At 33.9% G+C, this 72,089-nt stretch overlaps 2 protein-coding genes across 3 annotated transcripts; one reads left to right on the top strand and one right to left on the bottom strand.

Moving 5' to 3' along the window:
- Positions 1–33,316: 33,316 nt before the first annotated feature.
- On the top strand, positions 33,317–43,567 carry LOC141678506 (glutathione reductase, cytosolic). 2 transcript variants are annotated; one of them, XM_074484850.1, is made up of 17 exons: positions 33,317–33,476; positions 34,028–34,172; positions 35,056–35,120; positions 35,571–35,640; positions 36,799–36,870; positions 37,736–37,939; positions 38,285–38,358; positions 38,454–38,537; positions 39,109–39,196; positions 39,522–39,603; positions 39,955–40,028; positions 41,010–41,117; positions 41,456–41,520; positions 42,200–42,313; positions 42,529–42,628; positions 42,816–42,869; positions 43,070–43,567. In XM_074484850.1, the coding sequence occupies exons 2-17, from the start codon at positions 34,032–34,034 to the stop codon at positions 43,160–43,162; spliced, it is 1,488 nt and encodes a 495-aa protein (XP_074340951.1). In that variant the 5' UTR covers positions 33,317–33,476; positions 34,028–34,031; the 3' UTR covers positions 43,163–43,567. The 2 variants fall into 2 exon arrangements, with proteins under 2 accessions (XP_074340951.1, XP_074340949.1); XM_074484848.1 differs by having other exon boundaries at positions 35,053–35,120.
- Positions 43,568–43,588: 21 nt separating this feature from the next.
- LOC141678507 (protein disulfide isomerase pTAC5, chloroplastic) lies at positions 43,589–47,832 on the bottom strand. Its single transcript, XM_074484851.1, has 6 exons — positions 47,074–47,832; positions 45,689–45,784; positions 45,437–45,574; positions 44,656–44,899; positions 44,069–44,106; positions 43,589–43,977 (listed from the first exon to the last, which is right to left on the bottom strand). Exons 1-6 carry the CDS (start codon positions 47,650–47,652, stop codon positions 43,882–43,884), a joined length of 1,191 nt encoding a protein of 396 aa, XP_074340952.1. The 5' UTR covers positions 47,653–47,832; the 3' UTR covers positions 43,589–43,881.
- Between the last annotated feature and the right edge of the window lie 24,257 nt (positions 47,833–72,089).

The raw sequence follows: 72,089 nt of genomic DNA, 5'->3' as shown, positions 1-72,089 counted from the left end.
TTGAGCCAATTCGTCAAATTCGTGGAACATCCCACGGAAAGCATCTCTGGTTAGGTTTCTTCATCTAGATCTTTGTCTCAGTCGATTTGTGAGTATTTGATTTTTGAGTTTTTAATTTTAGGGTTTTTATTTGGGCTTTTCTTAATTTTTTCGATTTCAATTTTAGGATGTTTGTTTGGGTTCTTCAGTCAAATTGGATTCTATTTAATTTCTAGTTGTGCTTATGTTGAGCAGTTCACAATAATTTCTTTTTTTTTCTCGAGGACTACTGGAATCAAGTAATTCTATGAATGAAATTGAAATATGCCGAAGTGTCGATACCTTCCGGAAATGATGTGAATTTCCTAATTAGCAGGGGTTTATGATGAGATTTTGTTTTGTAATATAAACTCACGTATTTTCTTTTCCAACTGTTATATACAACTTTTTATAATCATATTATTATGTCCCCCATGATTATAACCCCCGCCAAGACCATAGGTGTAGCAATGCAAATATGTTTCAATGTTTTTGTTTGCTCAATTTAGATTTTTCTTAATCCAACAACGGACATGTAATTTGTTCTATATCGTTACGGTTCTGTTCTACCTCCAGGCTCTCTTTATATAAGAAACAGTGCTCTGTGTCCTTTAATTTAAAATCTAATGTCCTGTTTTTTGTATGAGTGCGCTCACAATAATACAAGCATCTAGAGTCCTAACCATTTTGGGATACATGACCTAACGTATGACCATATAAGAAACCCTGATGCTAGGGCAAATGTAGGTCTAGACTGCATTGTTCAACAAAGGTTATTGTATTACTGATATTATCTTCTACAGGTTTTATGAAACTAGCCTGGTTTTTGCCAAAAGCATGGCCAACTAAAAGCTAAGGCGTAATGATTTTATAAAGAATTTTCTAGTAAAGGAACCTCGTGCACGACATACAGGCTCATGGGCTTTATGTAAGCTTCCGCTCATTTTTTGCTGCAATCTAAATTGGATATTTTTGGCAAAGATTATTTTTTGTTAAAATCTTTTTTAGAAACTTGAAATACTAGTAAAACTACTTTTGTTGTGCAAAAGCTAGTACAAATAGTATTTAATAATTAAGCAAATTTAGTACAAGTAATTACTTTACTTCTAGATAAGGGAAATATAGTACTAGTATGTATGAGTAGTAGATGAGTTATTAAAAAAAATTAAAGTGTGAGAACGATCAGCCTTAGTTTATCTCACATTGATGGTAATTGTACTAGGATTACTTGTGTTAGACTTTGGGTTAACATGTTCTCTCTAAAATGATATTTCTCCTAATTTATATATAAAAAAGGTCAAGAAGATTATCACAGATTTAGTCCTCTGAGCTATCATGAAGTAGATGTGTGTTTCTCTTTGTATTTTCTCTATTTAGAAATGCATGCTAGCTATGAAAATATTGCTGAAAAAGGTCAGAGACTATTTTCTTTAGTTCTCTCCTTAGCAGATTTTACAAGACCTGCATGATTTTAATAATTTTATATGAATTTGTTATGTAACTTACACAACTGAAAGATTTTATATGTATTCCATAATATCAGCCTCATTGCCGATATTATACCTCACCGTATCTGGAACCAAAGGGTCCTCACATTGCCGTTCTAGAAGGATATTTCAGCATCTCGCTGTTATCACTCTATCGGGTCCATGTGATGGATAGTTTATGTTGCATGCATGTTTATCTAGTAGTAGTTTGCCTGATAAATTCTTTCTTGACTGTAGGTTGTGGTTTGTCTCAAGTTGCAGAATACAATCCTGCTAATGGTTAGTATAATCTTTAGTTATATAATCAGAAGTTATAGTTTTATTCATTTCTTCTCTCTAGATCCGTTTGAAATCATACTCTTTATTTTGGAAGAGTGCTTCATGTGCTGATTTTACTCTGTAATTGAGCATGTTAAGTTTATATAATTTTTTGTTATTAATTGACTAGAATCCCTTGATATTCAATGTTCTTGTATTTGTGATCATTATTATGTCCTTACCATGGCCGATTTCAAGTTGCTGGTGGAGAGCAGATCGTGAAGGATCAACTGCAAAGTCCTTAGTAAAGAAGATAAATAAAAAGAAGTCTAATGAAGTGGATGAGGATTAAGTTGTCGAGGCAGTGAACAATCTGAGCTACTTAAAAAACAAGTAGGTTCCTTCATGAGTAATATTGGGCCAGTCGGTTCCTCAAGAATTTTATGATTTTTGATGCAGTAGTTTATATATAATTTGTAGTTGATATTTTGTAGAATTTTTATGTATTGTAAGAATTGATGATAAAGATTTCATTTGTAAGTCTTGCTATATAAGGTTCATGGAAGTAGTATATATTTTTACTTTATTTCATTAAATGGTAGTATTTGAAGTTGACATCTAGTTTCTATTGTTAATTTGAATTTTGGTATTTAAGAAAAATTACAGGTTACAAAATGGCAAAAAAAATAATTAAAATTATTTTTTTTTTGAAAAAATGGGAAGCTTGTATAGCATTTGTCTAAAAAAGTGTCAAATACTTGAATAGCGTTGGTGTAAGTGCTATCTAAGTAGCAAACATACTTGGACAACGTTTACTTATATAGCATTTCTAACAATGCTATATAAGTTATGTTCTTGGAGAGCGCTAAAAAAAGTGCTATGCAAGTGAAATATACTTGCATAGCACTGGCTTACATAGCGTTTAATAGTGCTATATAAGTTCAAAAACAAGCGCTATGCAAGTTAAAATCTGTAGTAGTGCATCTAATACATGTCTTGATGATGTATTGGTCCATTCTATAATAGAGATTAACGTGTTGCAGAAGTCGAGCCGTAATGTAGACTGCATTTGATCCCAGCGTAAATCTATGACCTATTATATATTTGGCAATATAAATGTCTTGATATTCATCTCTCTATTCTTATATGTGTATATGATTTGGATTTTTACATATATATAAAAAAACAAAATAATTGGAGTTGTTTTATATAAGTGCAAGGATTTGTGGTTGTGTTTTCACAATTTAGGTGTACATGATTAAGTTAAAAGTGTCGTCGGTCCCATTTTATATCTCTAATTTGCTCAAGTTGTGGTTATCAGTATAATCTAGGTATGTTTTTTACTAGAATTTATAGTTAAAGGTATTCTTTTTTTGTAGTGCCCGTTAACCAAGAAATTGAAATCCTGCATAATTTATTATTTCATATGTTGAACGAGGACTCGGTAGGGGGTTGTTTCTTTGCAAGACTGTTCTCATTAGGAATCGGCCACTCCCTTCAAACTTTTGGTTTTCTCTTTGTGCCAAATGAATTAGTGTGCAACATCTCCTCGCGAGCTCTACTGTTGCACATGACTTGATAAACCAATAAAAGTGAATCATGGTGAAGTACTAAAGCCTGTAATATATGTTGCTTTCAGCTCATCCAAGTTCCAATACCTAATTTGGATGATATATCTCATTTGTAAACAAGATTAAAGTTTAGAGACTAAACATCGTACATAACTCACCATGAATCGATCACATTCTTCATTGTATAAGTTCCTTTGTTTTAACCATATTGAATCTTTAGTTCCGGTCAAGGATTCTTTTAACATTACATTTTTTTCCAATTGCTTTCGTGATCTCATCCTCTTCCAATATATTTTATGATTCCCTTTGTATTCATAACATTGATAATAGAGTTCCAGACAACTTAACCATGATTTTTATATAAGTTATTTTAATATACCAAAGCACTTATAAAAAATGTTAGATATAATTATGTACCTCATACCTGTTCTTTCTCCATATCCAACCAGAATATTTGATTATTTTTCTGATCCGTGCTTCTAATTTTGTACTTAACTGTGATATTCATGTCAAGCTTACCAATGGGCCTGCTTGATGGCAACTATTTATACCTTACGACCTATAAATCCAAGAAGGATATGTTAGCCTCACAAAGAAGTGTTTTTTGGAATGAGCTTGAATTACTTATGAAAGGAGTGTATTGCCAGTGTGGAAGGAGCTCAGCCAAACATAGGTTAAGCCGTTAAGGATATGAAAATGAAAGGAAAAAAGAGAATAGATATAGTCAGGACAAAAGTAATCTTGCATAACAAAGTTTCAACCTCTGGGCACTAGGCACTGCAGTGCAGAACATGGAGAACAAAACTGGAACATGGTGGATTATTTTTTAGCTATGTTAGAAAAATTATTGTTGTATTTGTTATGTAATTTGTTGTTGTCCCTGTGCTTTTATCCATACATTTTTCTAAGTTTAGTTTTATTTTATCATTACAATAGTTTCAGGAATTTTTAATTTAATATTTGGGCTCCATTTTAAGTTTGAAAAATTACAAAATCTGTAATTTTATATATAGATTTGTTAAAGTTTCAATTAATACTAATGAAATTTTAAAGTAGTTTTGATGAAAAAATTTGAAAAGCACATGTATGTATTCAGTAAAATTAAAAATATAACATTGAACAAGAGAGATACATTTTCGGTTATTATAAAATGATTAAAGTATTAATTGTAATTACATATTTTTTTCAAAGTTTACATTTAAAATGAAATTTTTGACCACTTTCTGTAATTAATGTGTTATTAACAAAATAATCACAAACTACATCTTTTTTGAAATAAACCAAGTAATGAAATCTTTTAATCATTTTATTGAAGTATTTATCAGTATAAATATAGTATAAATATGAAGTGTTCACTGTGATTTTTTTTTAAAAATTCGTGCACAAAAATAAATTTAAATGGGAAATGTGACCGAGGCAGTGTGCACAATCTTGCAAGGGTGTCAGGAAGGCCTCATACATTCTATAGTCGTTGCGGGAGATGTTTTGTTCAACATGTAGGTTACTTTGAGAAATCGGGTTATCAGTTTTTGTCATATGCATCTTTAACTATTGAAAACCTTTACAAAGTAATTGTGCCACGAAGCTTTTCTATTGTTCCTCCTTGAGGGATAACAACCAGCAATATGTGGTAAACATAAGGTTGAAAGCCATTGTTATTGATCCCAGAATCTTAACTTTTTTTGTCCTAGGTGGGTCGAATACATATGACATCAGGAGCAGCCGGATGCATTCTGTAGATAGACCCTTTCATACATGTAGTCCCGGTCACATGATTAAAATTCATCATATTCACTTCACCGGATTGTTTTCCTTTAATATGATATTCATGTCAAGCTTATCAATGAGCTTAAATTATTTATGAAAGCGGTGCATTTCCGAGGTAAATATTCTTTCTGAAACAGAGACTGTTGTGCAGCGCAATGCAGAGGAGAACAAAGCTGGAACATTGTGATTTTTTAGCAATGTTAAAAAAATTATTGATGCAATAATAGCAAATGTTCTATTTTTTTGTCCTAATATTGTTTTTCACAAGTATTTTTTAGTTTAGTTAGTATTTTGGATGATTTAAAATTTGAACTGCCATGTAAACTTGAAAAAATAAATTTAGTTTATATGAATACTTTTTATATTGAAAAAATCAGATTAAATAGTATCATAGTATATATTAATAAATTTAGTTTATATGAATACTTTTTATTGTATTTAACTAATCAAATTATTAAGTTCATTCAAATTATGTATAAAACAATATTGGATAGATAAAAGTGCAATATTAAACTATGAAAAGTTTGGATAAATTATGTAACATTTTGTAATATTGATTTTGAGGTCAATTATCTTTTGATATTAAAATATCAAATATTTAGTGAATTAATGAAAATCTTCAAAAATTTAAAAAAGAGATAGTGTGATATTTATATGATATTTTTATGCATTTCAAAATATATGCATACACAGTTTATATTTTCGAAAAATTATATTTATCTGCATTTCAAAATCATTGTTATATATTATATAATTTTAAATTTTTTACAGCAAACTATGTCGAGAAAAAAAATATTTTAATTTTATAATATATTTTTCAATAATTAATTTTATAATGCTTAAAATAAGAGGTGTTAAGGTGGATATCAGTAATATTAAAATGAATTTTTTATAGAAAAACTCCGTTAGAAAATAATTTTAATGTACTAATGTTTGCTTTTGTAAATTATATACATCAAGTATAAGTTGTCAATTAACATATTTTAAAATAACTTATATAGAGTATTTATATTTTTTTCAAAGTTTAAAGTGTGAGGTGTCGCCTAACGTGATGGCGGGTAATATTGAACTAAATTTTATATCAAAATTTAGCTGTTATTTTGAATATTTTAATTTATTTTTTTTTTGAAGAATTCATTTTATAATGTTTAAAATTGGAAATTTCACTTTAAGGTGACTATCAGTAATATTAAAATATTGAAGAATCAAAATTTGTGTCGACGGGTATTTCAACCATCCTTATATTACTTCTATGTCATCTGTGTCGTTTTCAAACCTTATTAGCATTTGATAACGTCATATTTTTTGTTAGAGCTCTCATCTCCCTTTATAATCTAACTAAAGTAGGTTATAAGGTTAATATCTAAAACAAGTGCATTACTGAATTTGTTTATGTAGATATTTGATTATTGTTGCAATTTCGTCAATATTATTTTGTGTATGATGTTTCATGCACGGGTAATCTTAGATTTATGTGAAAAGTTTAAACATGATATCGGTTTTAAGCATGTTGAAAGGGATTTTGACTCACAACAAGAAAATGGTAATCAAAACAACTTGATAATCATCACACGCTGCTCAAACATAGGGGAGTAAAAAAATGTGGTATCACTGATACACATACTACATTATTTTTTTATTACTTATTCTTCTATTTCTTTTTTATTTTGACATTATTAGTGGCAAGTTTAAATACAACATATCTTATAAATATTCCAGAATTTAATTTTTTAAGGGGAACTAATGAATATGCTTTCTATCCGAGTGATTATGCTATCGATGTGCGCATTTTTATACCTATATCACTTTCATCACCCTCAAATGCAAGTTACGCGTGACCGGTTATATTGTTACATTTCTTACCGTGTTAGTCATAATATTCATGAAACAAGTTTTCTAAACTCTCAATCATATTCTTTGGATTACAATTGACAGAGAATATTATGGATACACAAACTCTCAGTCATTTAATCAATGAAAATAGTGCATATCTGTTTAAAAGTTGAAAATATTCTAGGAGAAGGTTGAAATTTTGTGTGAGGGTACAGAGGAAGTAAGGTCTAATAAAAGGAGAATACTGGTGTCTCAGTATGAGGGTTTCATGACAAAGCCTAAAGAAGGAATCACTGAAATTTTTGAAAGGTTTAACAAATTGATAAATGACTTGCAACTTCATGATAAATATTACGAAGCTGAGGAGGTTAACCTAAAATTCTTGCTAGCTCTTCCTGACCACCTTGAACAGAAAATATCAGCTATTAGAGAAGTAAGAGACTTGAGCAGAATGATATTGGAAGTGTTGTATGGGATCTTGAAAACTTATGAGCTTGAAATGTTACAAAGGAAGTCGTTAAAGGTAAACCAAGGACATGTGATTGATGGTTCTAGTGCCTTAGTTGTTAATGACAATGAAGCAAGTGAAGATGAACAAGATGCTCAAGCTCCAGTCATTTATGTTGTGGAGCAAAAGAACAACAAACCCCAGAAACAAGTTGTTTTGGAGCTAGAGGAAGATGAATTCTACACCCTTGATGAGCTAGATGAAATGGACCAATCCATGGCTTACTTGGCTAGAAAGTTTTCTAACATAAGGGTAAAAAATCAAAGGTTTTTCAAGAACAAGGGACAGACTTCCAACAGCAACAATTGGAAACCAAAAGTTCAGTATAACTCAGCTAGCAACGGTGGTTACAAAACTGGATCTGTTGACAAATCAGAGATAAGGTGCTTCAACTGTGATGTAGTTGTTGTGAAGAGAGACTCTTGGCACCATTAATAGCTCATTGAACTCCTTGTCTTGAGAGGGTCCTTCTGCAACTTTCTGGAGTCTGTCTTTTCCAACATCTTGAGAAAATTTTACTTGTGTAGAGCTTTAACCAGATTGGGATGTAGATTTTTCAGCTTCCTTTGATTGTAGACCAACTTCTTTGGATTGTTGAATTCTAGCTTCTATCTCCCCCCTTAGTCTTGGGAGCATACATGAGTAGCGGAGTTGGAATTTTTGGCCTAACAGCTTCAAGTAGGGCATGTAGTGGAACATTCAAGGCACCCATAATAGCTCCCAAAGAGATATAATTATGTATTTGGAGATGTATGTGGGAGTCTAATAGGGTCCTTATGTCATTTTGTTGACTTTGCACTAGAGTAGTGAGAGTTGTGACCTTAGCTGTGAGTGAGTCATTTGAGGCTTGAAGATTGGTGACCTGTTGTTGTAAAGATTGGATTTGGAGATTTGTTAATGTGGAGATTGTTGTTGTGAGCTTGAAGATTGGTATTTGATCCTCACCACTCTCATTGATAACATTCAAGGGTGCCTGCTTTCTATTCTTTTTACTCACCTCACCCTTTTGAGAGGATGAAGTGTTTGGTTTTCTAGCTTCTAATGGTAAAGAAAGAAGGGTCTCAGTTTGGGAAGACCCTTGTTGGTGTTCCTATGTTTGTTCTTCCATAAGCACATGAGCCATAAATGTACTAGATGTTACTGTAGACCTCATGTCAGGCATAGGATAAGGGTGAGTCCTAAATTTCTCCAACATAAATGGAGTGATGCTAAGACTTACAGGTACCTTATTCTTTGTAATAAGTGAGCCAAATAGTATTTTGGACACCTGTATACATTTGGCTATCTTTGTTCTATCTATACCATTAAGTAAATGAATGTCTTGAACTTTATGATTTAAAGTAGACAATATAAACCTAGGAAAGAAAATTTCCATACCTCTTGTGGCCAAAGGCATTGTGAGCCTTGTGCTGAGTTCCTCCATAATCAAGAGCCCCACATTAATGTGTTTGTTCAGAGCCATAGAGAACACCGGCTTCTGGTCCACACTTGAGATGTTGTCCTACCCTATCTTTCTGCAGGTGAAAGCCCTCAGAATTGAGTCAAACAGGAATGACCATTCCCTCCTCAGATGCTTCTTGTTCAAGCTAGCCAGGTTGATCTTCTCACTGTAGTTGATAAAGTCCATGAACTCAGCTAGCTCTTCTTGAGTTGGGACCTCCACCATGTTGTCAGTAGGAATGCCCAAAGCCAGGTTGACATCATTCTCAGTAAATTCCACATGCTGACCTTGGATTGAGCAGTTAACCATCATGGATACAACTTGGTTCTCATGTACAACTATCCTGATCACAGCCGAGTTCCAGAAATCATTGAGAACATCCATATATATAATTGGATTTGCAGTTAGAGCACCTTCAAAGTATGTCTCAGATAGAAACTTGACAAAGTTCTTGAAACTATCAGGAGCTTGGTTAGCATCTGTGAAAGCTAGGTAGTTGGTTCCATCCTTAGGGATAACAACTCAAACATTATTTGATGCCATTTGAAGTGTTTGAATATGAGTGGGTAAGATATCTGAGAGAGAAATAGTTTAAAATGAGAGAGAACGGTTAAGATTTGCAAAAGTTATGTCACTTGAGATCTCGAAAGTGTAAAGAGGGGTTATGTCGAGATGTCTGGGTATTTATAGAAAAAGGTAAGTGACTTGTCGAGAAGTAGAAATAAACGTTTGGGATTTGCTTATCGAGAAGTCATGTGTGAGAATAAATACATATCGATATGTCACTTTCCTGACTCTTATCGAAAACTAGATAATGACTTATCGAGATGTCAAATAAATACCCAGTTTGTCGTGAATGGATTGAATATTTCCAATTTTTATTTGAATAAATTAAAATAAAACTATAATGATTTTTATATCAAAAGTATTTTACTAAAATAATTTATTAAATTTAATTATTTCAGTTTTAAGATGTCGAGAAGTCTAAAATATATACTTGTGGAGAACTCTATGAATTAACATATATCGAGATCTCTACAATGACATATCGAGAAGTCATAATAAGGCTTGTCGAAAAGTTCTTAGAGAAGTCAGGAAAATGACTTATCGAGAACTCTATTGAGAAATCTTAAAATGACTTGTCGAGAAGTAAGTTAGACTTATCGAGAACTCAGTTCTCTATATACTTTTGCTCTTTTTGATTCTATCTTATGCTAATTTCACATATTGAGAATGTAAATTAACAGTTAGACAGTTTTCTTAGAATTTAAAAAATTCCAAGCTAAATTTTGAATTTTTGAAAAATAAATATACAAAGACATCTGAAATATTTATAACTCACATTTCAGTTAATTTCCAATTAAATCAAATTAATTTTGATTTACTGGGAACTAATCTGCTGCAACATATTAGTTGAGTTCTTGCCTTTAGGATGAAGAATTTAACATTCCAATTTCACCAACAAGTCTAGTGAAAGTTGCTTCATCAAAAGGTTTAGTGAAAATTTCAGCTAATTATTTTTCTAGTTGGTACAAAAATAAGCTCAATAGTACCATTTGCAGCAATTCCAACTCCTCTACTCCTTCCTGCTACCAAGACTAAGGGGGAGATAGAAGCTGTAATTCAACAATCCAAAGAAGCTAGTCTACAGTCAAAGGAAGCTGGAAAATCTATATCCCACTCTGATCAAAGCTCTACACAAGTAAAAATTTCTCAAGATGTTGGAAAAGATAGACTCCAGAAAGTTGCAGAAGGACGTTGTCAAGACAATAAGTTCAATGAGCTATTAATGGTGCTAAAAGTCTCTCTTCACAACAACTACATCACTTACAAGAGAGTTTTGGCCAACAACATCAATTTTCTAAGATTGGTGATAGTAAAGGTTGAAATTTTTTTGGAGAAAAGGATAATTTCAAATGTCAATGATTGTGGTTTGGACAGGTGTCTTCACGTGTCTCTCTCAAATCTTCAATTCATGAGAGCATCTGAGCTGTATGTGATAATTGATAGAGTTAATCCAGTCATTCCAGAGGACACCAAATTGCTTAATGAACTCAAGAAAGCTCAGATAGCTGATTTTCCTGAAGCTTATTCCCATCCAAGCAAAGAGGTGGCCTACATATGTCCACAAACCAAGAAGTGCAAATATTTCACAATCCCCGAGAATTGTGTTAGGGGTAATCTTAGGCTAATCATTTTTAGTGTGTGTGCCCTAGAGACAACACTATTATGTTTAAGTTATGAGACATTTGGATTATTAATTATGATTCTATGGATTATTCTTTAGTAATTTATTATATCTTTATTTTCTGCGATAAAATGTTAGATTAATAAATGTCCCCGGAATATGATATGTAAATCTATATCTCTAAGTACATGACTTAGAAATGAGATTATGAGAATGATATTGATATTCCTTAAGGTCCCTACTCAAGTATTATTGTTAAGGGACGATAATAAATACATTGAGACTAGTGTATTTGTTGACTGATGATCACATCTCATTGATCATAGGTATGGTGATACTAAAGTCAAAACACAGACACATGTATTAAATACATGGTGTTGGATTGACCCGTTGTGAGATACTATATGTTTATAGTGTCATAAGTTAATCTCACAGTGATAATGATGTATTGGTCCTTAGGTCTGAAGTCATTATATTTCTATACGAGAATTAATATACTTTGATACTATTGAAAGTTATCCTTGACCGGGAAATAATAAAAGTAGACATTGGATATATTATGAATCGTATGAGAAATATAAATGATCTAGATGGGTTTAGCCCTCCTATATTAAGGAGTGATATTAATGCCTCTTGATTGAGTAAGACTATAAAATGCATGGTCGTGCTCAAATACTGATTTGTTTAAATAGTTTACTCATTGATCAAAGAAACAAAAATTAAACGTTAACAGAGGATGACGCATGTGTAACAACCCACACTTCCGGACCATTAATTCTAAACCGAAACTAAAACAAAATACAATTACTAATCCAAAATTCTATTACAATGGTGACAATACGAACGCGCAACTAAAAGCGGAAGCCCAAAAATCAATCTACTCCGATGCTAAGTCCTCGAACTGCAATACCATCCAACTCGAACTCTTAGAAGAAATCTGAAATTGTAAGTAATAACTTACGAAGCCCAGCAAGAAACCGATCGATCCAACTAGTTGGGCCAAATAACATATACACATATAACAAAATACGATAATCTATATGATACGATATACGAAACAAACACTTTCGATACATATTCTTATTCTTATTCTTATTCGATACACATAATACACATACCACATAAAAGATAATAATTCATAACCCATAATCCATGCCACGACCACTACAACCCGGTGAAAACGGTCCTAAATTTTCAGAAAACTGTCACTACAATCCAGTGACTACGGTCTCAAGTTCTTATTCGATATTTTTCCAAACCATGACACAAATGAGATATTCAGAATTATCGTCTAAACTCCACAAAGATACAACAATATATATACTTGTAACACATAATACTTTCAAAAATATCATCACTTAGCCCATTTTTTAATAATCAAATATACACGTATCACACAATTTTGATAACACTAGCAAAATCGATCGAAATCTTACCTCAAAACCTGACCAGAACTGAACTTAGCCTTTTTGACCATCTAAACGGCGTTATCTTGAAAAATACGAAACACAAAAGTTTTAGAAAACGAAAAGAGATTTCCGAAAAGTCCAGGATCACTGAATTCCGACTTACGGTAAATTTTCTATGAATTTTACAAGATTGCTGATTTTTGGGTATGAAAGAGCCCTGCGATTTTTGATATAAAAAATGAGGAAAACGAATAAAGTGTATTTATAACGATACAAAACTCTATATCTTAACCAACAAGTTATCCATATTAGAATCTGATTCAAATTTTAGGCATATTATTCTAATTCAATTTTAAATCATAATCTTAATCGAATTTTAAATCCTTTTATTTTATTATTCTATTATTAATATAATTTTAAAAATCAGGGATATTACAACATGCCTCGAGTTTGATCTATAATATAAGGCTAAAGGGATTATATTATATTGTACATTATTCACGAAAGGTTTAATTGAATCACCAATTATTATTATTACTTGGGTAACTATGATGTATTACTAGATGTCACTCATTGTTTATAATTTTTTTATTAGAAAATAAAATTATTGTCAACGTAATAATAACCTAAAGGGTCACACATAAAGAACGTTTAAAACGGAGTGTTATTTAAATTATGAATTTAAATATTTTATTATTATTAATTCGAATTTAGGTATTAAATTAATTAAGTGAGACTTGATTAATTATATATATATTAGAATTCGAATTTAATAGTAATCTAAACCCGAAATCAGAATGTGTCATTTTTCAGAAGCCCATTAGGTTTAGGGTTAGGCCTTAATCTCTCTCCCCTATATATACATTAAGATATATATTTTTAGGGTTACTTGTCAAATTACGTTTTTGAGAAAAACCCTAGCAGCTTTACATTTTATAGAGGCTAGAGAGAGAGAGAGAGAGGAAGAGGCAACCAAATCGGCTAGTACCGTCTCCGGTGATCGTTGCACGATCGGACGTTCGTGTGGATACCTTGGAGAGCATATCTTCACAAGGAGGGCTGCTGTGATTCATCAAAATCGGAGATTCCATTAAAATCATACAAAAAGCTTTATCAAGGTACATGGTCCTATTCTCCATAATTATCCAGTCATTACACATAGATCATGTGGTAGGGATTCAAAATTTTTGTTTTTCGTTGCGTTTTGTGCCTTGAATCCCTAACAATCATGACATTGGAGACTGAGCTCAAGACAAAGAAGAACAAGACAGAAGAAGATGAGGAGATGATCCGGATGTTGGGGAGATATATCCAAAATGCTGAAACCATGTTGCCAACCACTCAATTCAACACAAAAGATGACAAGGATGGTGATGAGCTGAAGAATGATGAGCAAAAACCTCCTGGCTCAAATCCAAGTCAAACTTTTAAAGCAACCGACAGTAAGGTAGATGAGAAGAAGAAAGATGAAAGGAAGAGAGGAGATGCTAGCAGAAGGAGGAGAATGGGAGAAGAAGAAGGAACTAAAAAACATGTCCAACTAATCCAAATCTCACAAACTCAAACCACCAAGCTTAGCCAAACACTATCTCAACCAAACGTACCTCAAAATCCAAAATACCTGTACAAACAAACTGCAAACACCCTACTCAAAATACCAATCAGATTCAGTCATGTCATATTAAAGAAAATCATAAACCTACCTTCATTCAAGCCTCCAACAATAACTCACTTCAAGACTGTTGGAAGAAAACTAAGAAAATGCAAGCTGATGCTGGGGTTATCTGGAACTGTTTCAATCAAACTGACTTTCTGCCTCTAAATATGTGAATCACAGATGATGATTTTTTCCAACAACTATCTGAAGAAATTGTCAAAGTTTGTGTTGTATCTTTGGCAGAAGTCAGAATCTACTACATGGATGGATCCTTTATTTTGTTTAACAGGACAATAATGGAAACCTTTTCAACCACAAAATTGAAGAGAGTAATCAGTTTGATGAATGATAAGGACACAAGTACAAGAATGTGGAAGGCTGTGATGTCTGAAAGGTTGAGGGAAATAAATGAAAGACATGCAAAATTGAAGGCTGGGAAAGAGGAAAAGGGACAGAAAATATGCAAGGGAGATAGAAATGTATGAGCAACGATCAAATGAACTCAAGGCAAGAGGGTTTAGTATAATATCAAAATATGGACATTTTCTGAACATTCAAGCTGACAGATTCTCAAGATTCAGATTTGGTTACTTAAATGGTTACTCATTGGATGATTGGCTCGAGTTTGTAGAAGCTAGATGGACTGAAATAATAAAGGAACTCCAGGTGCTTGTATATCTAAAGGACCTCAATAAAAAACAACCAGGCTATGAGAAATTCATTTGATGGTTGTAACTATTGAATTTATGTAATCATCTAATGTATAAAAGTTGTATTTATCAATCTATCAGTTTTTATGTAATCATTTTTAACTTAGGGCTAGTCTTGTTATCAAGCATGAATTTGTGATAAGCAATTTTCTCACAAATTGGGGGAGATTGTTGTGCAAGACATGCCTGTATAAGAACAAGACTAAGTCACATTGACAACCCTAAGATTTAGTTGTACGATATTCTAAGTTAATATTATGTATTGTATTTCTTGAGTCTGTAAAAAGGTTAGAAGATTAGACCGGAGTATTTTTCTATAAACAGTTTCAAGCCTAAGAAATAAACTCTGGAAAAAGATCAAGTAAAGATCATGCCTTAGAGAAAAGATATAGAAACTTGGAGTTGAATAAATCTGTTTTATGAAAAATATTCTAAGTCAAGATATCGACAAGCCACAAATCAAGTTATATCGATAAGTCATTCGAGAACTCCAGAATGGCTTATCGAGAAGTCCAAAATGGCTTATAGAGAAGTCTCAGAGATATCGACAAGTCAAATGAAGATGTGAAGATTGGAGATATCGACAAGTCATTTCTGCATGTAGAGAACTCAGAGATATCGACAAGTCAAATGAAAATTTTAATATTGGAGATATCGACAAGTCAATTTCTCATTGGAGATCTCATCTACATGTAGAGATCTAGAGACCTCGACAAGTCAAGTACACTTATAGAGAACTCAGAGACCTCGACAAGTCAAATACACTTATAGAGAACTCAGAGATCTCGATAAGTCATTATACTTATCGAGATGTCACTTCTCTATAGAACAAACTGGAGATCTCAACATGAACCTCAAATACAGTAATACCGACAACTTGAAGATTCAAGATTATCAATTAACAAACGATCTATTCACTTAGATTGAGAAGTCTGCAAAAGCAGGTTGAAGAGTACAAGGTCAAGGGCCAAGATTAACTGACAAAGGGTGGTCACAGACCTACAAGATTTGCAAAGATTTACTAAGCCAAAAATAGAAAGAATCAGAGATAGCTTAGAAAAAGGTTTAGTACATCTTATTGAATGTTGTGTAAACCTGTGTTTACTAATCTATAAAGTAAACACCGGTCCTTTATTTTTAAGTAAAAACACAACAGATCTAAATTTTCTTGTACTCTCTCAAGAATGAAGCTGAGTTCTTATATTTTTTAAGAACACGGAATTTGTAGCAAGATAAACTTAATTAATACAAATTAAGTGAGTTTTGAAATATTATGCTTGTTGTTTTAATTATGCTAACACAATATCTCTGCAATTAAATCGCTTTATTCATACACCATATCCAAACTGTTTAAAAGACTAAAAATACAAAGAAACACATTCACCCCCCCTCTGTGTTGTACTCAATATCTAACAAATATATTGCCATATGTTTTTATATTTATCATATATAGAACGGGTTGTAACATGTATTGTAACTCTGGAGAACCTTTGAAATCCTTTGATGTTATAACCCCCACATCTTAAAGTGTAGTGGACCAGCTGTTGGCGTTGCACGAAGCAATATCTGGACTCGAAGTTTAAATTCAAGTTGGAAATATTTTTACGGATCAATGTATTGACAATTTGATTTTGATAGAAGAGGGACATGCAAGTTATATTGGTTTTTGTTATTCCTAATGAACTAACAATGAGATTTACAGAAGGGGGGTTGAATGTAAATCTCAAAACTTTTTCAAGTTTTGAGCATATTCAAAGGCTATGTGTTTAAGATAAACAAGTGTATGAATTGCTTTAAGCTAATACTGACAGATATATATTCAAACACTAATGTAAAGAACACAACATACCTTAAAAACTTTTCTGGTGGATTGTTGTTCCACCAGAGATGGTATTTCAGAAAATCTGTGATTCAAGAAGTTTATCACAGCTGCGTCCTAGTACAAACTAGATAATTTTTCTCTCAAGATTTTTCTAAACAGCTCTGGAAAAATTCCTTTCTAATTACTAGCTGCTACTTGGTTTATATAATACCAAGTGTACAAGTGAAGACAAAGATAAAAAGTACAATTATAAAATAAGTTCTCCACTTGTTTCTTCTCCATTTTACTCCAGTGCATTGTTGACTATTGCCTCTTTATACTAGAGTAGAACGGCTGCTTTTTCTGATGTTCCTGAAATAGGCTACCACATCTCAGTTGTCTCTGTCAACCCATGTGCCTCTGTTTGTAGGTACAACTACCACTTGTCAACTGCTATTTAACAGAACATCCGTTGAAGCCTTCATCCGTTGATGGCTTTATCCGTTGATGTGTTAGCAGTTGAAGCTCTATCCGTTGATGCACTCATCCGTTGAAGGATGTTATCCGTTGAAGCTTTAGATACATCCGTTGAAGCTTTGTTTCTCATCCGTTGAAGGTCTTTAAGTTATCCGTTGACACCATTTCATTTATACAAAATTACAAGGCATGAAATACTTACAATTGGCCTTCCTATCTGCATATCCTCTAGTAGTCAACATGACTTATAATTTCCCTCAACATTTAGGAATTTATATCTCAAATTCAGAGACTGAAATGTGCTACAACACTAGACTTATTTCTAAGTAAAGCTACACCATCAACGGATAGCCAAAATGGTCTTATCCGTTGAGGCTACAAACACTAGATTTCTACTTAAGTGTTTTGTTAAACATATCATCAAACTAATGCACATATATTCCTAAAAATCTCCCCCTATTTATGTCTATAAGAATTGTAGACATAAATTCAAGGTTAACTTGATGATAACAAAACACTTAACAAATATATGAACTGAAACTAAGTAGAAATTTAAAAGTGCTGCAAAAGTGTATGTACTAGAAGGTAATTGAAGATTTACAGTATTTCCAAGGATGCTCCTCTAGCCTGAGCAAATCATCTTTTTCTTCTTTGATCCCTGGTTTTCTTTCCTAGCCCTTTGTCATTTTCCTTAATTTGGAGTTGGAGTTGTCTGAAGAATTCAGCTTCATCTTCATCACTGATATCCAACTTAGATTGCATTTCTTTGAGAGTTTCATTGCTGGCAATCTTGAGTTGGTCTTCAAGTCTGAAAAATCTTCTGACTCCTTTATCATCTCTGAATTCCATCAACCAATGAGGTGATTTATGAATTGTAGTCCCCCTTTCTTGAATGAGTAAGGTTCTGGGCAAGGCATTGGGCTCCCTCCAAGTTTTCCTTATGTTGGCAATCTTGTTGAGAATTTCAGTCTTGGCAGTCCTGGTAAAGCCAGAATCCTTTTGTATGGCTGAAAAGACTCTGATCAAGGTAGAGTAGCCTTCATTCAGAATCCTGTAGAGAGGCCATGTTCTTTCCCCAGCTCCTTTGTATCTGAACACCAATCTCTCTGGTAGCTGTCTGTAAGCAGCAATTCCCCTTACATCCTCCAGCTCATCCAGATAGAGTTCAATATCTGAAATTTCTTTTATGTCACAGATGTGAACATAATCATCTTTAGAAATGGGTGGCTTAGGGTTAGGTTTATGTTTTTGACTGAATTTCTTAGAGTTTAGGGGAGGTGTAGATTTGGATTTTCTTTTCTGTTTCTTTGGTAGTGGAAGAGTGGTTAAAAAGGTAGGCAAATTGATGGTGTCCCAATCAATAGGTTCCTCTTTTGGGATGATTGGTTCACCATGGATGTTTATAGTGGGATCAGCAACAAAGGGTTCAGGTATGGAAGGTAGAGATTTAGTTTCTTCAGTGTTGCCTTCACTCCTTCTATGTGCCTTGGCCTTTCTTCTGTTTCCCTTCTGCCATTCCTCTTTTTCCTCCATACTTTCACCAAATATACTCCCAAAAACCTCATCTAAGTTTGCAATCTTGTCTTCACCCCTGACTTCAATTCCTTTCTCATTTTCAACTAGACTTGACTTTAGCTTTTGTTCAAGCTTTGCTTGTGCTCTTTTGTCAGCCTTGAGTTTTTCAGCTTCTTTCTTTAACCTTTTGGTTTCTTCCCTCTTGGCTATTGAGAATTTGGGATGTCCTTGCATCACACATATGCTCTTTCCCTCTCTAAAGATAATAGCCATGTTTCTCCTTACTGCCTCATCCATGGTCTCCTTGTGTTTTATGATGCTAGTACCCAAAACTTTGTCTTCATCAGGCTTTGGAAGAGGAAAGTCCACTTCTTTCATCTGAGCAAAGTCTAGAGGGTTCTTTGTGGAGTCCTTGCTGGATCTAGTGTTGGGCTTGAGAACCATAGGTTTTAGATTCTTGAAAGAAGTCTCTCCAACCTTATTTCTCCTTTCTGGCTTGTGCTCCATATTGATTGGTTCAACCTTTGTGCTATGTTTCACAGATATTGATTTATCTTGTGTAGAGCCAAACAGCTGTTGCATCCTTTCATCAATTCTCCTCCTTTGCTCTTCACTTGAATTTCAGCTGCTGCTAGCTGGATTAAATCAATTCCATCAGGCTTTCCTTTGATTTGAATGATTGGAGAAGTAGTGATGGCAGGAACTAGCACTTTAGATATTTGGATCTTTGTAGATGGCTCTCCTTCCCCTTCCCTTTTACTCTCCCCCTTTTTGTTATCATCAAGGAGAGGGGTCAAGCCCTGTGCTTTTGCCAGCTGCATAAGTAGATTTGTTTGAGATTGTTGGTTGTGAAGAATGGTGGCCACAGAATCTTCAATAACTTGAACTCTGTCTTCCAATTTGGCCAGCCTCTTTTCAGTATGTGATTCCTTTTTCAATCTCAACAAAATGTCCTGCATTGTACCATAGGGCATGACTGAATCCAATTTTTCAGAATTGTAGGATTTCAAGTCAGCAATATCCTTTCTGAGTTCATCCACACTCAGATTCTGTCTTACTTGCTGCAACTTCATGAGATGCAGTGAGTCCAAGTGAGCTGTAAGGATAGCCTTTGTACCAACATGAGAAGTTTTCTGAATGGCCTGTTTGATAGTACTGATTTGTTTGACTAAGGAGACATTGAATTGCCCTATTGTAGACTCCTTTGTGAAGGCCCATTCAGGTAGATTTGGAATAGAACTAGGGCCTTCATCTCCCCCTAAGTTCATGCTTCCATCAGAAGAAACAAAGTCATCATCCTCAGAATTTACTCCAAATTCTTCAAATGACTCACCAGCTGTTGAAGGCATCTTGTTAATAGCAGCTTTGTCCCTTTGAAGAGATGTTGTTGTATGTACTAGATGTAGTGTCTTTTCTGCCTCCACATTGCCCTGTGCAGCCAATAATTGATAGGCTGAAACAGGATGAGTAAAAGTGTCAGCATCCAAGGAAATGTTATCAATTACAGCTTTGTAATGTTGCTGAAATTGTCTTTCCTTTTCAGCATCATCCACAATCATTGACTCACTAGCAATGGCTGGATCCACCCTTATATCTGCTGTACCTGCCTTTCTCTCATTTTCTCTATATTCTTGCATCAGGGGCTCTCCCTGGCTCACACAACTCACTCCCTCACCTTCACCTACTAAGGTGGTACTCCTCTCACTTACTTTTGCCATGCTGGAAAAAATAGCATGCATGTTTGAGCTCTCAATCTCTCCTTTTGCCTGGGAGCAACCCAGCCTCTCACTCAAATTGTCACTCTCTTCCCTCAGTCCTAGAAGTGATTGTACAGTAATCAAGTCTTCTACACTTGGAATTGTTTCAGTTGTGTGTGTAGAGACTATCAACGGATGAGGAATAGCCGTTGAAGTTGAAACTGATGGTATCAACGGATAATTGCTGTTAAGCTTATCCGTTGAAGAACAACCACTTGTCAATGGATGAGTGATATCCGTTGAAGAAGGAAAAGAAGTAGAAATTGAAAGTGATATAACTGTTGAATCTGTGTAGATTGATATGAGTTTTGGTGACACAGATCCTTCAATTACATCTGAAAGAATTTGCGGGTGATCCAACAAATCATCTAAAAGATGATGATCACCTGTATTTGAGTGGGGCTCCTCCCTGAGTTGTAAAGAGGGAGAATCAGGAATTGATGGGAATAACATATCCACATCCAGAGATGGTGATGAAGTGTGTGGTGATTGATGTGTGTTAATTGTGAGAGAATGGGGCTGTGACTCCACATTTGTTGGAGCCACATCAAACTGAGTTTGAGAAGGCATAGATACAGATGGATGTATCTGTGCAGTGTGTGCACCCTGTGTAGAAGATTGGGTTCTTGCTCTCTTTCTTCTAATAAAGGCTTTTGTTGGTGAGTGTTTGGCTTTTGTGTCCCTCCCTCGTTTGTTCTGTGTTCCTGGTTGGGAACTATTTTCAATAGTTACATCCTTTTGGGAGGATGCAGCTAGGGATATGCTAGTAACCCTTTCAACCACCACAGCTTTTTGAGAAACTGTGGCTTGGCTAGCTTGGGAAGCACTTAACTCTCCTTCCTTATTCTGGGGGTTTCTTTGATGTTCACCCCTCCCCTCACCACTCACACCCTGTTCACTCCCTTCAAGGTTAATGGTAGATGTTACAACTGTTGTCTTTTGAGAAACAACAGAGGTAGTTTTCTTTGTCTTTGATTTTGAAAGTTTAGTTTTGGTGACCTTGGTAGGAATCTGTTGGGGCATTGTCACAGATTCCATGGCCACACTAGAAGATAAAGAAATAGAGGGGTTGGAAGAAGTAGGAGTTGTAGAAGCAATTACCTCACTTACCTGAGGTGCATTCATGATTGGTAAATATACCAATGGCACACTGCTGTTGAGATCCATTCTCAATAAATCTGCAAGAACTCTTTTCTCTTGTGCCCAGCACTTGAGTTTATTATTCTCATTGGTTATGACCAAACCTTCAGCAACATGGTTAGCCAATAACATAAAGAATCTAGCATAATAGATGTTATTAGATCTATTAGCTTTGTTACCTAATCTAGTACCCAATTCTAGCATAACATAGTTGCTAAAATTAAAATACCTATCAGAAACAAGCATATAGAGCATATTAACAAGAGATGAAGTTATGGCATCAAAATTGCTAATTTTCCCAGAGAAAACCTTGATAAAGGCATCCCCAAGAAAACTCCATTCTTTCCTAAGGCCTTTTCTTTTAATACTCCCTAAACTAGCAGAGTTAAGAGAATAACCTATGGAATCTAACATGCTGGATACATCATTATCAGTGTGTGGTGTCATGGCATTGTTCTCAGGTAATTTAAAACATGCTAGTAAATCATCACAGTTAACACAGTGATTTTTACCTTTGAGAGTGAAGAAGATAGTCATATCTATTGAGTTGAACTCAGCAGTTGTCCAAATCTCCTCAACTACTTCACAGTAAATCGTTGGGGCTTCCAGCATTGCATAGCTAAGTTTACAGTTTTTGATGAAGTCCATCATTTTGTGATAATCGGAGTGGGCTTCATTCTTTTCTACCAAAGCTATGAAATTATTCTTCTCATAGATGAATCCGGATTGAGACATAATCTTTACTACTGGTGCCATTGTTGTGAGTAGAATTTGCAGAGAATAACTTGAAGGTTTTGCAGAGAGAAAATGGTAAAAGCTTTGAAATTTCAAGAAAGCATAAAGTAAAAAATGAAAAATCAGAAGGGCTTATATACTTTCTCAAATTAAAAAGCATAAATAAGAGATTAAACAATAAATATATGTAAGTGAATTTCAGCCGTTTAAGAATAAACTGTAAGTATTCTAAAAACTACCTTTAAAACAAATACATACAGCTGTATGTATGAGTATCAATGGTTAAGACAATAGAATCAACGGCTGTGAAACACCTGAATCGACTGATGTGATATTTCAACGGATAAGGTAAACTGTCATCCGTTGAAGAGCACTTCAGTTTTATCCGTTGACGGATAAAAATTCCAGAAATGTATATGACTTTCAACGGATAATGAACATCCGTTGACAGAACAATTTTGACTTTCAACGGATAGGGAATATCCGTTGATGGAATAATTTGTGTTAAAAATCAAATTTGTTCTTGCAGCTAATACATTTCAGGCTTCAATTCAAATTGCAATAAGGACATGAATTTTAAGAGTAATTAAGCATACCTAGCCCACTTACCAATCTTGTGAATGTTGATTCATCAAGTGGCTTGGTAAATATGTCTGCAATTTGTTGTTCACTTGGAACAAAATGAAGTTCCACTGTACCTTTCATCACATGTTCCCTAATGAAGTGGTACTTGATATCAATGTGCTTGGTTCTTGAGTGCTGCACTGGATTTTCAGTAATGGCAATGGCACTTGTGTTGTCACAAAATATTGGAATTTTGTCAACAGTCATACCATAGTCAAATAACTGGTTCCTCATCCATAGTATTTGTGCACAGCAACTACCAGCTGCAATGTACTCAGCTTCAGCTGTTGATGTGGAAACAGAATTCTGCTTCTTGCTGAACCATGATACAAGCTTGTTCCCAAGAAATTGACAGGTGCCTGTTGTGCTTTTCCTGTCTATTTTGCAACCTGCATAATCTGCATCTGAGTAGCCAATTAGATCAAAACCAGACTCTCTAGGGTACCAAATTCCTAGATTTGGAGTCCCCTTGAGATATCTGAAAATTCTTTTAATGGCCACTAAGTGAGATTCTTTAGGGTCAGCTTGAAATCTAGCACAGAGACATGTAGAAAACATTATATCAGGTCTAATAGCAGTTAAATATAAAAGTGAGCCAACCATGCCTCTATAACTTGTAATATCCACAGACTTTTCAGCCTTGTTTAATTCAAGCTTAGTGGCAGTGGCCATGAGAGTTTTTGCAGGTGAACAATCCATTAAGTCAAACTTCTTTAAAAGATCATAAATATATTTAGTTTGACTAATGAAAATTCCACTACTAACTTGTTTTACTTGTAACCCAAGAAAGTAAGTTAGCTCTCCCATCATGCTCATTTCATATTTACTTTGCATTAATTTAGCAAACTTTTTACAAAGCTTATCATCTGTAGATCCAAATATAATATCATCTACATAAATTTGTACAAGTATTTTAGAGCCATTAACATTTCTAAAGAAGAGAGTTTTGTCAACAGTACCTCTTGTGAAATGATTATCTAGAAGGAACTTTGACAAAGTCTCATACCAGGCTCCAGGTGCTTGCTTTAGTCCATAGAGTGCTTTCAACAGATAATACACATGGTCTGGAAAATTTTGATCTTCAAAACCTGGAGGTTGGCTTACATAACCTTCTTTCTCCAATTCCCCATTTAGAAATGCACTCTTGACATCCATCTGATAGACTTTGAAATTGGCATTAGCTGCATAGGCTAGAAAGATTCTGATGGCTTCAAGTCTTGCAACTGGAGCAAATGTTTCATCAAAATCTATTCCCTCTTGTTGAGAATAGCCTTTAGCAACCAATCTGGCTTTATTCCTTATGACAATGCCATTTTCATCCATCTTGTTTCTGAATACCCATTTTGTGTCAATGGAACTCTTGTTCTTTGGCTTGGGTACCAGCTTCCAAAATTTGTTTCTCTCAAATTGGTTCAGCTCTTCCTGCATAGCTAATATCCAATCTGGATCCATTAAGGCTTCTTCCACTTTCTTAGGTTCCTCCTGAGATAGAAAACTACTATACAGACATTCATTTTGAGTAGCTTTTCTTGTTTGCACTTTAGATGATGCATCACCAATGATCAGTTCAGTTCAAAGGGATGATTCTTGGTCCATTTCCTTTGAGGTGGAAGATGTGCTCTAGATGAGGTGGCCTCAGTATTGTCGTGATGTGAGACAGAGTGTTGATCAGTTGAAACTCCCCCTGAGTTGTTGGTCCTTTGCAGGAAACTTGGAGTTCTATCAACTGATGATGTAAATCGATTATCTGTTGATGAACTATGATCAACGGATGCTTCATTATGTACTTCAACAGATGATGCACTATGTCTTTCAACGAATACTGCATTGCCTCTTTCAACGGATGCAGAATTCTGTGCATTATCCAAGGGCATATCTTGAATCCCTTTTGAAGTGTCATCTCCATCAATCTCCTCTTCACTATCATCACAATATATCTCAATGTTGTCAAATTTGAGTCTTTCATGGTGTCCCTCATCTGTTAGTCCATTAATCTTTTTATCATCAAACACAACATGCACAGATTTCATAACAATGTTGGTTCTTAGATTGTAGACCCTATAAGATTTTCCAACTGAGTAACCAACAAATATCCCTTCATCAGCCTTTGCATCAAACTTCCCTTTATGGTCAGATTGATTTCTCAGTATAAAGCATTTACATCCAAAGACATGAAGAAAGTTTAGAGTTGGTTTTCTTCTCTTGAACAACTGATAAGGAGTCATGCCTTTAGCTTGATTGATCAAAGAAATATTCTGAGTGTAGCAGGCACAATTAACAGCTTCAGCCCAGAAATATGTTGGTAACTTTGATTCTTCAAGCATTGTTCTAGCAGCCTCAATTAAAAATCTGTTCTTTCTTTCAACTACCCCATTTTGCTGAGGTGTTCTTGGAGCTGAGAACTCATGCATGATTCCATTTTCTTCACAGAACAGCCTCATTGTCAAATTCTTGAACTCAGTTCCATTGGCACTCCTGATATTCCTAACCTTCAAGTCAGGATGATTATTGACTTGCCTGATGTGATTGATAATGATTTCACTTGCTTCATCCTTTGATCCAAGAAAATAGACCCATGAAAACTTTGAGAAATCATCTACAATCACCAAGCAATATCTTTTTCTTGCAATTGACAATACATTGACTGGTCCAAACAAATCCATATGTAGCAGCTGTAATGGTTCATCAATTGTTGTTTCAAGCTTCTTTTTGAATGATGCTTTCCTTTGTTTGCCTTTCTGACAAGCATCACACAAACCATCCCTTGAGAATTCAACAAGAGGAATTCCTCTAACTAAGTCCTTTTTGACTAGATCATTCATTGTCTTGAAATTCAAATGGGATAGCTTCTTGTGCCATAGCCAACTTTCAGCTGAACTTGCTTTGCTGAAGAGACAAGTAATAGATTCTGCATCTGTAGAGTTGAAGTCAGCTAAGTACACATTTCATTTTCTAACTCCAGTTAGAACCACTTTGTTGTCTTTCTTATTGGTGACAACACAGGCTTCTGAATTGAAGGAAATTGTATTCCCTCTATCACATAGTTGACTGATGCTCAGTAAGTTGTGCTTGAGACCATCAACTAATGCAACTTCATCAATTATGACATTCCTTGTTGAAATCAAGCCATATCCCATAGTAAACCCTTTGCTGTCATCTCCAAAGGTTATGCTAGGGCCAGCTCTCTCCTTAAACTCTGTGAGCAGGGAGAAATCTCCTGTCATGTGTCTTGAACAGCCACTGTCCAAGTACCATAGATTTCTTCTTTTTCCCTGCACACCATAAAATCAATCAAGTTGATTTTGGTACCCAAGTTTCCTTGGGTCCATTCTTGTTAGCCTTTCTCCTAGACTTGATTCCTCCTGCATCTTTAGACTTAGGTAACTTTGAGTCAACCTTGATCTTAGATGTAGTTGGTTGAGGTGTAGGGTTAGTCACAGAATCATTTAGCACATTTGGAATTTGATAAGGCATGGATTGTGCAAGCATGTTATTCCATATTGGCATATTGTATGGCAATTGAGGCATACTAAATGCAGCAAGATAAGGATTGTTAAAATATGGCATGTTTGCAAAATGTGCATAAGGATTCTGTTGAGACATAACAGGCATAGCATGCAGAGGTGATGCAGACATATTAGGCATGGAAGAGGGCACAGGTATGGGAGTTTTCTTAATAGATTTGCAATTAGCAGATAGATGATTAACACTACTACAATGCACACAGCTTTTTCTAGGAGCATACTTATCAGGTGTGTAATTGTTATGTTTGTTAACCCCTACCTTCCCATTTCTATTAGATTTCCTTTTAGTTTCCTTTTTATTCTCAACCACTTTGAGCCTATTCTTTAACTGTTCTAAGGTCATGTGTCCTATATTCACCTTACTGAAATCTTTGGATGTGCTTGCTTCTTCTTTGACAAAGTTCTTGGAAGTTGAACCAAACTTTTTGTTGAGTTTCTTTAGATTTTCACTTTTAGAAACATCTGCCTGTTTTAATTGAGGAACCTTCAACGGATGCTCCTTTTCTTCCTTCAACGGATAATTTTCATCATCCGTTGATTCCACATCCGTTGACAGCCCATCAATTAATTCCATTTTCTTTTTGTTTTTATCCCAGGCAGTCTCACAAAATGATTCAATTCCTTGGACTTTGACAATTTGAGCACTAACATCCCTAGATGTCTTCCAGGCTTTAATCACCTCTTGCTCTCTCTCTAATTGATTAGAAAGTATTTCTACTTTCTTAACAGATTCAGCTAGTTCATTTTCAACAGATATACAATGTAGCTTAGTTTTCTCTAGGTCAATCAACTTATCTTCTAACACAGCATTTCTATTACTTAAAAACAAATTATTCTCTTTAATCCTACTATTTTCTTTAGCAAGAGATTTATGAGACACACGCAAATGATACAGTTCAGTAGACATGTCATTAAAAGCATCATTGCACTCTTCTTTAGTAAGCTGTGTTAAATCAGTAGTGATTACCTGGTTGCTTGATGAACTAACTTCATTTTCCTCAGAATCAGCCATGAGAGCCAAGTTGACATATTCCACATCTTCATCCTCTTCTTCTCCATCAGCTGCCCAGTCTTTTTCTTGAGTAATGAAAGCCCTCTCCTTTTGCTTGAGCAGATCAAAATATTTCTTTTTGTAATCTACTTGGTCAAATTTCTTCTTTTCAGAAGTTGGCTTTCTGCACTCACTTGCAAAGTGTCCACTTATACCACAATTGAAACACTTGAACTTAGATTTGTCCACCATGTTCTTATGAGGTTTAGTGGCTCTAGTGTTTTTCCTAAATTTCATCTTTGTAAATCTTCTGGACAGAAATGCAAGATGCTCATCAATACCATCAGAGTCATCTTGGCTGGAGTTGTCTTCATTCTCAGCAACTTGCTCCTTACCCTTGCTTGATTCTGATTTGCTTGTGCCATCTTTGGAGTTTAATGTTGATCTCACAGTTTCTTGTCTGCATTCTTTCTCATTTTCAGCTACCAAGGCAACTGAACCTCCTTTCTTTCTTCCCTTCTCCAATACCTCATCCTGTTCCAGCTCTAGTTCATAAGTCTTCAAGATTCCATATAATCTTTCAAGAGTGAAGTCCTTATAATCTTGAAAGTTTCTCAAGGAGACAGTCATGGGTTTCCATTCCTTTGGCAAGGATCTTAAAAATTTAAGATTTGAATCCTTCACCTGGTACACTCTACCATACAACTTCAGTCCATTCAACAGCTTTTGGAATCTATTGAATGGGTCATTTAAAGATTCATTTTCTTCAAAATGAAAATACTCATACTGTTGAATGAGAAGCTGCATTTTGTTTTCTTTTACTTGTTCTGTACCTTCACACAGTAGCTGAACTGTGTCCCAAACCTCTTTGGCAGTTGTGCAATTTATCACATTATCAAACATATCCTTGTCAAGACCATTAAACAAAATGTTCATAGCCTTCTTATCCTTGTGAACTTCTTCTGTGTCTTCCATTGTCCATTCTGCTCTAGGTTTTGGAATGGATCGACCAACAGCAATTGTGGCTGTAGCAACTGTGGCTACTTTGTGGGGAATGTGAGGACCATTCTCAATGCAGTTTACATAACCTTCATCTTGGGAGAGTAGATGAAGGTGCATTTTCACCTTCCAATGGTGATAACTGTCTTTGTCAAGAACTGGGATTTTTACTCCAATATCCTTCTTACTCATCTTTGTTAGTTTTCAAGATCTTTAAACTCTTTGTGTGTCAAGAGCCTACTCTGATACCAATTGTTATTCCTAATGAACTAACAATGAGATTTACAGAAGGGGGGTTGAATGTAAATCTCAAAACTTTTTCAAGTTTTGAGCAGTTTCAAAGGCTATGTGTTTAAGATAAACAAGTGTATGAATTGCTTTAAGCTAATACTGACAGATATATATTCAAACACTAATGTAAAAAACACAACATACCTTAAAAACTTTTCTGGTGGATTGTTATTCCACCAGAGATGGTATTTCAGAAAATCTGTGATTCAAGAAGTTTATCACAGCTGCGTCCTAGTACAAACTAGATAATTTTTCTCTCAAGATTTTTCTAAACAGCTCTGGAAAAATTCCTTTCTAATTACTAGCTGCTACTTGGTTTATATAACACCAAGTGTACAAGTGAAGACAAAGATAAAAAGTACAATTATAAAATAAGTTCTCCACTTGTTTCTTCTCCATTTTACTCCAGTACATTGTTGACTATTGCCTCTTTATACTAGAGTAGAACGACTGCTTTTTCTGATGTTCCTGAAATAGGCTACCACATCTCAGTTGTCTCTGTCAACCCATGTGCCTCTGTTTGTAGGTACAACTACCACTTGTCAACTGCTATTTAACAGAACATCCGTTGAAGCCTTCATCCGTTGATGGCTTTATCCGTTGATGTGTTAGCAGTTGAAGCTCTATCCGTTGATGCACTCATCCGTTGAAGGATGTTATCCGTTGAAGCTTTAGAGACATCCGTTGAAGCTTTGTTTCTCATCCGTTGAAGGTCTTTAAGTTATCCGTTGACACCATTTCATTTATACAAAATTACAAGGCATGAAATACTTACAATTGGCCTTCCTATCTGCATATCCTCTAGTAGTCAACATGACTTATAATTTCCCTCAACATTTAAGAATTTATATCTCAAATTCAGAGACTGAAATGTGCTATAACACTAGACTTATTTCTAAGTAAAGCTACACCATCAACGGATAGCCAAAATGGTCTTATCCGTTGAGGCTACAAACACTAGATTTCTACTTAAGTGTTTTGTTAAACATATCATCAAACTAATGCACATATATTCCTAACAGTTTTACTCACTAATGCGAGAATGAGAATTTTGGATTTTTTTTGTTAATACCAAATTCAGTTTTGGTTATTTTTTGCTGAAAAGTAATTTAGTTATTGTATTGTATAAGTAGTGTAACAACTAAATATATGACACTTTTATTCTATAAAAATTGATGTCTAGGAATAAAATAAAAAAAACAATTTTTTTAAAAGCAAACTGACGTGTACAACCTATATAGACATCATGCCAAAATGATGTCTAATGAACAAATAAATATCATTTTTTTTTGTAAAAACTGATGTGTGATTTGGTAAAGACATCAGTTTCTGGGCGATGGCTACAATTGACATCACCGACATCACCGACATCAATATCAGTCGAAGAAAATATAGACATTGCCAAAAATCGATATCTATTAGCTTTTTTTATCGTGGTTATACTTTTTTACCTTTAAAGTTGTTTTGGTTGATTATTGAGTGACATGCATGATTCTTTTTCTCTTACTGGTTGGATACCCTGTTTTACTGCATCTTTGCTTTTGTGCTCAACTTTGAATTTGCTCGGAAGTTTTTGGTTGTTTGGATTTGTGACTCTGGGAATTTATTTAGATGCTCTTGTTTCTAGTGTTGCAACCTTCGATTTGTTTGACCATGTGACTCCGTTTTTTATTTGCGGTAAACGCTCAATTTATAAGGGGATGTTAACATATATAATAATGTTATTATTAAATAATTTTATTAGTATAATAGTTTATTTGTTAGGATTTTTTTTATTACTGTTTGATTGTTGACTATATAAGATCATCTTTTATTGTAATCGTGAACAAATAATATTATAAAAAAATATATTTTTCTCTTTTTTTGTCGATACTTTATCACATGTAACTCAATCAACAAAAAATTAAATAAAATGAAAAGGGCTAATTTTCTTAAGAATCTCCTTCTATATATTAAAGGACAACCAAGGACAAATTGAGCCATTTTAAAGGCTGTAAAATTACGAGTTTACCATTTTATTTTCAAAAAGTACACAAATGACACTCTTATATAATTTAAGCTAAAATTAAGAAAACTTGCGTATACAAGAGATTTGACCCATAACCTTCTGTTGTCAAAGTGCATGTCAGTGCCATTAGTGCCATTATGCTGCATTGTCTCATCGAGTCCTTTTTAAAAATTTTATTAGATAAACCACATCATCTCTTTCAATAATAATCTTTTTTCATTATTTTAACTTTAGAGTAAATAAACTGTTACTTTATATTATATCTCTTTCTATATATTAAAAGAGGATTAGGGATAAATTGAGATATTTTAATGGCGGTAAAATTATAATTTTGCCCTCTTACGTTGGAAAATTATAAAAATGTCATTTCTCACACAATTTTTGTTAAAAATAGGTATATTGTTGTATCTACTAAACCCCAACCCTCCTACTCAAAAAATTCAAGTCACTACCATTGTGCTACATATTAGTTTATATTATTTACGTGTCTTTTTTTATTTAGTTTTTGTAGTTTTATTATAAAATTTTAAAAATGCCACCACCTCATATTTTTTTCACTAACTTCACATTTAAAAATTCTCTAAGTCAACCCCGATATTTTTTTTTATATTTTTATATATGTTTTATTAAATATTTTTTATAAAAACAGTATTTAAAAAATTATAATAATTTAAAAATAATCTATAATTTTATTGATCAACTTTTTTACATTATGATATAATATATATTTTAATTTGTCATTCATTTACATTACAAATAAATTTTAATATGATTTGATATTAAAAATATGAGATATAATCAATGTTTTTATATATAACGAATTAGTAGACTATTTTTTATTTAAAAAATATACTAAAATATAAAATTATTTTTTTAATTATTCTTTGCATCCTCTTCTTCCCCGCGAGAATCCCCGTTCCGGCGGGGATCCGTGATAAAAAAAGTTCCCATTTAGAATTCAAAGTGTGTTCGGGGGATCAGAGGAGGGGATAGTACTATCCTACTCTGAAGTGACCCGATGCGTATCCCTATAAACAAACTTTAAATAATTTTGTTACATGATATAGTTTTAATTTTTTAATTAATTAGGATCATGTCTATAAATAAACTTCAAATATTTTTGTTACATAATATAGTTTTAATTTTTTAATTAATTAGGATCATGTAGCTTATAATAAATATCTAATCTCAAAATTTTCGGGATAAGTTAAAATCGAACTTTATAATAAAAAATATACTCTAACCACTTAAGTTATCTAATACCGCTCTAATAGTATGTATGAAAAGAAAAGAAAGTAAGCCAATTCAATAAAAAGTTAAAATAATTATTTATTATATTCAAAAATTATTTTTATATAGATACAAATTCGTTCGGGATAATATTTCATGCCCGTGCCTCGCACTATTCTTATTTGTAAAAGAAAAATGGACGTAAGTGATGATGTTTACAAAAGTTTTGCCTCCATCTATATGGTTTTTGACTATTTTGTGATTGTATGATTTGCATCTTTTTATAGTATCCAACTTTGTTTTGACCACAATCTGATCCAGGCCCATTATGCCCTTGATGGGGCCCACTTCACCTGTATGCTTTAAGGAAAATGCCGTGTCATAGTAAAGCATGAAAGAAACATTTCCTAAATTTATTTTTGACTTTTAATTAATTATTACAAGTTACAAAATATTCCATAAAGAAAGATTCATATTATAATGACCGGTAATAATATAGGAATGAAACAATACTTTTTTTTTTTCAAATTCTTTCATATTGTATAAAATAATATAGTAATTTAGCTTTTATACAATTTAGCTAATAGCATAAGACTATAAGGTGAAAGTTTAACATTAATAATTCTTATTTCAAATTAATTCTACATATCAGTAAAAATTCTGCGTGAAAAATACGGGAAAGATTGTTAGTCTGATATAAATAAGTATAAAAAGATCAAAATTAACTAATTGTATTATTTCATCACAAAACATATCATAATATTCTAATAACTTGTAAAGTACTAGTAAAATTTTAATTCAAGAGGGATTATAATTTAACACTTTTGATATAAATTATTCCGAAATTAATACTTTGAAATTATCGGAATTATAAAATTTCAAACCGGGAAAAAAATGAATGGAATGAGATTAGAAACAATACGAGATTACGATGAATCAGATTAGAGGCGATCTTCGTTGGGAATTGCTGTTAAAAATTGTTGTCTTGTTAGAAAAAGTGCGGTTGAAAAAAGTGTTGTAAAAATCAGAGGACTGTTTGGTAATTTTTTTAATATGTATATATTTTGATGCAAAAATTTAAAAATAATAATAATTTTGGTAAGTTTTGATGGTGAAATCAACATTGGCTTCCTCAAAAGGTGAAAAACTATTTTTTCTAAAAACATTGGAGACTTACTTTCTCTAACAGCCGTTTTTAGGTAAAAACACTTTTCCGAAAAACAGTTTTTAAATTTTAATAACGCTTTTCAGCGAAAAGCTGCGATTTCTAAACGGTATTTTTAATTTTAAAATAATTATAATGATTTTTTTTTTCTAAATTAAATAACTAAGTTTGGTGTACTAATGAATCAATCTTTTTAAAATGCATTTAATTGCACAGAACTAAATATATAAATTTCAGTGTGTGCTGAACAAGACAAGCAACTAATCATTTCGTGGCTGCTCTCCTCACCCTAGGCGCGATTACTCTTACTTTTTAAAACCCTAGAAAACATATACATATATACATACACGGTGCTTGATCTAGCCTTGCTGTGTAAGTTATTTATCTTTTTGTGTTTGATTTTTAGATTCGTTTTGTTTACAATCAATCGACGTGTGTACTAGTTTTGGATTGTGTTTTTATGTGTGAATTGTATGGATTGTGTGTGTGTGAGAGAGAGAGATGAGAGTACTAAATTGATTTGTGTATGTGAAAGTGAATACGTGTGTGTAAGAGAGAGAGAGAGAGAGAGAGAGAGAGAGAGAGAGAGAGGAGTAGATGATGTAGAAGTGCGTGATTGTGATAGAGATAGATAGATAGATAGAGAGAGAGAGAGGAGAGAGTGGACTAAATTGATTTTTATGAGGAAGTGAATACGTGTGTGAGAGAGAGGGAGGGAGGGAGAGGACAGAGAGTATTAAATTGACGTAATAAATTACATGTTTATTGATTTACATGTGAAAGTGAATAAGTGTGTGTGAGGGAGAGAGAGGTTAAATCGATGTATTGTGAAATTGAATATGTGTGAGAGAGAGAAAATTAAATTGATTAGCAAAATTATTGGATATTCCTTGAAATTGATGTATACTTTGTGATTGCTGTAGAATAATGGCGAGGAAAATGTTGATTGATGGAGAGGTGGATAAAGTTAATGAAGATAACGAGCACTATGATTTCGATTTGTTTGTTATTGGTGCCGGAAGTGGAGGTGTCAGAGCTTCAAGGTTTTCTACTCAGTTTGGAGCTAAGGTAATCAATCGAAAAATCAATCATATTGTGTACAGTGTATTGGAATGTTACTTGTGTAATCTCTGTGATTGCGCGTGTTGTGAGAAGAGTATGCAAAATTAGATCGATTATGTAAGTAATTGCTATTGTTCTGTTATCGAAAATTATATCGAGACATGTATGTAATCATAGGATAATGTATAAGCAGATCATTCTTATAGAGCATCCTTTAATAGGACCACACCTAGGGGTCGCCAGTTCATTGTTAATGGGTCTCAATGGAATCAGGACTTCATTCTCAGGTGTAAGTGTTTGGATTAACAATCTTGTTGATTGGAGTGGGAACTTTATACACGACACACCCCTCAGGATTTAATATCATTCCTAATCCCCGTTTCCAATTACACCATTTCCGTACTCTTCATCTTGATTCCATCAACAATTCAAAAGACCCCTTAAATCGGCAATGAATAACGTATTGATTTACATTATTTAGTAACTTTCATCTGCTTGTATAGTTTAGTGAAGTATCTGGTTACAGATTGAACATTATTGAAGAGAAGATTATTGCTTTTATGCTGAAGCACTATTATCGAGAGAGAACTTATTAAAGCCATGAAGTCTGTGGATTAAGTTGCAATATTCTAAAACACTATAAAATGGATTATCATTTCCAAGATGTAACGATAGTGGTTAATAGCTTCACAGATATAAGAAACTTTTAAGATATAGTTCCCAAAGCGTTTGTTTGCTTATGCATTGATGAATTATTTGAAGTTTCAGCGATATATCTAATTTGGCAGTTGGTCCGCTGCATGCTGAGCCACGGTGTATCATTTTTTTGTCTAATATTTATACAAGAAATTTCTTTTTTCTTACAGCAGTTTGTTTTTTCTTTTAGAAGGTTGGTATGTGTGAGCTTCCCTTCCATCCAGTTAGCTCTGAAAACCTAGGAGGCGTAGGCGGAACGTAAGTTAATGTACTTAACTCGTTAAGGGTATTTTGACTTATTCTTACAGTTTGCTTATTGTCTTACGCTTCTATTGAATTGAAGTTTAGTAAGCTATATGGCATGCTTAATTGAATAAGCCTCTAATATAAATAGTCAATGTTTTAGTCTCTGTGATAAAGCACTATTATGTAAATTTCAAATTTCAGCTTTACAGTGTCCAAGTCTAGGCTTGTTTTTGTAAGTTCTATAGTTTAGGGTAATACATTTTCACCCCTCTCTTAGGTACGAGGCCCAAGAGAACCCCGCAAGTTATTTTTTAAGGCATTTTCTAGCCTTCAACATCTTTACCCTCAAGATTTATATTCACTTTATTCCATTAAGTTTTTCAAAAATTCTGATTGTAGTAGTTGAGATCATGTTGCAACTTTGTAGTTATGTCATCTGACCTTGATTCATATGTTGTACAGGTGTGTCCTTCGAGGTTGTGTTCCAAAAAAGATTTGTGTTTATGGAGCATCCTTTGGGCCAGAACTTGAGGTGAGGTTCATGATTTATATTTAATGTATAGTAAGATACTTGATTACTGATTTTCTTTAATGACCAGATATAACTTAATAAAATTATAAATGCAGCGAATAATTAATTATAGATCACTATTTCCTTGACATGTCTCATGTGCAATCTTATATGCAACTTGTAGTTTGTCAACTTATGCCTGGGTCTAATGCTAGATGAACAAAGACATTTACATAGATTATATAGAGAATTTTGATTAGATCAGAGAAAATGCGAGTTACTTAAAGAGAGAGAGAGAGAGAGAGCAGTTGGAGAGAGTTTGTTTTTAATTGAAATTACTTTTTGGGAGAATTTATATCCAAATTAGTAATATGTATAGGGATGGAGTTTAAGTGTTCTAGGCATTTAGTAGCCTAGCCTTTACTTCTAGACTGTAGTTATCGACTTCTATAAGAAGCAAGCTTGCAATATAAACCACTATTATCCTAGCTATAATGTGATACTACACATCAAGCTTATAAGCTTCTGGTCAGATCAGTGTTATGTGGTGAGCCTCCTGGCAACACAAGATTACAGCTTCACTGCTTCATTGTTTACTTTTTTATCAATCTTACATAAGCTTATCTAAAAACGTACGTAACTGAAATATAGGAGGCAAAAAAAGTTTCACAATAAATGGTAAAAATGTGCTATAGTTCACTGTGGGCAAGAGCGTTTCTGTATATCTTAGCTTACTAATTTCACATTAATTGAGTGGATTTCTGTCTGTCACATATGTTTGTTTGGTTCATTCACAGAACTATCAAAGTCAAGCAATTAGATTATGTAAAAAAAATATAATCCAAGTTGGGAGAAGAATGATGGAATAATAATCTTAGTTGCATATTCTTGTCTATTCATTATCACGCCTATCTTCTGTATGTAACTAACGCTGAGGCTACATGTCCAAAATCGTGTCTTCATTGTACTTTTTATTTGATTTCTTTGGTGTATGCTCTATCAATTAAAGAGCTTTGCATACAAAAGATTATGTATTGATAATTTCACTGCTTTCCATTGGCATGTAACTTCAGACATCCGTTGCTCTTGACAGTTGACTCTCTAAATTTTATATTTCCTAAATTACATTTTAAATATGTTTTGTTCTATGTAGTTTATCTATCATTGATGGTTTTGCAGGATGCAAGGAGCTTTGGGTGGGACCTAAATGAGAAGATTGATTTTAACTGGAAAAAACTTTTGCAGAAAAAGGTTAGTTTGATAGTCGTACATATTTTATGTAGTAAGCAGCTGCATCCCCTCAGCAAGTTTTCCTGATAGGCCATGTTAGGACTTAGGAGCAATAATGGCTTGATAGTTGATAGTCAGGGTAATATAGGAAAACTATTAAAAAGTTTGATTTAACACCGTCACAGTTCCTAGTTGTCCAACTAGAGCTCTAATAATATATTTTTCTCCATATAAGATTTGGGGTACTGCAAAAGTGGTGAAAAGTGCTTTCGTTGAATCTGAGAAACCTAATATTGGTTAACATGCTCGAAACAACTTGAATCCTGGCAATTGTTGAATTGGCGCTGCTTGTTAATAACAACTGATCTAAAGACCGTGGCCATCTCTTTTTCTGGTTAAGTCGTTTAGAATGAATATCATGTTAGTCGTGATTGGGTGTAAAGATTGCAGTAATTTTAATTATAAAGTTTATTAGCAAACTTATCAGTATCGTCACCTGAATATATCGTTAAAGGGTCAATTTGTTTTAGTGAGTTGTGTTTCCTAGTTGCATATTTCGACCTTAATTTGTTTATTCTATTAAGATGCTTGCACTTGGAAATCCTGAGAGAAGATAAATTAATTCTTTGTTACTATAATATGAATGGAAGGAATTGTTCTCAGTTATGTCGCTGCAAAGAAAAAACTATTTTCATTAACTTAGATATCAATACGTTTTGCTAATGGATTTTTCTTGCTTTGAAAGACATATTTAGTTTTCATTCATCTTTGGATGAGTCAAATACATTCACTGATCTTTAGTTCTTTGTATTTGTAATTGATATTAAGAAGCGTATGGGGCAGCTTTTTTGATTATCTTGCCACCTGATCTTCTCCTAAATTGCAGACAGACGAAATTGTTAGGTTAAATGGAATCTACAAGCGCATGCTTTCCAATGCAGGAGTTAAACTATTTGAAGGTGAAGGCAAGGTGGTTGGTCCGAATGAGGTAGAAGTAACACAACTAGACGGCACTAAACTTAAATATTCGACGAAGCATATCCTGATTGCAACTGGTAGTAGAGCTCAGCGTCCACCAATTCCTGGGCAGGTATATATGTTTCTAAAGTTAAATATATGAGAACATTTTTTCCATTGATGAACATTATTACTGTTGAACCTACACCTACCTCTTTAGTTCAAATATATAGATGATCCTTGAATATATATGACTTGACCTTTGTAAGACTAGTTGTCAGCTAGATATTGTTTAGCAATGAAGTCATGTTAGGGTATCTAAGTTGTATCTGTCCTAACATGATGTATTATTGATCTGTTTTTTATAATCTTTTGTATGTTAAAGTTAGAATCTTGTTAAGTTTGAAAACTCTTGTTCCGAACGTGGTATAGTTTTTCAGTATTTGTTGTTCTTTTAATTGTTGGATTTCAACTTTAGGAGCTGGGTATAACTTCTGACGAGGCTTTGAGCTTGGAAGAGTTACCTAAGAGTGTTGTTATACTTGGTGGAGGGTAAGCTTTTCTCATCACCTCATCATCCCTGTTAGATATTAGTTATTCGAATCATGCTACAGACCTCATGATTGATGCCTTTTGTTGTTCTTTAGGTATATCGCTGTTGAGTTTGCTTCAATATGGCGTGGAATGGGAGCAACTGTGAATTTGTGCTTTAGGAAAGAACTTCCTCTAAGGTTGACAACTGATGATGTTTTATGTTCTCTTTTCTTATATTTGCATTGTACTTTGTTGCAAATTTCAAATTATACATAAGTTTAGCTCATTTTTTGGCTGCTAAGGACCTTGTAAATTGTCATTTACTATCACATAATGTAAATCGGGTCTTCGTGATACAATTACAATGTAAATTGCTAAGATTTAGGTTAGTGACAGAATAACCATTTGCTTGTAGCGTCTATGGCTGAGCTTTACTCTCTGTTTGTACTTTGTATGATTCTGCACCCACAGTTTATATATAAACAATAACTATTATGAGCTCCAGACAGGTTAATAATTTGGTGAGTAATGATCGAGTTTTTATTGGAAAGTTATGCACCTAGGATCCTGTTCTGATATCTCAACCCTTGCTTAAACTAGTGTTTTACAACTTACAAGCTTTGTATTAGTACTAGGTATTTTAGATACGATTAATTTCCCGTGTCTGATACTTGCTGCTCAATTTACCTTGACAAAAAGATGCCTCAATTCAATTTTTTATGTGCACTGCTATTTTAAATATGTGTTTGATACATTGTATTATTGCAGAGGGTTTGATGATGAAATGAGAGCTGTAGTTGCAAGAAATCTGGAAGGAAGGGGAATTCATGTACATGCACAGACCTCGTTGTCGGAGGTACTACATATTTGTAAAGTATATGGTTTTCAAGTTTGCTGCATATCATCTTTGGAGTTTTTTATATTGCTTTTCCTTTTCTTTTGCCTTTGTGCTCTGCAGGCTATTTTTTTTCCCACAATTAGAACCCCATGCCATTTCACTCTACCATTAGTATAGGAGTATAAGTTCCATTACAGAACCAAATACTACGTTTTGGTGACAATTAGTAATAGCTCTAGTCCATTTAACCATTAGCATCGGACTTCCCTTTACAACCAGGCCAACTTAGTCTGTAATAAAATGTTTTTTTATAGTTTACTGATGTTTATCAACTTCATTTCAGCTGGTTAAAACGGACCAGGGCATAAAAGTTCGTACAGACCACGGTGAAGAAATATTGGCAGATGTTGTTCTCTTTGCTACCGGTAATGCCATTATCCAATCAAAGTAGCGAGTGTACATGTGCTTGGTATAAAAATAAATATTTATTAAAGCCGGTATTATAGTTATATACATTAGAGTATATTGCATATGTATAATTTTCTACATTATATTCTGTACCTTGCTAAACTGACTTTTTGAGGCATCTAAAAAATAAATCCTCTGCGAGGTAAAGTTTCATTAATTTCCATTTAGCTGAATGTCATGTACAACACGAGCAAGTCAGATCTGGTATATGCAGACAGCAAAAAAGTTGACCCGTCTGACTCTCACAGTTCATTATCTGGTAATCACCTAGTTTGGTACTTAAAAGAGTCCTTCTCTATCAATTGCAGGTCGGGCCCCGAACTCGAAGAGGCTGAATTTAGATGCTGTTGGTGTTGAGATTGATGAAGTGGGAGCGATAAAGGTTTCCGAATTAGCCTTTATTTATATACTGCTGCTAGCTAGATGCTATTTAGTTTTTGAGATATGTTGAGACTTGAGCATTCATTGTTAGACTAGTGGCAAGGCGTCTTGAGACTTTCCCCATGACCAAGGTCATGCATTCGAATCATCACTCCTCCCCACTAAGAAACTAGTGTACTGAAAAAATAAAATATTCCTCAAGTAAGTCTGAGATATGTCTACACTATTGAAAGAGATGGTAGAAAATCTCATGCATGTGGGATATGACTCGAATTTGCTTTGTTAGATACCACCCAGGCACCCAATTCACATAGATTCCAGAAGACTTGTTCGTTGTTCCCTTTCCGACCCATTCTTACACGACATTGCCAACTTTTAAATTCAGAAATCTCTACTTTCACTTTTATTTTCAAGTTTTTCACTCTTTTGGTCCTTGTATTGAATGCTATTTTTTTAGTGCAGTTGAAATTGTTTTATGTGTACCGTAGAAATTAATTATAATTTGGGACTTTCGTTTTACCTTCAAACTTGTTTTCTGAATATTATTCTATACATATTACTGCATGCATTACATATTCACATTGATTATTCGATGTTTGTTAACTCAGGGTAGAGTGAATTTTCGTATTATATAATCACAGCCAGTGGTTTGCAGATAGGTTGCATTTTAGACAGTTACATCAAATAAACTTTGTTTGACTTTGCATATGTTAATCTTAGAAATTCTCTTGAGAAAGTCTTGGAATTGTATTATATATCGATATACTGATATATTATATATAGATATACTGATATATTGTTTTTTGTTTGTTTTGTACCTTCAATTTTCACCTTTTGCTTTTGTGCAAGTCTGTGCATATATAGTCAATAGTGAAAATTTGTTTCAAGTAAGAGTGTTAGAGCAGCCCTACTTGCAATATTTTGTCACAATCACAATATAATAATTCCAACCTAAGTTTCCAGTTTCTATTAATTTTCTCAGGTAGATGAGTACTCTCGGACAACAGTCCCTAGCATATGGGCCATTGGCGATGTTACAAATCGGATGAATCTCACTCCAGTAGCTTTAATGGAGGGAAGCCTATTTGCAGTAAGTGGTTAAGACCTTCATTAAAAACTTGTATTAGGTTAACCTTACCTTAAATTTGAATTTAGCAGAGATAATCATTTGGGTTCCGTGGAAGGTATAATAACGTTTGATGGTCAAGTGATGATGAATGATGCAATTTTTGTAGTTTAAAATAGTGATTAACTGTACATCTAACAAGTTATGCAATTATGATACAAGTATCAAGTAGTCACATTAAATTTATGAATCATTATCTAAAGCTTGTTGTAGTAGCTTTACTTTTTGACATTAAAATAAGACTTTCTGTGGAATGAAAGTATGATATCTATGTATCTCACAATCCTCTGCAATTTACGCAGAAAACTGTTTTTGGCGGTGAACCCAGCAAACCTGACTACAACAACATACCTTATGCTGTCTTTTGGTATTATTCTCTCTTTGAGAATCCTTTGCATTATTTTTGCATTTATGGTAGAGCTACACTTTGCCGTGGTAAAAGTCAGTGCTTTTTCCAAGCTACCCTCTCTAAATGGCCTAAATGTTTGTCAAGATATTTCTAAATTCAGTTACTTCTAAGTTAAGTAACACCCGCCAATAATCTTGTTAATTTGACTTATGTAACTGAATTAGTCAGATTCCGCTTTAAGTGTCTGTACCCGGAGGCTGATATGTCGTGTTTTGTGCATCTGAGTCACTGGTGACTGTGAAGGTGAAAATGTAATTAGATTCGTACAGCTTTTAGCATGTTATACTGCCTATTTGCAGCAAGTGGTTAAGGCCTTCATCAAATACTTGTATTATGTTAAGTGTTAACCATAACATATTATGTGAATTTGGAGAGATTATCTTCTGGGTTTCGTGGAATGTATATTAATTTTTAGAAGTCAACTAAGGTGGTTAGATTATTACACATCCCTCCCAAACAAAAAAACCTTCTAGTGGTCTATACTTATTGACATAGATAATGTTGGTTATTGTATTATATAATTGAAGAACTTCTAATGCGTGATGCAATCTGAAATAGCTAGTCGTCATATCTAGTTGGTGTTGAATTTTCAGTTTCTATATTTAACTTGATTGCATCTTCTTCCTCATTTAATCAGCATACCTCCTCTTTCGGTTGTTGGACTGAGCGAAGAGCAGGCTATAGAGCAAGCAAAGGGTGATATACATGTTTACACTTCATCATTTAATCCAATGAAGAACACAATCTCTGGGTACGTGAGCATTTTAATCATAATTATTTAAGAAAAGTCTAGTAATGTTGATGTATCTCGACAGTATCAGCATGATAAAGTATACTTTGTTTCTCTTGGTGTAAATTGATTGATCCTGCATTGTAAGAAGGTGATAAGTTACACAGATAGATTACAACTATCAAATTTCGCGGAATTCTGTGTTCAGTAAACTGGTTGCATCTGTATGCCCACAGGCGGCAGGAGAAGACAGTCATGAAGCTTGTTGTTGATGCTGCCACAGATAAAGTTCTTGGAGCATCTATGTGTGGCCCAGACGCCCCTGAAATTATTCAGGTAGATTTGTTGTACTATATTAATTGGCTAGAGAAGTTCAAAAGTAGCTCAATCTAATACTAACACTCTTGATGTGATTATTGAGGAATATAAGGTTATATTCCAAAATATCACACTATCTTTTACAGTTGTCTGGTATACAAGTCATAAAGGAATCCAGCCTAACTGGTTCTGCTTTTATGTACAGGGCATTGCAGTGGCACTCAAGTGTGGAGCAACCAAGGCACAATTTGACAGCACGGTAAATTAAAATTAGATTAAGATTCAAATTCTGACATCACAAAACCTGCTTGAGGACTCTACTATTATTGAGAGTTTAAAATGTACTTTCATGATAAGAGTGTAGTACGCATCCTAGCTATGTGTAAAATCCATGTGGTGGTTTGATTTGTCTTCATCATTTAGATGCTTATTGTAACTCCAACATTACCTTTTTTCCAGGTGGGCATACACCCTTCGTCTGCCGAAGAATTTGTCACCATGCGGTCAGTTACGAGAAAAATTCCTTCTGGTAAACCAAGAACAAGCCTTTGAAATGGAATACTCATCAATGTTATAATGTCCAAGGCTCCAAGACACAAACATGTGAACACGCAAGATTTTGCTACACAGTGATACTGATGACTCCTAGTTAATTTTCCATTCTCATTATGATAAATATTGTAATTAAGATCGTAACTGTTTATAAAATTCATTGTCGGAATCCTCTAGTAAGACGAGGACTGAAATATTTCCTTGGGTTTTGGACTACACTGCACTAAAAAATAAATGGAACATTGCATGCTTGGCTTTGTGGTGGAATCTTTCAATTTTCAGTTTTGACTGCCTGCATGAACTTCAGGAAAATAAAGTGTTTGTAATTTTTACTTTCACAAAATTTGTGTACGCAACTTTGCTTGTAATCATATATGATATATCTATTTTTGTTCTTTGTTATTATATACTACAAATAACGCTGTTGCGAGAAATAGTTTATCTAAAAATGGTAGTGAAATTTTTTAGGGAGCCCATGATTAACGTACAGAGCACTATTTCAAGAACCCCACCCTTAATTTGCATATTCCTATACAGCTTTCACAAAATGCATGTTAAATGAAGTATTCTGTAACTTCTTCGTTCATTGAGCTTCTTCCTTGTGTTTGATCACCTCTAAAAATGAGCGTGCGGTACTGGTAGTACATCTCCGATGATGTGGTGCCTCGCACAGTTTTTCACTGTTCCAGTCTTGCAGAAAATCTCGATGATATGAATACCTAACTTGCTACTTTCCCGTTGCATACATCGCATATTTCAAAACCAACGCCATTACAGTATGGACACTTTGCTCCTTCATCTACCCATTCCATAAACTGCTTCAAAATGGAAATGATACATAATGTAAAAACATGTCGAGATGAAGGGAATCAATAGTATTAAACGAAATGTCTTATGTTCTCGAACCTGTTCCTCAATATTAGGCTCCCCAGTGCCATCACATTCTGCGAGCAAAAAAACTGACTGTTAGTTGCATATACTATAATTGAATGATCGATAATAATCAGATAAACTAAGTGTTTCTACTTATTTACTTTTATTCAAAGTTTTCAATTTGTTTTTCCTATTAAGAGAAGCATTATTGGACCTTCTATACATCTAGAGCAATCGCCAATACATCATGTCTAAATTGTCTAGAATCATCCATCATTGTATCAAGGGGTTTATCGATACGTACTGCCTTGCAAGAACAACTATGATATCAATGCTATGCAGTAGCTATTATGTAGTTTATGTTGCTAAACAATAAACATTATTACTATCTGGTATGCACTTTAGCTATTATTTTGCTTCCTAAAGGAATAGGAATGCTGGAATTTTATTCATCATATAATTGAAGGCTATCTTTTAACATTTCAGCATCAGGTAAAAGTATATAGCATCAGAATAAAAAAAAGAGTGGTTTAAGAACTTAGAATAAATGCATTTAAGAAATCTTTGCATCTTTAAGATATTGGTAATTTGGGAGGCGAGTTTAAAGAAATAAAACGTACCTGAGCACAATAGCCGGCCCTCCCCGCGACAAGATATGCATCTCGTAGTATTTGTGTTAAAACTTCCTCCATCCTGCTTGTTTCTGCCAATAAGACGTGAAGAATCTTCCCACCGGTTTTCTCCAAGAAGAAAGACTCGACTAGGGGGAGGTAATTTGGATTCTGCAACACCTTTTTCTTTTGCCTCTGTCTTCTGAATTCCCGGGACTTCAGTAGTGTGACTTGCAGCTGCTCCATTTGAAGCCTGATTGGAACAAATAATAATAACTTTGTAACACTAGACCACTTAATCGAAGGGACAGTATATTTTCCTCAAAATATTTTACACTACAATTTAGGAGCTGGCTTTCCATTTAAGGCCAGGAGCAGGTAGACAATGACTGTAAGAACTTTTCAAGAAAATGAAAACAAAAACGCTACTACTTCTTTGCACTGGGCGACATTCAGCCCACATCAACAAATATTACATATCTCTAATGGCACAATATTCTAGTTTTATTTGCTTATCAATTACTGCTGGAAGAGGTTGGGGGAGGGGGAAACTTATGTAGTACACATACTATGTAAAATCTGACATACCCTATAAATTACACTTATGCTAAAACATCAAGATCAAAATTCACATATTTACGGTATAATGCACTATATGATTATAAGGATGCAAAATATTGATGAGCTTCAGCAGAAATGTAAACATTTAACAAAAATATCCAGTCAAGACTGGTACATAACATAGGAAACACCGAAATGCTTTCTCGAGAACAAAGGAACCAGCACAAACCTTCTGCACATTGGCCACATCAGGTCTTTTTATATCTACTTTCTCTGTCCTTCCAGAAACATCATTTTTCTGCTCTCCGTATAACTTTTCCAGAAGCTCTGGACTCATGATCCCATCTTCAGGAATTCGTAACGAGGCCTGTCAGGCAAGATCATAGAAACAAGATAAAAGTCACCCATGAAATAAGACAAGTTCAAGCCATCCCATAAGATCACTGTTGTTATTAGGTAACCTAGTCAAAGTATAACATACTTGCCAAGTTTTTATGGCACGTTCAGTCCCACTTGAGAACATGGAATATTCTTCGTCTTCCTCTCCACAATAAAATCCCAGCTTTTGCAATGCTTCCTAAAAATTGCATAAATAAGTACCGAGCAATCAAATGACAGGGCGAAGGAAAAGAGATACCACCACTCAGCAAGAAATGACAAGACTTCATCTATTTCACCGATTTCATGTCATCTAAACCTTTATAACAATTTTTTTGTATAATCACTTGCAGGTGATCATATTAAAATTAACGTGAATTTCTAAGAATACTATGCCTCAAACAAACTTTGCAAATTTAAATGATTCAAATATAGATGAATAAACAAAATTTCTACAGGTTACTAAACTTATCACTGGTGGACAATTACATGAGTTGGACTCCTATTTTTCCGTAAATAGTTATTCATTAGAGACTTTTTAGTATTTCATTCAATATATTGAATTGTTAGATGTCATCAAGAAACAATGATTCGATATTGAGACTATGCATGACAGTGAGTAGATTCAAGGATAACTGATTTTTCCAACAACTCTACTCTCACGGTTCCATACTCGCGGCTCTTATGCATTACAGAGATAAGAGGTTACAACAGTGTTATGCTCAGTTCTGGACTAAGAACAGCCTCTTATGCATTTGAAAGATCAGAGGTTAAAAAAGTTTATTCTTCTGCATACGTAGTAAGACTCTTTCAAGTATTCTCTCATCGACTCATCGCGGTACTAGGTAATTAACATAATTTGACAAAACCCAAATCATCCAGCAGAAGACAAGATACATTGAGCTTCCAACATTTTTAATCCAAACTTAAAATGTCTCCATCTATGAAATTATTTAACAAAAAATCAAAACCAAATTATCCATTTATCATCGACTCACATTATCATACAATGAATAAAAATTAGAATTCATTTCATTTTCGTATCATACAAAAAGAGTTTACAACTTCATTCAACACAACTAGAATATACAATGTCCAGTTTCTACTCATCTTCAAACTTCCATCTACAAACACAAACCTTCCCTCTCTCCTCTGTCCTTTTGCGCCAAATTCATTAATAATTTCTTGAATTAATTTTCAATTAACCACATTGTTCGTACAATCATCTAACAAACATACAAAAGCACCGTACCAAATAAAGGGAAATGTTATTTACAGAGCACTTTTTTCATTTCCGGAGCAATTTATACTAGAAATGAACGCTTCACGTGCACCCACGAGGAAACGATAACTCAATTTGCTCCGTACATAACATTTCCCTAAATAAAAAGCACGGTAACATAAACGAAACATTAACAGCTCAATCCATAATAAATTAGGCATGAATTAGTAGTAAAAAATGCAAACTATAACTTAAACGAAACAAACCTGCATAATTCGAACATCATCTCCCTCCGAACCTTTCCTCAACATAATCCTCTTCTTCTTTACCTCATCATCCCTCCCCTTTTCCTTCTCGAAAACTCGAATTACCTCCTTAACTTCCACCTCCTCCTCCACCTCACTCTCCGCCTCGACATCCACCTCATCCAAACTCTCCACAACTAAAGGCACTGCGCTCGATCCTCGCTCCGCAATTCGGCTAACTTCATTCCTCAAAACCTGCAAAACTCCTCCAACATTCAAATTCCGATCGCTTACATTCTCCAACTCCTCAATTTTGCTCTTTAAAGTTTCAATTTCATCTAATAAGTACTTTCTCTCGTTTCTCCACCGTGATTCTTCGCGTATCCACCTCTGCTCCTCCCGTAACCACCGCTGCTCTTCGCGGAGCCACCGCGATTCTTCTCTCTCGAAACTCGAGTTGTTCGAGGAAATTGAGAAGCAAATGTAGGATTTGGAGAGAGATTGAAATGAAGTTTTGTATGTGTATGGTGAAATACTGTTAGTGTGTGGTTTGTTAGTGAAGGGAGGATTTAAACACAGAGGAAAAGATGAAGAAACCATATAGAGAGATTAGATTGAGAGAGAGAGATTCACAGAGAGAGACGAGAGAGAGATTGAGAGAGAGGGAGAGATAGATTGAGAGAGAGGGAGAGAGAGATTGAGGGAGAGAGATTTACAGAGAAGTGAAGGTTGGGAGTGAGTAAGAAATGTTTGTTTCAGTTCAATTTACAGACCACACAGAGTTAGTGAGAAGATAGTTATATATGTGGCGGGAAACTAACTTACGCCCGATAATTTTTTGCTAAAATGAGCTAAATAGTATGCTGGTTTTATATCAAGTTGGCCGCCCCATTCGTCAAAATATCTCACTTAGACCACCATTTTCCACGGCGACTCATTTAAACCATCAAAAAACTAATATATATCACGCCGTTATATTAATAAAAAAAAGTTAACGATGATGCTGATGTGTCAGCTGACATGGCTAGCTTGACTGATTTTACTTTGACCCCTGTATATATAGCAGACATACAAACACATTGTATGTATTAGGGTTCTTGATAAAAATTTTAATCTTCTCTTCAATTTGTGCATAACTTTGTAATTACTTCTCATATTATCATCATCTTCACTCATAATCGTAAACCCCATGTCTGCTTTGTCAAACTCGTCAGTTGTTAAGTCTGATAATAACTTGATTTTTTGTTTTTATGGTAGAATGCTCGAGTATTTACGTCATGGACTTCCAAAAATCCAGGAAGACGTTTCTGGAGTTTTGGTAAAAGCAAGGTAAAAGCAACGTATAAGTATTTACATTCGTATATTCACTTATTACTAACAAATAACAATAAAATAAATAAGTCGCACAATACGATCGAATGAAATAATACTATAACACAAAACACAAATAAATAGTATAGAGAGGATTGATGATTACCTTGTCGAATGATGTTAAAGAGTGATAATTGGTGTCCAGATTTTATTGAAGATATATACGACTGACGATTGAATGATGGTTGATAGCGACGATTGAAAGAACCCGCTGTTTAGGGTTTTTGTTTAGCCCCAAATTAACACGCCAATATGTCAATTTATTTGTTTATTCGGGTTATTTGTTTAATTTATTAGGATTTCTTTCACTTGTGTTGTGTCATTTGATAGTTAGTCCAACGTGGAACATACGTGGACTACCAGCTTACCACTTCTGACTGTTTCTGCTTGAACTAACGAAAATTTTAAAAAATTTAACATTTTCTGTTAATTTATTTAGAAAATGATAATGGCGTGATATATATTAGTTTTTAATGGTTTAAACGAGTCGCCGTGGGAAATGGTGGTCTAAGTGAGATATTTTGACGAATAGGGTGGCCGACTTGATATAAAACCCAATTTTATGCAAGGTGGAAAAGGCATACTCCCTCCGTCCCATTGGATTGTTTAAGTTACTTTTTGGCACGCTTTTCAATGCTCGATTAAAGTATACTTCCATAATATATATATTTTTTAAAAAAATTCTGAAAAAAAGTTTCATGTTTAAACTTTTATTTAATTTTTTTTTTAAGAAAAAATATTATAAAACTATACTTTATTGAAATCTCGAAATACGTGCAAACAATGTACGTAAACTATCCAACGGGACGGAGGGAGTATAAAATGGAGTAAAATTATATGACAAATGAGATTTGATGTTTTAATTGGTGTGTCTTTGTGTGGATGCAAAGAGATCCATTCTATTTAGGGCTATAATTTGGTTAAAGCGAGCAAGTTTCAACGACCGTCTCTAAACTTTTAACTGAATTCAATTTGTTTAATTTCTCGATCTGAGTCGAGCCGACTCATTTGACTTAACAGGATGTTTTTAATGAGTCTGACAAGCCATCTCGTTTAACTTTACACTAAATCGAGGTTAAAGTGCTACACGAACTCGGTCGTTTATTTCACAAGTTGAGTCGAGCTGACGCGTTTAATTAAACGAATCGAAATGTCTGATCGAACTTGATCTCATTTAACTAAATCAGTCGAGCCAAGATCAATTAAACGAGTTTGAGTCAGCTCGCGAGCCCTACGATCGCATTACAATCCTAATTCCAATGAAAATTTAACACATGATATTGTTAAAGTTGTTGTACCTAATTTTTTACATGAAATATTTTATTACCTTTACATGTAATAAATATTTTATATAAATATTTTTTTACCTTTGCATGTAATTTTTGAATATATAATTTCTCACGCTAAAATTAATGATTTATACTTTTTTTGTCAGGAAAACTAAGTTAATACCTAATTACTTATAAAACACTATGAATAGTATAGTTTTATTTTCAAAATATATTGTTATTATTTAGATTAGTCTGCCACTTAAAAGATATTGATTCAAAAATAATACAAAAATAGTATAATTGTTCAACTATCAATCCATAGCTATTTTATACTTATAAAAAATAAATTTAAAACATTTTTCATGATTTTCCTTTACATCTATTGCGAAGTTATTTTATTAACTAATAAAGTTTGCTCCAATATTTCATGATAATATAGATATGAGAAACACAAATAATCATTGTTACTTCTATTTCATAATCTTTGTTGATATCAAATACTCCATCCGTCCCTAAAAACATTTCCTATTTGTGTTGTACACGTTTGCCAATGCACACTTTTGATTGTTAATATCTTTAAATTCGTATTAGTATTAAATATAAAAATTTCACTATATTAAAGTACTGATAAATACGAATCCAACGAGATCACTCATAATTATGTTTGATATTATAGATTAGACGTAAATTAGTAGTCAATCGATTACCGTAAACAGTACCGAAGCTGCATAGCGTGGCCAATTCAATTTGCATGTATGTTGTATATTTCCTCCTTTTTTCATAAAACTACAATTGCATGAGTTCAAATTCTGTTTTTTCATATACAGTTATTAATTAGAGACTTTTTAGTATTTCATTCAATATAATAAAATGTTAGATGTCATTAAGAAACATTGATTCTTTATTCAGACTATGCATGACAATGAGTAGATTCAAGGATAGTCTCAACTCTCATGGTTCCCTACTTTGCTGCTCTTCTGCATTTCAAAGATAAGAGGTTACAACAGTTTATTCTTCTGCATATGCAGCAAGACTCTTTCACTTATTCTCTCATCGGCTCATCACTGTACTATGTAATTAATTATAACATCCCACATTGATAAAAACAAGAGTGTTTGGAATCTTTATAGATATAATTTTCGGACTGATATTGGTGGATTGTTGGGTCCCAGTAAGCATCGGTTGTGGGTTTGGATGTTATAAATGGTATCAGAGTTTTGCCCGGCCGCTATACAAGTTTTGTATGTGTGTGTTTGTGAGATTAACGTCCTATAAAAGGGGGTGTTTATAACCTCCCACATCGATAAAAATAAGAATGTTCGACCTTTATAGATACAAGTCAACAACTAATGTGTAGCAAATCACTAACGAACTGACTTATAGGGGGTTGTTGGATTCCGATACGCATTCGGTTGTGGGATTCGATGTTATATATTAACATAATTTAACAAATCCCATATCATCCAGTCCAAGACAAGATATATTAAGCTTCTAACACTTCTAATCCAAAGTTAAAATCTCTCCATCTACACGTTCTCTGTCCTTTTACGCCAAATTCATTATGATTTCTTGACTTAAAATTTTAATTAACCTCATTGTTCGTTTAATCACATTAAAAACAGACAAAACTCACCAACTAATACATCAAGTAAAACCAGCAGTATATAAAAAACACTTTAACTTAAACGGAACTGTAACAACTCAAGACCTAATAAATTAAGAACGGCACTAAAAAACATATACCCTAACTTGGAATAAAACTTTAAATTAAGAACGGCACTAAAAAACATATACCCTAACTTGGAATAAAACTTTAACAAATCATTTTAGCCTGTTCCATCAAACTTTATCCAAATTAACTTCATGCCTGAATTATCAGATGTAGATAAAAGTGCGAAGAATGATCTTGTGAAGGATCAGTTTGATTATTTTATAAGAGTCGATGTAGAAGCCATAATATCCAAACAAAATTGTACAGATCTACTCAATTTCAATCAGCAACACTTTGTAAAATAATCAATTTCAACAAAAAATATCAAATCTATTGGAAACGATCAGCAACACTTCGTCAATCAATCAATTACAACAAAAGCTTTGCAAAACATCTGAATAAAATGAAAACATCAAGAAAATGATCAGAAAGATAAGGTCAATTAAGAATATGATACAGATAATGAAGAACAACGTTCAATTTTTGATCGCAAGTTGAAAAATAGTCAGAATCGTCTCCAAAAGCTTTGATACCATTTTACAAGTCCGAAATACATGAAAACAAACTAAAATTCATAGCAACAAGAACAGAGTAAACAAGAACAGATCAAACATTTCATCTGCAAATTCATTACTGATTACAGGCGAAATGTTACTGATAACAAGCTATCCACAAATCTACATAATGTGTTCTTATTTTGAAAGCTACAAGATAGGTTTAAGAAAGATATAAGATTATTTTTTGTTAATTTATCGAATAATACTCTCTCTAACTTCATACTAACATCCTATAACTAATTTTCCTTTATTGAATGATATGAGATTATTTTTTATTTGATTAAATAATGATATTCTTTAATATATTGACTTTGGCGCAGGGTGCTTGACTTCATTTGAGCTCCAAGGGAGTACTGAAATATTTAACAGTTTGCTCCAATACATCACAATGATATAAAATAGCAACACTTATAAACACTGTTTATTTATATAGTAAATTTACATTCATAATCTCTGTTGATACCAAATATAAATAGTCAATAATCAAGTATATTCTGTGCGTGAAAACTAAACTTTCATTAATAACTACTATAAGTTTTACATGCAATTTCCATGACTCTTGTACCTTTCTACCCTTTTTTTGCAAGCTTCAGAAGTTGCTATTTAACTCTTTACTTTTTAGCCGCAAAGTTTTCACAGCATGATCGCTCCAATATAAGAAAATTCAAATTCTAGTGATACTTATCAGCAAATAATAATAATGTTGATATGTGTATATTTTTTTATTTTATTTATCAAAAAACATTTAATTATAATTAGCAAGCCAAAAATCACGCTTTCAAATATAGTGTGGTAAAGTATTCAAATATATTTATGCTATTTACCAAATTTAATATATTAAAAACTAGATAATTGGTTGATTGAAAATTGAGCCCGGTTGATCGATCAGAATTATTGGACCCAATTCAAATAAATAAATTTGAATTGTTTGGTCCAATATTTTGGACAAGATTACAACAACAATATCAACAACAACAATAACAAAGGATATTAGCTAATACGTGCCATTACCTGCATTAATACATGAGAAATGCTAAATTAAAAAATATTCCCAAATACAGGGTTGTAGTGATATTACGGTAGTTGTTTCCTCATTAATGAAATGGATTAATATAAATTTTACGAATAAGATAATGACACGTGTCATTTGGAAAATATTTTTGGGATTTTTTCCGGATAACTAATATTGCTTTTAATAAAATATACACGATTTTTTTAACATTTTTATCAGGATCTTTCCTTAAATATTTTTCAAAATTACACGTTGCTGATTTGATAACTGTTTATTCTTTAAAACTAAAGTTTTCGATGGACTATTATGCTCAGAAATACAAAAGGCAAACTGTAGTCACACACTTTGTAATCCCGTAAGAATTAGTACCAAAATATAACAACATCACTTAGTTGTATTACACATGTAACACGTACGTATTTCGTTCATCTCGAAAAGAATGTATTCTATGTTTAAAGACAAATCTATTTACGCACGTGTTAGCATAGAAAAAAATGCTCAAAATACACTATTTTGCAGTTTCAAGTGCCTAAAATATCCACATGCGGGAAAGTTGCCATTTTTACCGACTGAATGCGCATTCGTATCATGCGTATCCTATGTTTTTGAAAATTTACAAAGGGCTGACATGCGTATCCACTGTTTACTGTAGCTAGTGGCAGATCCAGAAGGTTTACCTCCCGGGGCACCGTACAAATATCTGGTTATAATTTTTAAATTAATTATAAAATTAAATGTAATTTTTTTAAATTTTGTAATATTTAGCCATAATATTTACAAACAACACATATTTGATTTAAGAAGTTAGATTTCCATCAATGTTAATCAATGTTAGCATGTATTCATTTGCTATCCATGTAAATGGTTAATTGCTGGTACTTCATGGGTTCAACTTACAAACTTATAACTTATAACTAGAAACTAAGGGCACAAGGGTAAGTTTTTGTATGCTGGTGTTGTGTGAGTTGTGCGTCCTACATGAAAACTATTTTTTTTTTAATAAAAGTGGGGGCACGTGACCCTAGGGGCCTTAACGTACATGCGTATCCTTTGTAATTTTTTTTAAAAAAGGGGTACGCATGATATGAATGGGCATTCAGTGGGTATTATGCGCAGTTGACATGCGTATCTTTTGTAATTTTTTTTAAAAAAAGGGTACGCATGATATGAATGCGCATTCGGTGGGTATTATGGGCAGTTTTCCCGTATGTGGGTATTTTGGGTATCAGACCCCCAAATGATGGGTATTTTGGTTTTTTACCGGTTAGCATATTATGGTAAATGTTTAATTAGTGTAGCTGATGAGTAGCGCATTCGTATATAATCAGTTACTTATATGACACACACATATAATGTTCAACTCGAAAATAATATATTTTATATTTAAGAGAAATCTTGTTACATATATGTAAGTATATAATAAGTGCACCTTAGGAGCATTCAAATATAATTACTCGACTATCACATAAATAAATGATCGTGCTTAAACAAATATTTGAATAACTATATGAAATGTTATTGTAATAATAAATTAAGTTGATATTCTCGTCCTCGCAAATTTTGAATATAATATATAAAATATTTATTTGTACTTTGACATCTAAACTGATATTTTTTGCAAGTTTTTTCTTTTTTTAGCAAGAATCCTTTTTAGGGATGTCAAGGATTGTTATTGTAAGTTTAAAAGTGAACAATATTTAAAGGTTAATGATGAATATTTAAGTACTCCACATCCATCACAATAGTTGTTAGAGTCACACTCTACATGTAATACTTGGAATCTTTATATTTTAAATATTTATATTACATCTATATAAGAATTATTTGCTTAACAAATTTTAATAGATAAACATTTTATTTTTATGATACGACCAACTCCAATGACAATGAAATATTTGCAATTAAGAGATTCACTGCATGCAAATCGGAAATAAATGCAACCGCAATTTTTTTTTTGCTAAATACAACCACAATATTTAATACTAAATATACGCGAGGGTTAAAAATTACAAAATAATAGATAAACAATAGGATATACACCACATTGTTCTTCGTATTTTCCCACCACTCACTCCAAATCACTATCTAATGTATTTTGGCCCTTCTTGTGGTTAACTGACTCTTTATACTTGGGCAAGCAACAGGTTCTTATATTAGGGTCTAATTTTTTTTAACTGTCTTTTTTAAAATATTTAAAATTTTTTAATTATGTAATTTCTAATTCTTCACAATTACGTAACTGTGTAGAGTTGTTAACTAAATTTGAAAGTTTACTCCAATAACTCATAATAATACAAGTGCAAGAAACATTTTATGATAATATTTTGAATTGTAAAAGAAAAATAAACTCATAATTCCCACTAACACCAAATATAATTATCACTAACAATAATGTATGTTTTGTTTTTGCAAGGACATCAAGCTACATTAATACATTAAAGACAAGACCCGGTAAATTTTGCATGAAACTAGCAATACAAGTATACAATTTACATGATTCTTTAAATACATGTGATTGTATTTTCCTCATTTTTCTTAATTGATAACTGTTTATTCTTAAGTACTAGAGTTTAAATTACTTCTGATGTTCGTTGCAGACTCCTTTATCTAATAGGATTATAGATTTGTCAGTACATGGCTCTTTAGGTTCGTCCATTTATTCAACACCCCAAACCTAACTTATATGCAACAAACATATTTCATAAACAATAGCATCAGTAGTCAAGCATGACATATATTAAGGTGTGAATAATTTAATATAATCAAGCATGATGTATAGAATTAAATCGTGTGCTTATACAATCATTCAAATAATCAAGTAAACATGAAATATTGCAATTATCAAATAGGTGAACATTCTCGTCAAACCCAAAAACTATGGAAATTTTACAAAATATATTTGTACTTATGGACTAACAATAATTTTTACTTTTAAAAAAATTTAAAAAAATAATGGCAACACCCTAACCAAAGAAGATGAAGTCTTGTTATAGTGTGCATAACGATGGATACTGAATAAACAAATAATAACAAGGTTTGGTCTGACCATTAAATATAAAAACAGTTAAAGAATTCTTTTTTTAAATAGATCATATCAAGTGACCACAAAATTAAATAGTTATATAGTTTAACACTATTAAAATTGCTTTCAAGTCAAGTTCTCATCGCCTTGTCCAACTCAATTTTGCTTCAAAAGCATGTCACATTTCTGTATAGCAATTCTTCACAATATCCATCTCTTCTGAACTAGAGCTTCCAGAACTCCACTTTTTGGAGGAGGAATACGAGAAGCTAATGTACAAACACCAATTTAAATTTTATATTATCACTTCATATCCCTTGCAAACAAACTAATTTAAAAACTTAAATATTCAAGTTTTTCCTCCATACTAAGTAATTAGTTTATTAATAAGAAGAATAATGTTAAGAGATTATTTATATTTTTTCCTTTGAATCCAATAGTCTTGATGAGGCAGTTTCATAATATATTAGATGATCATATTTATTGGAGATATAATTTAAAATATCCTATTTTCATAATGAAAATAATAATCATGTGTATTTTATACTATGGTGAAGATTACACTTTTCTTATTTAATTTTTTCTTAAAGGTTTACTAGTCTACAACAAAATTAAACACCCTACAAAGTTTTACATGAACTTTATAATATAGATTGCATGTCCAATGTCGTATCTTTCTTCCTACATTTGTTCTTAAAATATATTACGCTTAAAGTAACTCCTAACTTTTTATCCCTTAAGTTCAAACATTAGCGGTTGAACCCTAGACTTCATTTTTGTGGAAAGCTTTATACATCTCAACCTAACTATCTATAATGTGAACTTAAAACCATAACAGTTATTTAAATATGTTGTCAATCTTGTACGATAAAGACATTATTATATATATATTGAATATATAACTAATTCATAAGAACATTGCTAATTCTTAAATCACATAAGCATATAAGAATTAATAATTAAATTAGGAGAAGGGTTTGAGAAAACAAACAGAGATTGGATTTAATCTCGAGTCCAGAAAACTGTCTCCTTAAAGCAGTTTCGCCCCGCACCATCCGTGTTTAGCGACCTGCTTCCCAGGATAAAACGAGATACTAGTATAATCGATAGATCGAATATACTCTCAGCGAACTTGAACTGAGCCCGAGAACTATCACCGGAATATTGAAAAAATTTAAGACTAAAGAGACCAAGAATGAAAGAGATGACTCTTATTTTCTTGACTTAATAAAACTGGTGCCCTAAGACTCTATTTATAAAGAGAGGCTTGAAAGGACTTGTTTTTCTTTTCGATGTGGTACATGGTATTTATAAGAAAAACTAAGGAATAGGTTTGTGCTACTCTCGATGTGGTACAAAACCACTTTTCATATTAAAAGGTAAAACTTTGGAACATCAGTTCTCATTCACCTTTTACTCATTTTGAGCGTGTTAATATGGGTTGGAATCCCCTCGAAGAGAAGAATACGTTCCAATAAATACACACCACTAACATATAATGTGTCTCACTCATATAGAGTCTCAAAATGATTCACAACTTAGTCTAAAATACAAAGTTTGTCCAACAATCCCCCACAAATGAGATTGATGGTCCAGTAGCACGCACCACATAGACACCACATAGACAGACAGACGCGGAGCTTGACTTGGTGATAGTTCCGGCGGTCAGATATAGCATACGATAGGTAGAGAATGCTCCTTGAACCTTCGCTCGAATAAGTATATCGACTTTACTGGTAGACAGTATGACGCGATGTCCTTGAACTGTTCGACCGTTTGTGTAAACGATGACATACTCATCACTATATCTTTCCTGACTCATTCAGTTCTCATGATTATGTCCATTTTGGCCCTGGAACATCGTCCTGGTTCTGCAAGAGTTTCTAAAGAATTGTGCCTCGCAATTCTCCTTTGAAGCGGCCATACTTCTCTCTTACATAGGTGATCTTTATCTTATAGAGTAACCCGCATTTACCCAACCGAATATTATGTATTCAAACTTGAAATCCTTGTATTCGTCAAAGATCATTAAAAGCATAAAGCTTAACCTCGTACCCTACGAGTCTCACTGTTTCATCATCATAGAAATAGGCCAGGGGTTACCCCCACAGTGATTTGGTCATCATGATTTAGTTGTCCCATTGAACCAAGTTCTTGGGATCTCCAGTCAGCAAGGTTGGGTGTCCACCATGACGCCGTTAAGCAATAGGCAAGGCTCATTCCTCTCGATGATTTGACAACTATCTCTCGGTCTAACTAGATTCTCTTGTCTTAAACAGATTCGCTCAGTTTAACCATCTGGTTAGTGGATCCAAACATTATCATTTGACTTTACATAGTCAATCATGATAATTTTCGTTGAGAATAGTTGTTTAATGGTATTATGTCCTCATCATAGATGTGAGACATACCATTTCATACACAATAATGTGATCTCCCAATTTGCATATTGATTACACGATATATGCATATTGAAGACACGTTTTCCTTGTCATTTAGGAATATCCTTACAAAGTGGCTACTCAGCCTTTTAACTGCATTTATTTTATGCACCAGACTCGTATTCCATCATGAATCGAGCTAAGTTTAGGATTTCCATGACACGATGCTAAGTGTGAAATGTATTCTCGAATGACTTTTAAGTTCTTAAAGTCAAATATCTAATTTACATACTATATTCACATAGCACAATTAGATATCTTTCGTATTGCAGTCCAAGCTCACGAGCACATATCATACACCTTAAATCTCATTGCAATCACTTCCAAGTGACCAATTTCCATTGTACTCGTGCATCTACCCAGTTTACCAACTGTGTAGCCTATGTCTAATTTTGTACAATTTTAAAAAGTACAACAGACTTGCAATCCTTCTTGAGAGATCCTTGTTCATCTACGCTTGGATAAATATAAATCCATTCCAGTTATGACAACTTTAGCTTCGTTGATCTCTTCAAAATTCACATCACCAACATGTGACATGTATCATCTAAAACTTTTAAAGTCACGAAGATTGTAATCTTCAAATTAAAACTTTTCAATCTCATCAAGATTTTCAGAGATGATCCTCTTGTCATTACTTCTCGTAATGATCAGATCACTCACATGCAATTAATTATGACTTGCATATCATGTGTAAATAACACATGCACACTTGTCAATTCTCTGATTTTGAATCAGTTTGACATCTCATATTGACATATTTCACATTTATGAAATAACTTTACTAGTTATTACTTAAGGCTTCACTTGTTATTGATATTACCAGCTTTTAGCGTCCCAAAAACCAGCAATTTCAGTTTGCATCATTACCGAGTTTAATCGTCCTTAAACTGGTAATCCTTATTCACATAGCAACCAATTTTGAGCGTCCTCAAAATGGCAACCATGTCATTTATTTGAAGCCATTGCTTATCATAGCAATATCAAATTTAATATGCCATTATTTCGTGTCAATGTTGTTTCACTCAACATGATCACCGAAAATACAGATTTTCTACTCTTGATTTATCTAGAGCAACCCTCGGGTTCACGTAAATAGATATTTCTCCAAATATCTATTTAGAAAGACCATCTCAATGTTCATTGATGCACTTTTAAATTTCACAATACGATAATTTTAGTATCATCTTAATGAACCTTATTCTCAAAACTCGAGAATATTTCATAAATTATATAAGGTCATCACTTTCGATTGTAATATTTTTTGTATCAGTCTGACCTTATACTTCCTTCAGACCCAGATATATTTTCCCAATTTAAAAATTCATTTGGGTCCTAATGCTTCTATCTCGTAAGAAGATCTATATATTTTTTAAACAAGATTCTGTCAAACAGAACCACTCTCTCTATTTCTTAACATCCTTTCCCCCACAAAGGACATAGAGAGAACATGCACAATCCATTTTCTAGTACACGTGCTAGAAAATCTTGATTTATTGACTCTCAGTAATAGTCAAATTTTCTCTTGATATATTCACTTATCAAGAAATTATACGAGAAGCGCATTGCTTCTATTAAATTTACGAGTTCACCTTCAAGCAAATTATCAAGACATTCGGGACTAGCAATTATCCAAGTCTTTTGCTCTCTGCAGGTTCATCCTCACATTCATCCAATAACTCGTAAGTTCATTTAGATGACTTTTAATTACAGATCTACTAGGATCTACTAGCTTATCGCATAAGCATTCCTAAACTCTGTAATAGTATTCTTACGAATCTCAAAAATTAGATTCATATATCGGATATTATTAGACTCAACCATTGTCTATGTATCCATCCAAAATATCTCAATTGATTTTGGATCTCATGCTACCAACAGAGGTATTGGTATCAAGTTTCGAGATACCCCCACATTTCAATTATTTTCAAGAATGTTTCATTACATTCCACTATTCATAGAAAATTCAATAATTTTCTATTTTAGATACCCCTACAATTTTAATATTTTACAAAATGTCAGAAAATATTCCAAAACTAATAGGAAATTTAATTATTTCCTTCTGTGGTATCATGTTTAAGGAACGATTAGCCCTTCGTAACTAATATCCTCAAATTCAGTGATAGTCTGAGCTGATCACAATCGTTTTGCATCTCTCTCAGAGCGCAACTCAAGCCTGCATCTACTCCATTTATTTAATGCGAGTAAGGTGCAACGACCTCATGAATATTCACGTTGCAAACAGAATTTGCCCGGTGATTATTCATCATCAAATTTATTCACTACCATCTTAATTATCTATATTAAGTTGGATTTACCCTTGAGTTTATAGAGCACACATCTCTCTATTTAGCTTCAATATTGACTCGACTACGAGTACGAGTGGTAAATGTTTTACTATCAAACCAGACAGTAAACACGTATCGTGTCACTACCTCTCATCTGAGCAGGTTTTACGTCATTCATTAAAACCTATAAGATTTTAATATCATGTTTACAGAACTTCCCGTGGTTCTTATCATTAAAAATTCAATTACCGAATTTCTCTAAAATATTTACATGGTTCACACGAACCTACTTTTCTGGCTCACCTACTGGTACAACCATAAATGGCCCAAGGAAGAACATAAATCTTCAATAACCCCATATTCAGTGATCCTTGATCAACTGATGCGTTAGGGTTAACAACTTTTCGGATTCTCTCCGAAGTTCAGCATAACTACTGAGATCAATATTCGCCGTATTAAGTATTATATGGATCACTATAATAGGCTCGTGTGTCACTGCCGCAGCAGACCGACACCAACACGTAAAATTACTATTTAACTGGAGGAAAAATCCAACCAGAAAAATATAATTTATGTGCCGACCCATAACCTGTACTCCAGGCCCATTAGGTTTTTTAATGTGGAGAATCCTGAGCAATTGTAAATCTGGTTCACTTCAGCTGCTCACCTCGTCACATTATTTAACAACAAATATGTTACTGCATTCTATCCAGTATTACAAGTTTGTGATATAACTCCATTATTAAAGATTAAACAATAATAATTGATGCCTTATCATCACTCAACAATGATTTAAAAATTAATCACCAAATAATCAAGTTCCATCATGAAGGGTCACATTTATGTAGCCATATCATTTAATTGCATAGCAATATCATGTTATGAACTTGCAAACACGCATGTAAACTATAGCATATACGATTCTTGTATCAGTGTACTAATAACTCCAAAATCAATTCAGAATTAAAAAATCAATCACCATGTTAACAAAACATAATAAGCTATCCATTAATAGCGAAAACATGGACGAATTATAAATTTGGGTTTAATCTACCAATTTATAATGATCAACCCGAGAGAGATGTCATAGCCTTATAAGAAACCAATTATCCAACAACTTTGTGCTTACTATTACCTCTACCTGTTATGCTTAAACAAAGCACCACTTAAAATCAAATTTATATTAATTTCAAGCACATGACAACAAGTGATCAAAGAAATTAACGCACTAAATTTAATTTAATTAATGAGGCAAATAATGGCCAATCATATACCCATAAATAAATCCAATTTAAACAATCAAATTGACTTTTGCGTCTACTCACAAGAAAATATGAAAATTGAAGGAAACTGCTTTAAGATTGTTGTCAATCTTGTACGATAAAGACATTATTATATATATATTGAATATATAACTAATTCATAAGAACATTGCTAATTCTTAAATCACATAAGCATATAAGAATTAATAATTAAATTAGGAGAAGGGTTTGAGAAAACAAACAGAGATTGGATTTAATCTCGAGTCCAGAAAACTGTCTCCTTAAAGCAGTTTCGCCCCGCACCATCCGTGTTTAGCGACCTGCTTCCCAGGATAAAACGAGATACTAGTATAATCGATAGATCGAATATACTCTCAGCGAACTTGAACTGAGCCCGAGAACTATCACCGGAATATTGAAAAAATTTAAGACTAAAGAGACCAAGAATGAAAGAGATGACTCTTATTTTCTTGACTTAATAAAACTGGTGCCCTAAGACTCTATTTATAAAGAGAGGCTTGAAAGGACTTGTTTTTCTTTTCGATGTGGTACATGGTATTTATAAGAAAAACTAAGGAATAGGTTTGTGCTACTCTCGATGTGGTACAAAACCACTTTTCATATTAAAAGGTAAAACTTTGGAACATCAGTTCTCATTCACCTTTTACTCATTTTGAGCGTGTTAATATGGGTTGGAATCCCCTCGAAGAGAAGAATACGTTCCAATAAATACACACCACTAACACATAATGTGTCTCACTCATATAGAGTCTCAAAATGATTCACAACTTAGTCTAAAATACAAAGTTTGTCCAACAAAATATATATAAAAGTTTACTCCAAAACCTCAAAACCATATTTAATAATAATGTTTTAGTCCTATAATAAATAATCTATATATTTTTATACTGCCAAATCAACAACTATAATCAATAGTCATGTATATGTTTGATAGTAAAGTGCATGAAAAATAAGCCTACATTAATACATAACAATCAAGATTAGTATCTTTTACATGAAGCTACAACTAAGAGTGTGGCTTACATGATTCTTTTTATGTGTTTTGCAAGGATCTTTCCTCATTTTTTAGCACTACAGCTTTCAATTGACCATACAAGTGGTCATATTAAAGAGAATCATATTAAGTGAGATTTTCTATGAGAGAGATTTATCAGCATGTATAATATTAGTAAAAAAAAAGAAGCTATTTCTAACTTTGTACCCTAACCATCAATTTATTACTTTGAAGCTTATTGATTTATTACTTATTAATGAAAACTATTTTTTTAATTTATCCACTTCCTTTTCTTTTCTTTTCCTTAAGCTTACGAAATGTATACTACATTGGAGTAACTGGTTGGTTTTTAGCACAACCTAAGCTTTTGATCGGGATTGGAGGCAGCTTATCACAACAATATTCAAATATAATCATTCTATATATTCATTCAAATACGAACTTTGTTTGAGATCACATTATTTTTATTGGATACCTTGTAACCACTTATGTTCTGCAACTAGAACTTTGCATAAAAACTTGCAAAGTGTATTATTTTGCGAATTACATGTTCTACAAATATTATTCTTGTATTCATAATTTTGAATGTAGAACATTACAAAATCTAGGACCCTTTGGGCAACATGGGTTAACAAAACTGTTCTAAAGAATAAGCACTTCTGGATTTTAGAAATCCCCACAGATTGCTCTTAGATATGAAAAAAGGTTTTGAGACTGCGATACAAAGCTTTACAGTTCATATCTTATCACATTGTGGAAGGGGACTCAATTTCTCTGTGGTTTGAACCTTGGTGGCACAACTGTTGTTTAACAAAATCAAATTCCTCTCCAATCATTAGCCAGTGCATGCTCACAGCCAATGCTACGGTGGCTTCAATCATTTCTTTTGGCACTTGGTGTTTACCTAACATTAACCCTAGAACACATCACAGGGACCCTGTTCTTGACACCTGGATGGAGGGACGTCATTTTTCTCAAATTTCCTCGCAAGGAAGGGACCACATGTTATGGGATGGTTTTGACTGTGCAAAAATCAAAACCTGGCATATCTGGAACTCCATTCGTAACCATGGAGTTACCCCTGTTTGGCATAAAGTAGTGTGGAATAAAATTTGCATCCAGAGATACGCACACCATCAATGGCTAACTTGTTGGGGCCGTTTGAGTACTCTAAGAAGACTGAACAGATTTGACATAATTACTACCCAGCAATGCTACTTATGCATTCTCGGAAGGGAAACCACTACACATCTGTTCATGCATTGTTCCTACAGCAGATGGGTGCTAGACCGATTATTCTCAACCCTTGATATCTCAGTCAGTTGTGACACTTGGGTGAACTTTTTGGTGAGCCTCACTGCTATGGATGACCAGGCGCGAAGAACCTTGGCTCTGTGTTTTGCCCAGGTCTATTGCTACCACATTTGGAGAGAACGAAATGCCCGCGCACATGGGAAATGTGTCTTTGGCCCATGCAAGCTTCTTAAAGGCATTATTATTGATATTAAAGCAAGACTTATTTCCTCTAAATGGTACCAGTCCATTGTTTGTGTTAGGCCATACTTGGATACTTCTGTTTTTCTCAGTTTGTAGTAGCTTATATTTTTCCTCTTTTTGCTTTTAATCTCCAATCTTCTTTAGATTGGTTATAACAGTCCTGTCTATGGCGTTTCATATATCTTAGGGTGTTCCACTCCTCTTGTTTATTCTATTTCTCTATCTATAAAATCAATTTAGCAAAAAAAAACATGTTTAGTTTGCTGTACATTTGTTCAAATTACAAAACATTCACATTATACTTAAATAATCTTCAATGATTTTAATGAATTAGTGATATTCGTGGAACATAATTCACAAAATAATATATTTATAGTATTTTGATTGCAAAATATAGGTAGTCTACTAGGTCTCCGATAAAAATATGGTCTTCATAGAAAATGCTACTCTACTAAAAACAAATATTAGAATAGAAATTAGAAATCAGATAATTATTTTTTTAAAATTACTTCAAAATATAATAAATATGGTATGTAAATCGATGGAAAAAAATATAGGGAAGTCGGATTTAGAAAAAAATTATCGTTTGACGGGAAAAATCAAATTAAAAACAAAGGGGATAAGCTGAAATTGTGTGTGGAAAAGTGCAGATTAGTTGGATGTGTGCTTTTAGGGGACCATTAGATTAATTGATCTAATGGCTTAGATTAGATTCTAGTTTCTTTTTTTTTATTTTAGTTTTTATTTGATCATTCCCTTATATATATATACACTAAATTAAATGTTGAAAAATGAAAAAAATATCAATAAACAATACTCATAACACACAATTATATATATATTTTTTTTATATATATACCAAATTAGATGTTGAAAAATGAAAAAATAATCGATAAACATTAATACTCATCAATTCCGTATCCCCTCCTCCTGTACATTTTCTGTTTCCTTTCGATCTGTGGTAATCTCACATATTATATTGTTTTCATTATATATCTCATAACCCTGCAATTTGGTTAATTAAATATATTAAATATAAAAGTTTACTCCCATACCCGGTAATGATACAAGTTCAAGAAACTTCTGATCATAATACTTTAGGTTCTTGAAAAATAAAACTCATTATCCCATCAACACCAAGTATAATTATAGTTAATAATAATGTATATTTGATATTCTATGTTACAAACCAAGATTGATATATAATTTTTACGTGAAACTAGCAATTCAAACCATTTACATGATTCTTTATATGCAGGTCTTTGTATATTTTCTAGTTTTTCCTAATTGATAAAGGTAGCACTTTTTAGTACTTGAATTTTCATTGATTTTGATGCGCTTTAGAAATGACAAGGCATGCACATTGTCTTATAACTGTGATTTTCATTATAATTCTTAGGAATTTGGTGATTAATATCCTGCAAAAATACACAAATAAGTATCAAAATTATAGTTGCTTACTCATGTATATTACAAATTACAATGCCCAGAGGTACAATTTACTTATATATTTGGCCTTATCGGTTCATTTTGCACATCCTCTACCTGTGAAGAGGTCCTTTGCTCAGTTAACTATATTAAGATCATCCAGGCTAAAATGTTATATTGAACTTGATATACGATGATGACCAGGTGGAACCAGAAATTATTGGTATAATACAACCTGCAATGTGTTTGAACTAGGAGAAGAACAAAGATAACTCTGAACCACCACATTATTATTATGAGAATCGATTACAATATAAAGGAAAAGAGATATGAGATATCCCCTGAAAGCAGGAAAGCAATAAACTAAATAACTAAAGCCAAATGATAAGCCTAAATAAACGAGAGTTTTATTCTCCTAATACTCCTACAAATCCTCCAAGCATATCCATCAGTTGCCATGAACCAGGGATTGTAACACCATACCATATCCAATAACATCCATGATTCAAGGGAATTATACCAAGTTTAGATTAATAAACCCAACAAACTCCCCCTTAATCTAAACTTGTCTAAATGCACTTCACCACTCCAAGCAAATTTCTCATGATTTTGAATTTGACAGCTGCAAGAGCTTTGGTGAGGAAGTCTGCACGTTGTTCTTCAGAGCGTACATGTTTTACAATGATTTCTCCGTTCTCTACACATTCGCGTATGAAGTGATACCGGATGTCTATATGCTTGCTTCTCCCATGAAACACCGGATTCTTAGCCAAGTCGATTGCGGACTTGTTATCAATGAACAGAGTGACTGGGCCAATGTCATACTCGGTAATCTGAGCTAATAATTTCCTTAACCAAACAGCTTGGCAAGCGGCAGCTGTGGCTGCCATGAACTCAGCTTCGCATGAAGAAAGTGCGACACATTTTTGTTTCTGAGATGTCCAGGTTATCAAACTCTTGTTGAGGTAGAACACCATGCCTCCGGTACTCTTCCTGTCCTCTATGTTGCCAGCCAAATCACTGTCGGAATATCCAATCAGTACTTCATTGTCACTGTCCTGTGAGTACACCAGACCAAAATCAATCGTTCCCTTCACGTACCGGAGTATGCGTTTTACAGCACCTTGATGCAACTGTGTGGGTCTGTCCATGAATCTACTTAAAATGCCCACAGAATACGCCAAATCAGGTCTGGTGTGCACCAAGTATCTCAATCCTCCTATCATACTCTTGAATTCCGTAGGATCTACTGCTATCCCTTCTTCATCTTTGTTAATGATTTCTTTGGGGTGCATCGGAATTTTTGCTGTTTTACACTGCAACATACCAGCTTTATTGAAAATTTTCTTTGCGTACCCTGACTGCTTTAGCTGGATATAGCTGTTTCTTTGCATGACTTCGATGCCTAGATAGTATGTTAACTCCCTCAAATCACTCATATCGAACTTGTGTCCCATCTTCCTCTTGAACTCTTCAATTTCTTTTGTGCTCGATCCTGTCACCAAGATATCGTCAACATAGACACCAACTATAAGCACACCTTTTCCTGTTTTTTTTGTGTACACGGCTTGTTCGTATGCACACCTGACAAAACCCAACTCTTCCAAGCATTTATTCAGTTTGGAGTACCAGGCCCTTGGAGCTTGATGTAGACCGTATAGTGCTTTTATGAGTTTATAAACTAGATGTTCCTTCCCATGTTTGACAAAACCTTCAGGCTGTCTAACATACACTTCTTCCTTAATTTCTCCGTTCAAGAAGGCCGTTTTCACGTCCAGATGGTGCACCTTCCATTGTCCTTTTGCTGCAATTGCGAGTAACAATCGTATGGTCTCAATACGTGTGACTGGGGCGAACACTTCATCATAATCTACACCTTGCTTCTGTACATATCCCTTGGCTACAATCCTGGCCTTGTACTTCACAATATTCCCATTTGCATCTCGTTTGATTTTGTAGATCCACTTCAAGTCAATGGGTTTCCTGTCTCGAGGCAGTTCTGTTAAAACCCAAGTTCCGTTTCTCTCTACTGCATCCATTTCTATCTCCATTGCCTTTGTCCATTCACTTTCTTTCACTGCTTGTGTGTAGTTTGCTGGTTCATCTACGTCCATGAGGAAAAGTTCTTCATCTTCCAACTCGAACGGCACAGTCTCATTGTAGATATCGCTCAAGTTCCTGTTTCTTCGAGGTTATTCTTCAGAACTTGTTGAGTTTGTAGTTGGCGTTGATGTTGAAATTTGACTAGCTGAAATTTGAGATCTCTGTGTGTGTGCTTCACCTCCAGAGAAACTATTCGTCGAAACTGTGGCTTGCAAAGTTGCCTGAGCCAGTGTCAATGTTTGAGTGCCTCGGCATAGGGTCTGGTGTTGATTCTCCATTCGAACTCGATGCCCCAGTTTCATTGATTTCGGTTGTTTCGTCCAAAGTACCTGTAAAAATAGTGAAGGTACCGGCTGGTGACTGTGTTTCTTCCGTTTCATCAACCCAATTCCAAGCTCTTCTTTCTTCAAACTCTACATCTCGGCTCACAGAGATTGTCTTGGTCACAGGGTCATACAGTCTGAAAGCCTTTGTACCCGATTCTTTCCCAAGGTAAATAACGGGTTTGCTCCTGCTGTCCAGTTTTTTTAAATTGATACTGGGCAGTTTCATGTAGGCAACACAACCAAAAACACGGAGGTGTTCTACATGTGGTTTCTTACCCGACCAGGCTTCGTATGGTGTAGTTCCAGTTAATGCACGTGTGGGAAGTCTGTTGATCAAGTAAGTGGAGTGACGAACGGCTTCTCCCCAAAAATGGTTTGGCAGGTTCATCTCCTTCAGTAGGCTTCGTGACATTTCAATTAGTGTTCTATTACGTCGCTCGACCACGCCATTCTGTTGAGGCGAATAGGGTGCAGAGAAATGTCTGACAATTCCAGCTTCCTCGCAATACTTAGAAAACTCTTTTGAGGTAAATTCTCCGCCGTTATCTGTTCTAAATATCATGATTTTCTTCCTCTCAGAGCTGTTCTCAACCAACACACGAAACCTTTTGAAAGCATCAAATGCATCGCTTTTGTTTTTCAACAAATAAGTCCACATAACACGACTATAATCATCAATCAAGACAAGTATGTATTTATTACCTCCTGGAGTACATGGTGTGATCGGTCCGCACAAATCACCGTGAACTAGTTCAAGTGGTTTCTTTGCCGAGAAGCTCGATTTTTGAGGGAATGATTTTCTGACTTGCTTTGACATCAAACATCCAGTGCAGACCTCATGTTGTTGATCAATTTTTGGCATTCCACGAACCATGTTTGTTGAGGACATGAGCTTCATCGCCTTGAAATTTACATGGCCTAGACGAGAGTGCCACAACCAACTCTCATTTTCATTTTTAGACAGTAAGCACTTTGTCTCGCCGCTGTAGATAATGATTTTATATAACCTGTTCGAAGACCGTTTGACTTTCATGAATAGGGCACCTTGTTCTTCATGAACCCAAAGATTCTCCCCCTTGATAGATATTCTATATCCATTTTCTGAGAGTTGTCCAAGACTAATTATATTACTTCTAAGTGAGGGAATATAATATACCTCAGTTAATGTCCTGTTTTCTCCATTCTTGCACCTCAGTGTAATTGATCCCAGGCCTCTTATTTGTACCATCGAACCATCCCCGAATTTTACCTGACCCGTTACCCCTGTGTCAAGCTTGTCAAATTTCGAGTATTGACCAGTCATGTGGTTGCTTGCACTATTGTCCAAGTACCATAAATTTGATTCCATTTGTCCGTTTTCTCCTTGACCCAACTTTGGTTTTACTCGTTCCTCGTTGATCACTGTACCATTCATTTCCCTTTCAACCAAAAGTAAAGCCGGTTCGTCGTCAGGTATCTGGGCGAAATGAGCCTCCTCAGTGTCTTCCTTATCTCGTCTTGATTTTTTGCACTCCACGACATAGTGACCGTAAGCGTTATAGTTGAAGTATCGCACTTTAGTTTTATCTCGTCCACCTCGGATGTATCCTTTTCCCCTGTTCCTTACATACGATGCCTTGGCGTTTTCTTTGTTTGAGTGTTTCATCCATTCCTCTTTTGTAAGTAATAGCTTGCTCTCTTCCTTCTCTCTTTCGACCCATTCCTCCCTGGTGAGAAGTAACTTTCCTTCCTTTGTCTCAGTTTGTCCCTTAATTCTTTCTTCATGAGCCTTTAGTGATCCAACCGTTTCTTCCACAGTCATTTTTTCGATATTTCCAAACTGTTCTATAGTGGAGGCGATTTGTAGAAATTTCGAGGGGGCTGCTCTCAAGATCTTTTTAACCACATAGCTCTCTGCAACAGTTTCTCCTAGTGAGCGTATGTTGGTGACCAATCCGTTCAATTTCATGGTGAAGTCGTCTATTGAGTCTGTATCCTGCATAGTCATAGATTCAAACTCTGCCTTGAGGGTTTGTATTTTTGCCGTCTTGGCTCTATCAGCACCTTGACACAGTGTTTTGATAGCCTCTCATGCTCCCTTAGCCGATTCTTTGTCTGCAATTGAGAGGAGTACGTCCTCCGGGATAGCCTGATATATTACCGCTATCGCGACCTTGTCCTTCTTCTCATCAACCACCGTTGTCTCAGGATCCTTTGGCGATACAGCCTCCCAAACACTGTGGGCCTGCATATACACCTTCATCTTCATAGCCCAAGCCGTATAATTTGCTCGAGTTAACATGGGGTAGTTTAACTGGATCCTTCCTTCGTTGTTCTTATCTGTCTCCATCTTTAATGCCCTAGGCATATACTTGGGCATCAACTCGTGACCAAGCTCTGATACCAGATTATTGGTATAATACAACCTGCAATGTGTTTGAACTAGGAGAAGAACAAAGATAACTCTGAACCACCACATTATTATTATGAGAATCGATTACAATATAAAGGAAAAGAGATATGAGATATCCCCTGAAAGCAGGAAAGCAATAAACTAAAGCCAAATGATAAGCCTAAATAAACGAGAGTTTTATTCTCCTAATACTCCTACAAATCCTCCAAGCATATCCATCAGTTGCCATGAACCAGGGATTGTAACACCATACCATATCCAATAACATCCATGATTCAAGGGAATTATACCAAGTTTAGATTAATAAACCCAACAGAAATAAGTTCAGTAAGAAGCAATGAGCTGAAGGGAATTAACTACTGATTTGTGAAATATAAGTATTTAAAAAATCATAATAGCGCCAATGATAATCACAATCAGGATTAGGCATCCTGATGCACAACTCCAGCTACCCTCAATCAAACTTCACATTGGAATAGAAAAATGTATTGGTGCTTGGCATACATAAATGAAAGGAAGTCTGCAAAATGATAAACACAGATAAACAATTAATTAATTCAATCCGTCACCGCTAACCCTAATTACCAAACATGGTCTATATATGAGATTACTGTAAGACCTCCCTATAAGATTTTAGATGTGTTGTTTATGTAACATGATATATCGTGGCAAAGATAGGAACCTGATCAGCTATTCGGCCCAAAAAAGATTTTGGAGTAAGGAAGAGTGTTTAAATTATATATATAAGATCATGATAAGACCTCCATCTGACCCCAAATGAGTTCATTACTTCACGCAGCATGGTTAAATTATCAGATAAGTGTGAGGTTTGTTATTGAAAGGAAGATTTAGACCATGGATAATAAAAAATTATACTATAAGAGTGAGAAGATAAATGAATGGAATATTTGAGCAGATCGGTTATAGAGTAAGAAGGCATGGGGGATAAGAAGTTGATTTATAGAGAGATAGTGCAGGGTTTGAGTGAGAGTTGTACACTTAGAGTAAGTCCAATAGTGTTCTAACGAGTTCCTTATAAATATTATAAAATATTAGCTCTTAGTGATTTAAGACATAATTTTGAAATTGAACTCCAACAATGATCCTAATCTTCATTCCTTATTAATATTATATTAATAAATTTGAAAATATATGTGGAATAATTAAGAGAGAGAGAAAAGTAAAAAGAAGAAAGAGAGATGAATTTTTTATTGCTAAAAGTGTTATAAGGGAGCACTAGAAGTTCCTTAAAGATAAAGAAGGAAGACCATGTCTTAGTGATTTAAGGAAGCATTAAGACACTGTGCTCATATAAGGGAACTGTTGGACTTGCTCTTATGT

The sequence above is a fragment of the Apium graveolens genome, chromosome 8 (assembly GCF_009905375.1).
Source record: "Apium graveolens cultivar Ventura chromosome 8, ASM990537v1, whole genome shotgun sequence".
Classification (NCBI taxonomy): domain Eukaryota; kingdom Viridiplantae; phylum Streptophyta; class Magnoliopsida; order Apiales; family Apiaceae; genus Apium; species Apium graveolens.
Note: the sequence above shows the minus strand (reverse complement) of the source record. Positions and strands in the feature narration are given on the sequence as shown.

Coding starts and splice junctions, on each gene's coding strand:
- LOC141678506 (XM_074484848.1), top strand. CDS start 34,032: ATGGCGAGGAAAATGTTGATTGATGGAGAGGTGGATAAAGTTAATGAA. Junction 37,940..38,284: donor GTCCACCAATTCCTGGGCAG/GTATATATGTTT, acceptor TTTCAACTTTAG/GAGCTGGGTATAACTTCTGA. Junction 42,870..43,069: donor AGGCACAATTTGACAGCACG/GTAAATTAAAAT, acceptor CCTTTTTTCCAG/GTGGGCATACACCCTTCGTC.
- LOC141678507 (XM_074484851.1), bottom strand. CDS start 47,652: ATGGTTTCTTCATCTTTTCCTCTGTGTTTAAATCCTCCCTTCACTAAC. Junction 45,785..47,073: donor ATGATGTTCGAATTATGCAG/GTTTGTTTCGTT, acceptor TGCAATTTTTAG/GAAGCATTGCAAAAGCTGGG. Junction 44,107..44,655: donor GGGCCGGCTATTGTGCTCAG/GTACGTTTTATT, acceptor TTTTGCTCGCAG/AATGTGATGGCACTGGGGAG.